The sequence below is a fragment of the Rhinolophus sinicus genome, chromosome 6, assembly GCF_057876585.1.
Source record: "Rhinolophus sinicus isolate RSI-liver-muscle chromosome 6, RSI-T2T, whole genome shotgun sequence".
Taxonomy (NCBI): domain Eukaryota; kingdom Metazoa; phylum Chordata; class Mammalia; order Chiroptera; family Rhinolophidae; genus Rhinolophus; species Rhinolophus sinicus.
This window is the reverse complement of record NC_142506.1, coordinates 38,016,478-38,082,138: the sequence shown is the minus strand read 5'-3', so window position 1 is coordinate 38,082,138 and position 65,661 is coordinate 38,016,478. Positions and strand designations below refer to the sequence as shown.

Genomic DNA, 65,661 nt, shown 5'->3' with positions numbered 1-65,661 from the left:
GTCTCCAACCCAGCAGCCAGCAAGAATATAGTGGTATGACTCCCCTATCTATGGCTCCATTGGTGTTTCTTTTTGGCCTCACCATATCCTGCATTCTTGTGCGGGGAGCAAGAGCTGAGTCCCTGCATGACAGCATTTTGAGTCCATCCTTTTGCTCAGCCTGCTCTAAATTCTTTGAAGTGTACTTTCTCATCTAATAGTGGTCCTTGAGCCATTCTCTATTGCTTGGGTCCTCTGCTATTTCTTTGGAGTGTACTGTCTTTTCTAACTACTCTTTCACCACTTTATTTCTGTGTCTCATTCAATTCTTTGCTCAAGAGGTCAAGAACCAGGACACCGCACCGAAGAGGGCGCACTCTCTGATAACACCTGGATGCCACAGCAGCTGCCAAGACCTTGTTTGTCTTGGGAATTTTCCTGGCTCTCATCTTCCAGGCATTGACCATCGATAAACGCTTAAGCTGGTGGGGGGAAAAAAAAAACAGTTGCGTGGTTCTGGGAACTACGGTTTAGGGCTTCATTTGAGACCCATTTGTGATGACATTTGGGCTTTATGCTATTTGGGCTTTTGTGCCATTGGGTGGTCTTTCGAGACCCATGTGATATCTGGGCCTTGTCAGAACAGAGAGTGCACCAGACATCCTCTGTCTCCCGTAGGGGCACCTATACCATTTGGAGGCCTCATTTGAGATCCATCTCTGGTACTGGTTTGGGCTTTTATGTCATTTGAGGTCTCTTTGATGGTAGGAATATTTCTCTGTGAGTCCCCAAAAGATGTAAGGGACTTTGGAGTGAGTGCCGGGATCGTGACTCATGAGACCAAAGAATGGAAACACGGACCCAGGAGAGACAAAGAGTTTTAAAAAGAGGGTAGTTTATTGAAAGCAAAGGGTTAGAGCATCCAAGGGGGAGGGGGTCCCAAATGGGGGTGCCCAGTGACTGAAGCAAAAGTTCTTACTTTTGTACCTTCCTTTGCCTGCTTGGGAAAGGGGGCTGGAGGCTTCTAATGGAATTCATCTATCAGGTTTGTCCTGTTTGCCCATCCTGAAGGGATTAATGAAATAACTCATTCCTACCTATCAGATCTGCTCCTTTGTACAGCCAAAAAGGATTCGAGATTATTTATTAACCTCAAGGCATAGTTTCATGTCTTTGTTCTGGAGTGAAGGAGACATTCCAGAACCTGGAGTTTCAGGATATGGCTGCCTTTTGCTTATTCCACCAGGGACCTTCCTGTCTACCTAACAACAGGCTAATTATCCTGTCTTAACTTGACACCCATTTGAGTTACCAGTTTTGGTGGGAGACCAGGTTCTTCTGTCTCCCTTTGGAGTATTGATGCCATTTTGTGTCCTCATGTGAGGCCCGTTTGCGGTACTGGTTTTGGTGGAAGACCAGGTTCTGACCCCCCAGCTCCTCTTTGTTGAGGATTTGGTGTGAGTACTCACATTTGGCTTTGTTTTGTCTATATGTAATTTGTTTTCTTTTGTTTGTCTGTGGTTTGTTTTACCCTTCTTTTCCTTTGTATCTTAAGCAAAAAAATGGGAGGCTCTTTGTCTATACCATCTGAGAGTCCTCTGCATCATATGTTTGTTGATTGGTCAACTTATAAACCAATGACAAGAAAGCAAATGGTGCTTTACTGTAAAACAGTTTGGCCTATGTATTCATTAGAGTTTGATGAGAAATGGCCCTTTAAGGGAGTCTGTGAACTATTAGGTTGGTGCAAAAGTAATTGTGGATTTTGCAATTATTTTTAAACTTTTAAACCATAATTACTTTTGCACCAACCTAATACTATCTTGCAGTTAGAATTGTTTTGTCAAAGTTCAAGTAAATGGGATGAGGTCTCTTACTTGCAAGCTTTTATGATGTTATAAACTCAATCTTGCCCCAGAGCTATGTAAAGTCTTCCAGCTTTAGATCAGGACCATCTGAATATACTGAAGGACATCATATTGGTCCTCTATTGATAGCATGCTAATGAGACTGAATGAGCAGGAAGAAACTAGCACAGTGAAGGTGTTGGTAAGGCAATGTGCTTCATAGGATGGAAGACAAACCATTTATATCCAAGGGCCAACCATATCAGTAAAATTTTACAAGCCCAATGGTCAAGGGTCTGTTGAGATAGTCCAGGTAAAATAAAAGATAAATGATTGCACCCTCCACTATGAAAAGAAAGCATAACCCCTGATGAGCCTGTCTAGGTTTAGAAGCAGAATGAAGGCTGCAAGAATAAAAATGTTTCAAATGGGTATGGATTAGACACCAACTCTATATCCAGAAACTTGGAAAAGAGGATGTCTTACAAGTTTTTTTTCTAACTCTCACTGACTTTAAAGATCCTGCAGATAACCTGAAGGGTAAACACAGCTAACTACTACTGTCTGAGGCTGAGGTAACTGAAGGAAAAAAAGGAGGCATTTTTTTAAAATAAGCCACTAGTCAAGTCTCTCAAGCCAGACCTCTACCCTTTTGTTCCAGCCTCTTTGAAATTGTAGGGGCAATCAAAAGATGTTAGGTCCTCTCTGCAATTGTTAATATTATGTTTATATGTGTATAATCTCTGATATTTGTGCTTGTCTCTGTTTTATATACAATGTAGTGCTTTTGCCTCTGGATAGTATTATCGGTTTATAATATTTGATTGGCTTAAAGAAAAAGATTAAGCACTTACACAAATTAGAAATAAATAATAAAAGCTAACCCAAGTGCTTTTTGGCATCACATGATCTAAGAAAATATTTGATACTAAGGCTGGTTTAATTTTGGTTAAATAGACATATCTTTTAAGGTTATTAACATTAGATATGGTATCTTTTGTTTTACTTGAGTTTGCAAAAATAAATTTATGTTATCCCTGTTACAAATTTTGTCAAGAAAATAGCTTGGGTAATAATTAATTTTGAAATCTCATAGAGTTAAGAACTAATAGAAGTAACTAAAATAAAAGGTTGTTACAAAGTTTTTCAGTAATAATGTTATATATATGTATGTATGTATGATATGTATATGATATATATGTTTAAACGTGGTTTCCCAAATTCTGTTGGTAACTTGAAACCTTGGAGTTTTGCTAGGTTGGGTTAAACGATAAAAAGTATTAAATGCTTAGATATTCCAAAATAACAAAATACTGAAATATTAATTATTGGATGTGTCTGAGTTCAACTTTTGGTTTCTTGTTACAGGAAAGCTAAAGGATAAATTAAGATCTGTTAATAAATGTGTTTTGTATTTTAATGAAAGTATGATACTAAAAAAACTAATTAAGTTTAGTAAACACTGGAGCCACTTATTAGGTATTAAACACTAAGCTGACTAATAAAAGCTCAGCAACCATTTCAGTAGCAGGAATAATCGGTCAACTACAGCAAAAAGCTTTTCTCCAACCTTTAGAATGTAAAATAAGAGATTTAAAAATGTCTCATAGTTGTTGTTGTTTTTCTCTATGTACCAGAGTACCCGATTCTCCTCTTAGGTTGGGATCTTATGTGTAAGCTCAATGCCCAAATGACCTGCTCACTCCAAAAGCAAGAACTTCACCTACAGATTCTGCTAGAACATGCCCTGCAGCTTCAGATGCTACTTGTCTGCCCAGAAATGACAGAAAGAGAAACTGGGCCTCCAGAGATCTAAGAAGTGGTGAGGACAGCCGTTTGGGGAGACAGGACACCTGGAAAAGCTATAATGCACAACCAGTAAAAATTAAGCTAAAGGAGGGAGTTATAAGGCCACATCAAAAATAATACCCCCATTTTGCCAATTAAGATGCTACACATGAATGAATAGATTTGCACAAGACCTTATGGCTATTAATAATATAGTTCAAGACATCAACCCTATGGTGCCCAATACACACACCTTGTCAACTGCAGTGCTGAGAAACTAGATGGATTTCAGTGTTAGAACCCAAGGATGCTGTCTTTTGCATCCCACTTGATAAATGGGCACAATCATTACTTGCCTTCAAATGGCAGGACCCTAAACCAAGGGTTACCTTTTAATATTTTTGGACTGCGCTGCCCCAGGGATTTAAAAACTCTCTTACCATTTTTAATGAGATCTTGGCAAGGGACCTACATGTTCTTCATCTAACTAAGGGAGTCCTATTACAATATGTGGATGGCTTGCTGATAGCAAGGCCAACCTCCGAAACCTACCAGTCTAACACTATCTTAGTTCTAAGTCATCTGGCATGTTGTGGATACAATGTGTCCCCCCAAAAGGCCCAAGTCTGCAAGCAGGAAGTAACTTATCTTAGTTTTCAGCTAAGGCAAGGTATCAGGAGTCTAATGTCTGGCCGGAAAAAGGCAATAGCAGCTATGCAAGTCCCTAAAAATAGGAGACAGCTGAGGGGATTCTTGGGTATGGCAGGATTTTGTCACATATGGATCCCAACTTTGGCCTTATAGCTAGGCCCTTTTATGGATCCTTAAAGGGACTGGATTCTGAACCCCTAGACTGGACAGTTGAATGCCAACAGGCTTTTGACACAATCAAAGAGAAATTAATGTCAGCCCCGGCTCTAGGTTTACCCAACTTCCAGAAGCCATTCAAGTTACATGTGCATGAGAAACAGGGCACAAGGTTAAGAGTCCTTCTCCAAATATTGGGATACATCCCACAACCAATAGCCTACTTCTCCAAAAGGCTCACTCAAACAACACAAGGGTGGGCACCTTATCTGCAGGCAGTTGCACCTACATGTGACATCATACAAGAAGCAGAAAAATTAACTCTAGGAGAGACAGTGAAGGTATTTGTAACACATCAAATCCTGGCTTTTTTAAAACAAAAGGGAGGGTACTGGTTAATGGCTGAGCAAATAGGCCTATACCAAGCTATTTTGCTAAACAAACCTAATGTGGCCCTGCAAACTACCATGACATTGAACACAGCCGCCCTGCTACTAGTCTCCAGCTCAGACCCTAGCCTAACACATGACTGTCTGGAAATTCTTGACTAAGTCTATTCCAGCCAATTGGACCTATCTGACTTGCCACTGACAGACGCTGAATGGGAACTTTACACCAATGGGAGCATGTTTCATGGACAATGGACAGCAAAAAGCCAGGTATGCTGTGGTGACACTGGACAAAGTAATAGAATCTCATGCCCTCCCTGCTGGCACCTGTGCACAAAAGGCCAAGCTAATTGCTCTCACCAGAACCCTGGAATTGACCCAGGGCAAGTGGACAAATATATACACTAACTCTAAGTATGCCTTCATGATTGCCTCTGCCCATAGTGCTATGAAAAGAAAGAGGTTTCTTGACCTCAGGAAACAAAGAGGTTAAGTACTCAACAGAAATATTGCCCCGCTGGAAGCTGTAAACCTGCCTGACCAAATTGCTATCATGTATTATACAGGACATCAGAAGGGTGTCACTCAGGTTACCCAGGGAAATAGGGAAGCTGATAAAGCAGCAAAATAAGCTGCTCGAGACACCCCCAATATTAAGGGTGCTAATACCTTGTCGAGCAGGAGACCCTGCTCGCTCCGCCATTTGTTGTGTGGGGCGGCCTGTGGGTTCTGTAGTCCCACTCCCCACATAAGAATGCAGGATATGGCTAGGCCAAAAAGGAACACCCATGGAGCCATAGATAGGGGAGTCATACCACTATCGTCTCACTGGCAGCACTATATGTCTCACTGGAGGCTGGATTCACATGACCTGCAACCTGCTGTCCGCTTCTCTGCCTGCCAACCAACCAACTGACCAACACAGCCACAGAAGTTATATCAGGGGCTAATTTGCTAACTAGTTACAGCTGATGGCCAACAAGCCACAGCTGATGGCCATCTACTACCCGAGCCAGCACCTTTCCACGTGAGGCCAAGAGCCTGGAAACTGCTCGCTGGGGCTCTGTCCCCACATACCTCATGTAAATTTATTAGACTTCAAGCCTCAATATTCAGAAAAAGGTGAGGAATGTGCCCGAGAATGGAGGTTTACAAACACTGACCCCCAACTCAATGTAGAAAATTAATGCCCATGGTGTGATATTACTTCCTAAGGCCTTAGTGTATCCTACTTTAAGATATCTACATGAAGGAACTTACTATGGCAGAGATGCATTAATGGATTTGATTAGGCCTCATTTAAGGGAGCACATTTGTTTAAGACTGTTTAGGGGGTCACTCAATGATTTCAATTGTGTGCTAAACACAATCCAAAAACTGAACGTAATCTTCCTGAAAAGGAGGTACAAAATATTGGGGTATGCCCTTATGAAGATTGTCAGGTTGATTTTACTCAAATGCCTCAAACTCAGGGAAATTTTAAGTTCCTTCTAGTTTTTGTAGATATTTTCTCAGGGTGGGTAGAAGCACACCCCACCTGGACTGATGAAATGACCAGATGCTTGCTCAAGGAAATTATACCTAGGTTTGGCCTTTCTAGCTCCATCCAAAATGACAACGGGCCATCATTTATGTCTGAAGTAAACCAAAAAGTTGCAACACCCACTGAGGAACCACTCCACCTGTTCCACCCAGGGAGCAGAGTGCTGCTTAAGACATGGAAAGAACAGGAACCTGAAAACAAGCTTCCTGAAAAATGGACCGGTCCCTATGATGTGTTGCTGATCACACACACAGCTCTAAAGCTTGCTGGAGTGATGCCTTGTATTCACATTCTAGTGAAGCACCTGTGCACAAAAGGTTTCCTCCTATAGAGGAAACACCCAAGACCAGCGAGTATGCATGGACTTGTGCACCCACTGAAAACTTAAAACTACTCTTGAAAAAACAACTAAGAGATAATGGGAAAGTCATAGAGGTTTGTGATGAAAAATCTTGAGAGAATTTTATGAGTGGTTAAAAAAAATTGATTAATTTAATAAATAGAATATCAAAAGCAAGCTGGTGTAAAACAAGAGTAAAAGCTTTGTCGTGCGGGCGACCATGCTCGCTGCGCCATTTGTCATGTGGAGCGGCCTGTGGGGTCTCTGCTCCCACTCCCCACACAAGAACGCAGGATGTGGTGAGGCCAAAAAGGAACACCCATGGAGCCATAGGTAGGGGAGTCATACCACTATGGTCTCACTGGAGGCTGGGTTCACTGGACGTGCGACCTGCTGTCCGTTTTTCTGCCAACCAACCAACGACTCTCCTCCGCTCTCCTTGGCTCTCCTCCATAGCTGCAGCAGTTATATTAGCGGCCAATTGGCTAACTGGCCACAGCTGACGGCCAATCAGCCACAGCTGACGGCCATCCACCACCTGAGCCAGCACCCTTCCACGTGAGGCCAAGAGCCTGTAAACTATTTTCAGGGTCTCTGTCCCCACAGCTTTATCTCTCTGCTAATAAGTAAGACAAAGTTTGTTAGACTATTGGTCTGCTACTGATACTATGAAAAAGTTTTCTGCCTAAAAACAGAGATTGGGTGTTATCAATAATTCTCTGTGTTTTATATTGTCTTAATTAGGTCCTTGGTTTCTCCACAATAGAAAGGACTATGTTTTGCTAATAATTATATAAACGTCTGTGTTCTAGGATTGCTAGAGTTCCTGTGCCCTCCTCTGTGTCAGAATACAGGCCAGTATACGGAAGCTTGGTGTGGGGACAGAGCCCCGGAGAGTAGTTTACAGGCTCTCGGCCTCACGTGAAGGGGTACTGGCTCGGGTGGTGAATGGCCCTCGGCTGTGGCTGATTGGCCATCGGCTGTGGCCGGTTAGCCAATTGGCCGCTGGTATAACTGCTGTGACTACGGAGGACTGCCGAGGATTGCCGAGGAGCCGAGCACAGCCAAAGAGAGCGGAAGAGGAGAGCCGAGAGAGAGGAACAGAGGAGAGAGTGGAGAAGAGTAGTCGGTGGGTCGGTTGGCGGAAAAGCGGACGGCAGGTCAGCGTCCGGTGTGCCCAGCCTTCAGTGAGACCGTGGTGGTATGGCTCCCCTACCTATGGCTCCGTGGGTGTTCCTTGTTGGCCTCACCGTATCCTGCGTTCTTATGTGGGGAGCAGGACCAGAGACCCCGCAGGCCGCCCCGCACGACAAATGGCGCAGCGAGCAGGGTCTCCCGCACGACAAATGGCGCAGCAAGCAGGGTACGGTGCTGGCCAAAACCTACCGAAGCATGGTGGAGCGGTTTGTGCATGTGAGAGCCCAGCTTCGGGAGGCCCATGAGGAGCGACACCGGGAACGGGAGGCGCGGTCTGCCTGGGAGACTCAAGCCTCCAGCTGGCACATCACCCTCTTGGCCATGGACGGCATTGTGTTCATTTTGGTAATCTGTTGCGGCCTTAAGCTCCGAGGGTTGTGGACATCTTACACCAAGGCCTCCACCCACTCAGACACCTGGCACAGTGAGCAAGATTCCGACCAGGTAGGAATGGCGTCTGACTCTGGGCAGGAGGACGTGTGGCCCCCACACAGTATATGGTGTTCGGTGGCCACTGTTCTCAGGAGTTGGACCCCCAAGGAGGGGTGGGAAGACATGGACGGCTCTCCGGCCAGTGTGGAGAGGGCCCTGCAGGCTCTGGCTGAGCGGTTGCCGGAGGAGGAGAAGGCTACAGCCGGCCCCGTGGGCTGGATGTTCCTCAAGGCCTTGAGTCTCAACACGGAAAATGGGCTTAATGAAATGGCCCGGGTGCCGAACCAGGTGTCTCGGTTAGAAGCGCTGGAAGCCCGGGTCCGCCTGTTAGAACAGGGGCCCCAAGGTGGAGACTCTGAGGCAGAGGCAGAGGAAGCAAGTGGAGACAATGTAGCTCCCAACCCCCAAGCCCGGCCAATCTTAAAGCAAAGGGTAAAATGTGAGCAACCTTTGGGCCCTGGGGGCATTGCTGCCGGCAACCCAGCTGTGACTGAGTTCACAACCTACACCCCATACACTCCCACTGAGTTGCAGGAGCTGGGGAGGCGGTACAGACAGCACCCTGGAGAGCCAGTCTCGGCTTGGCTATTACATTTATGGGATGAGGGAGCAGAGAGCATTCTCTGCTCCCCCGGCGAGATGGAAAAGCTAGCCTTCATGAGAGTGCATCCGTCCCTGCGACAAAGGTTACAAAACTGCCGTAGATTGGCCAACAACCAGGGCAACCATTCTCTAATGGAGTGGCTCACTGCTGCAGTACGCACAGTATGGGGACAGGCTGGCGAGCTGCCAGACACTGTGAGTCAATGGCAGTCATATACAGAACTTACGCAAATAATCCATGAAATGGGTATGAGACATGCTATTTTTAACCTCAACATGCAGGGCCCAGATGACGAGATTTTTACAGTCAGCATGAGAGATCTGGTTTTGGATACTGCACCTGCGAGTGCTTTTGGATCCTTGGTTGCTATTCTTACACCGTATGTAGGGCGACGGATCCATGAAGTTACAACTGCCATGGCCACGCTAGGGGATGTTGAAAGCCGGAGGCGAAGGAAGTTAAGACAGGAGGTCCGCACAGTTGAAACCTGGAAGCCCAAACCAAAGGTAAAGGGGCGAGGTCGTGGGCCTCAGAGAGTAACACGCGCACAGATGTGGCGTGATCTTGTGGCAGCAGGGGTCGATAGGAAGAAAATAGACCGACAACCCAATGCACTCCTGCTTGAACTTTGGAAACATTTGCGTCCGGAACAACAATTCCGGAGAAACATAAAGGAGGAGTCTGGCAAAGCGCGACCTGTGTCCCTCCAGGACTTCATGCAGCCGCTTGAGGCTGACCCCTTGCAGCTTGATTAGGGGTGGGGCCAAGGTACCCGGTCAGAGGGGACCAGCAGGGACCAGAGACCCCGCAGGCCGCCCCACACGACACTTGGCCTGATATTTTCCCTAACCTATCAAAGTATTATAATGGTTCTGACCCACTGTTATATCCCTGATAAAGAGGCTCAGATCCAAATGAAGGCTAGGGAATTTGTTTAAATGTCTTTAACAGCCAAGAGAGGGAAAATGAGAAAAGAAAGGAACAGTGAGACTGGAAACAAGACCAGAGACAGGCCAGACTTTTGGCTGCAGTTAATAGACAGGCCAAAGCCACTTCAGGGTAGCCCCAGAAACCCCAGAAGAGACACATCAGGTAAAGGAGCCAGCTTTGGATATAGAAGCCCAGACCACTGAAGTAAGGGGTGCTATAATCCTCCAAAGCAACCATGCCCCCCTGTGCAAATTAAAAGGGCACTGGAGGAGGGATTGTCCCCTGCTCTGCCACTTTGTCTTAACTGCTCACTCTGGACTTATTTCCTCTAAAACCTGCTCAGCTGTGAAGATAAATAGAGCCCCCAGATTTGGGCTATTTTACTCAGCCTGTTCCTTACCATTGGCCTATACCTTAGAGGAAATGTAAAAAAAGCAAATCAGGCTATGGGGACAGAGTCCCAGAAAGCAGTTTCCAGGCTCTCGGCCTCATGTGGAAAGGTGCTGGCTCGGGTAGTAGATGGCCATCAGCTGTGGCTAATTGACCATCAGCTGTTACTAGTTAGCCAATTAGCCACTGATATAACTGCCTCAGCTGCACTGGTTGGTCAGTTGAGTTGGTCGGTTGGCAGGCAGAAAAGCAGACAGCAGGTTGCAGGTCATGTGACTCCAGCCTCCAGTGAGGCTATAGTGGTATGACTCCCCTACCTATGGCTCAGTGGGTGTTCCTTTTTGGCCTCACCATATCCCGTGTTCTTATGTGGGGAGCGAGACCAGAGGCCCCACAAGCCACCTCGCACGACAAATGGCGCAGCGAGCAGGGTCTCCCGCATGATACACACTTAAAAAGGACTCTAGGAAAGTTTTGTCAGGAGACCTCTAAGCCTTGCCTCTAATTGATATCCATTGCTTTCAATTCTGCCCTTAATTCTGTTATTTCCTATGTTATTATTGGGAGAGGTCCAGCAGGCAATCAGGAAATATGGGGACTGGCATCTCTCCCAGGCTGACCCCCTGTCATGTCGGGTGTCATGTGGGGTCTCAGCTCCCGCTCCCCACATAAGAACACAGGATATGATGAGGCCAAAAAGGGACAACGGAGCCATAGATAGGGGAATCATACCACTATATACTTGCTGGCGTCTGGGTTGGAGATATAGGAGGCAAGAGCCACATGATCCACAACCTGCCATCCACTTTTCTGCCAACCAACCAACCCGTTGCTAACTGCAATCTGCTGTTGCTAGCTCAGCCACCATCTTCTTGCTAGCTCCCATTTTTCTGCTGGCATATCCACAGCAGTTATATTAGTGGCCAATGGCTCACTGGTTACAACTGACGACCAACTAGCTACAGCTGATGGCCATCCAATCACAGTTGATGGCCATTTACTACCTGAGCCAGCACCTTTTTATGTGAGGCCGAGAGCCTGGAAACTGCTCTTTGGGGCTCTGTCCCCACAAAGTGTTTCCTCCTGGGACTACAAGGCCTGCATCCGGGCTGCCTCAGCAAGAACTTCCCAGCCCACAGGGCTGCAACGACCTTCGCTTTCTCTGGCCTATGCTGGTTGGGGAACTGTCCACATCTTTCCACCCCTCCACGGGGTACCAGCTCTCCAGCAGCTGCTCCTCATGGTCTTCCTGAGACTGGGTGTTCATAAGCACAAACTGCTTCACCGCCCTTCAGGGAGCTTTGGCCGGCACCGTACCCTGCTCACTGCACCATGTGTCATGCCAGGTGTCATGCGGGGTCTCAGCTCCCGCTCCCCACATAAGAACACAGGATATGGTGAGGCCAAAAAGGAACAATGGAGGAACATAGATAGGGGAGTCATACCACTATATTCTTGCTGGCTGGCGGTTGTGTTGGAGATACAGGAAGCGGGAGCCGCAGCCTGCCATCCACTTCTCTGCCAACCAAACTGACTTGCTATCTGCAATCCACCCTTGCCAGCCACCATTCACTTGCTAGCCCCCATTTGCTGCTAGCGTAGCCACGGCAGTTATATTAGTGGCCAATGGCTCACTGGTTACAGCTGACGGCCAACTAGCCACAGCTGATGGGCATCCAATCACAGTTGATGGCCATTTACTACCTGAGCCAGCACCTTTCCACGTGAGGCTGAGAGCCTGGAAACTGCACTCCTGGCTCTGTCTCCACACCCCTCTACACATTGTAGGGGACCAAGTGCTATTAGAAGCCTAGAGTGGGAGGGGGCCTCTGGCAGACCAGTTAGCTCCTAAATGGAAGGGACCCTCTGCAGTTCTTCTGAGCACCACAACTGTCATTAAGCTTCAGAGAGTCAAAAGCTGGGTTGGTCTTATTTTGGGTCTAGTTTTCCTCTTTACTTATGCCCCACCTGGGATGCCCATTGATCACATCACCATGATTTTGAATCCTTTTTGCTCTTTTCCCCCAGGCTTCTCTGGAGGGTGGAGGGGAGGTGAGGAGAGTGGGGAAAGTAACTTCATTGTCAATTCTTCCAGGACTGCTTATCTTTGGCCCTTGTCTTTTGGTCTCATTATCAGATTTGTATCATCTAGGACACAGCAGCTTCATCTACTGATGGTCACCTGACAGGATTTTAACAGGTCCCTCCTGAGGATGACAAGCCATGCCAGCAGCCGCTTGACCAAGTGGCCCAGTTTTTTTCTCTTGCAGTTCCTCCATAGCCCCCTCCCTGCTGTAATAGAACAGCAAAGAACTCTGGTGTCCATGGGCAGGGACTATGCCCACTTTCAGCAGGAAGCAGCAAGAGCAGTAGCTGCCTATTTTTCTGGACTTAAAAATTGTCTTAATCTGTTATAAAACGAGTAATGTAGTTGTTTGTTTCCTCTCTAATCTAACGTTATTGATTTTATAGAAATAAAATGAACAAAGGACAAGGAGGATTGTAATGGTGTTTTTGAAACTTAAACCTTTGATGTAATTTTATTTGATAGTGGTTTGGCTTGGGACTTTTTGAAAGTTCTATTTTTCCTCTTTGATTTCCTCTCCTCCCACGAAAACTTGATGACTCTGTTTACTGTACATTTACTATGCATACCAATTTCAATGGTTCTTTGTACTTCAGACCAGTGTGCACCCCTGGCCCAGTAGTTTGGGAGGGTTTTTTGTTGCATCTGACGGGATTCACTCCCGACCTGGGGGAGACCAGCCTCTAGGGACGGCTTTTTCCTGACTTGCCTGGCCAACTTCTCCTTCCTTTGTTCTGCCACTCCTTGCGTGTCTATAAAACCTGTGGCAGTATTAAGAGAAGGAAGACAGTTTTTGTGATAGAGAGTCCAATGTCTTCTCTTACTGCTGGTGTTTTGAAATAAAACCTGCTTTTCTTTCCATCAACCTCACCTTTTGAGTTTTGGCTTTCATGTGGCAAACAGCAGGACATTTTGCATGGTAACACTCTCAGTGTGTGTGTGGGAGGGGGGGAGAAGGCGGTTTGGATCAATTTTTCAAAGCAATGTGCAAAAAGATTAATGTATTAATAATGAGAGATTCCAATAGATAATACTACTTAGTACAGTATTAAACATAAAGACCTTAATCATATGTAAAATTACTGATATTAGTTAGCTAACAATATTAACTCAACAACAATATTATTAAAAAGCTTGGACGTCATCAAAATGGCGGCGTAAGGTGAGCCTCTGGAAATATCCCCTGGAATTTACAACAAACCAAACAATTATAACTCCACAAAGGACTGCCTGCACAGCAGACAGCCAAGATGAAGAGTCTCACTACTGAATTTACCTAAAGGTGGGCGAATTGCGCGAGCAGGGTAGGAGGGAAGGGAGAAGTGCGGAGACGGGGTCGCACGGGCAAAGGACACAGACCTGGATCAGTGCTCCGAGCTTCCTGCATCCAGGAACTATCACAGCTGCAGGAGAGGGACAAACTTAGACTGCTAGGGCTCCACTTGTGGCCCACAGGGCTGAGGGGACAGCATATAACACAGCTGACCCCAACGCTCACGGCAGAGATCTCAGAGAAAAGACTGAGGAAAGAAGGATGAAAACAGTGGTTTAAGCCCTCACTGCCGAGCAGAGAACGGAAGCCTTAGGCACTGACACTAGCCACCCTTCCCTACCCTCCCAGAGTTCACCCCACCCCCACCTGTCCAGTGCTAGAAGCAGAAGAGTAGCAGTGTCAGATAAAAAGAACAGAATATTTGCAGTTCTGAGGACTGTGGTTCACAGACACAGATTCGCAGCCCAAATAGTTACAGCAAAGGGGAGAGAGCTGGAAGCAGGACAGGCTCTGATGCAGGTTGCTGCCATTGCTTTGGGCCACCACACACAACCCACCCCACCCCTGTCCCCACCTCTCTGGACAGATCCCTGAAGGAGTAAACAGAACTACTGAAACACACGGGCTCTGAAACTGGTTCAGGAAGAGCTTTGGAACTTCAAAAGCTCTCCGCATCCCCACATGGATGTGACGCCCTATGACCTAGGAGAACTGTTAACAGAGGAGAAGCCCGCCTTCCAGGAATCCCCCCACTGTGTGAGAAGCTGGGATAGTGCAGAGAAAACATAACACTACAGGGTGAGAGAGAAAAAAAGGCTGCAGTCAGAGAAAATAAAACATTCTACCAACACGTACTGGAAAACAAAAGAAAGACCTCTTCCGATCAACCTGTTGCAGAACCCACTCCTGTAGATATCTAGGAAGAGAAGTAATAAATCATTAACTGCCATGAATAACCAAGGCAACAAAACATCTCAGAAAGAAAATGAAGTCTCCAGAAAATGAACTTAAAGATATGGAAATATGTGACTTAAATGACAGAGAATTCAAGATTGCAGTTCTAAAAAAACTCAGTGAGATGCAAGGAAACACAGAAAGGGAGTTTAATGAACTCAGAGACACAATCAAAGCACAACATGAACATTTTACCAAACAGATTTAAATTTAAAAAAAGAACTCACTACTGAATTTACCTAAAGGTGGGCGAATTGCCTGGAGATTAAGAACTCAATAGAAGAAATTAAGAATGAAATAGCCAGCTTAGGTAGTAGAGTTGACCAGATGGAGCAAAGAATCAGTGACATCGAAGACAGAAACCTGGAAATGACACGGATGGAAGAAGAAAGAGGCTTGAGACTTAAAAGAAATGAAAGAACGCTACAAGAACTTTCTGACTCCATCAGAAACAGCAATATAAGAATAATGGGCAAACCAGAAAGAGAAGAGAGAAGGGAACAGAGAATATATTCAAAGAAATAGTTGATGAGAACTTCCCAAACTTGTGGACAGAACTGTATCCTCAAATCCAAGAAGCAAATAGAACACCTAGTTACCTCAATCCCAACAGGCCTTCTCCAAGGCACATCGTATTGAAGCTATCAAAAATCAATGACAAAGAAAGAATCCTCAAGGCAACCAGGGGAAAGAAGACGGTAACCTACAAAGGAAAACCCGTTAGATTATCATCAGCTTTATCAGCAGAAACTCTACAAGCCAGGAGGGAGTGAAAACAAATATTCGAACTATTGAAAGAGAGAAATTATGAGCCAAGAATAATATATCCAGCAAAGATATCCTTTAGATATGAAGGAGGAATAAAGACCTTTGCAGACACACAGAAGCTGAGGGAATTTTCTAATACACGACCTGCACTACAAGAAAAACTAAAGGAAGCTATTTGACCACCATCAACAGGGACAATTTGTGGCAACCAAAACACAGAAAGGGGGAGAGTAAAGGCATGAACAGGAACATGGGAAGGGAGAAAGTAAGCATGCTGAAGAAAATGGAATACTCTAAATATAAAACTCTCTTTTATATAAACTTAATGTAACTGCTCAAAAAATATCCAGAACTGAAATATATACTGCAAATAAAGAAGAAACAGAGGGAAAAATCATACAATACCACCACACAGAAATAATAGACAATGACAAAAAGGCAAAGAAACAATGGAGACACAGTCTTACAAGAAAACTAAAGACAGAATGATAGGAAATCCTCACATATCAATAATCACCCTAAATGTAAAAAACTGAACTCACCAATAAAAACGGACAGAGTAGCAGATTGGATCAAAAATTAAACCCAACCATATGCTATCTCCAAGAGACACATCACAGCTACAAGGACAAGCATAGACTCAAAGTAAAAGGGTGGAAATTGACACTCCAAGCAAATGGTACCCAGAGAAAATCAGGTGTAGCCATACTGATGTCAGATGAAACAGACTTCAGGGTGTAAAAGGTAACAAGAGACAAAGATGGACATTTCATAATGGTAAAGGGTACTACACAACAATAAAACATAACAGTCATCAATATGTATGCACCCAATCAAGGAGCACCGAAATATACCAAGCAACTACTAACAGAACTAAAGAGAGAAATTGACCAAAACACAATTATAATAAGGGACCTAAACACATCATTGACAGCTATGGATAGATCATCCAAACAGAAAATAAATAACGAAACAGCAGCCCTAAATGACACATTAGATAAAATGGACTCAATTGACATATGTAGAGCACTTCATCCTAAAACATCAGACTATACATTTTTTTCTAGTGTAAATGGAACATTCTCAAGGATAGATCATACAATAGGACATAAAACTAGCCTCAGCAAATTTAAGAAGATTGAAATCATACCAAGCATATTCTCTGATCACAAGGCTTTGACATTGGATATCAACTGCAAAAAGAAAGCAGGAAAAACCACAAATACTTGGAGATTAAACAACATACTCTTAAAGAACGCCTGGGTCAAACAAAAATTAGAGGAGAGATCAAAAGATACATAGCAACAGATACATAGTAACAACTGAGAATAAATACATCCTTCCAAAATTTCTGGGATACAGTTAAAGCAGTTTTAAGAGGGAAATTTATATCATCACAGCCCTATCTCAAGAAACAAGAAAAGTCCCAAATAAATAACCTCATGTTACACCTTAAAGAACCTGAAAAAGAAGAAATACTGAAACCCAAGGTCAGCAGAAGAAAGAAAATAATAAAAATCAGAGCAGAACTAAATGAAATAGAGAAAAAAGGACAATAGAAAAAAATGAATGTGACAAAGAGCTGGTTCTTTGAAAAGATTAACAAAATTGACCAACCCTTGGCTCACTAAGATAAAAAGAGAGAAGACACTAGTAAACAAAATTAGAAATGAAAACGGGGAAGTTATCACGGATGCCACAGAAACACAAAGCATCATCCAAGAATACTATGAAGGACTATATGCCACCAAATTCAATAACCTAGAAGAAATGGACAAGTTCTTAGAAACATATAGCCTTCCTAGGCTGAACCAGGAAGAATTGGAAAATCTAACCAGACTGATCACCAGTAACGAAATTGAATCAGTCATCCGAAACCTTCCCAAAAGCAATGGTCCGGGACCAGATGGCTTCACTAGTGAGTTCTACCAAACCTTCAAAGAAGACTTAATACCAATCCTGCTCAAACTCTTCCAAAAAATTGAAAAAAAGACAGTACTCCCTAACTCATTTTATGAGGCCAACATTACCCTGATACCAAAACCTGGTAAGGACAACACAAAAAAAGAAAACTGCAGACCAATATCTCTGATGAATACAGATGCAAAAATCCTAAACAAAATTCTAGCAAATTGAATACAACAATGCATTAAAAAGATTATTCATCACGACCAAGTGGGGTTCATCCCCAGGGCGCAAGGATGGTTCAACATCCGTAAATTCATCAATGTGATCCATCACATAAACAAAATAAAGGCCAAAATCATATGATTATATCAATTGATGCAGAAAAAGCATTTGACAAGATACAACATCCATTTATGATTAAAACACTTAATAAAATAGGTATAGAAGCAAAATACCTTAACATAATAAAGGCCATATATGACGAACCCTCAGCTAATCTCATAATTAATGGTGAAAAACTGAAGCCCTTTGCTCTATGTTCAGGAACACGACAGGGCTGTCCCCTATCACCTCTGCTTTTCAACATAGTGTTGGAAGTCCTCGCCAGAGCAATCAGACAAGAGAAAGAAATAAAAGGCATCCAAATTGGGAATGAAGAAGTTAAATTGTCACTCTTTGCAGATGACATGATGCTATATATAGAAAACCCTAAAGACTCCACCCAAAAGCTATTAGAAACAATCGATGAATACAGTAAAGTTACCAGCTACAAAATCAACGCACAAAGTCCATTGCATTCCTGTATATGAACAACGAAAACTCAGAAAAAGAAATTTAAAAAAATATATACCTTTTGAAATTGCAGCAAAAAGAATAAAATACTTAGGAATAAACTTAACCAAGGATGTGAGAGACTTATATGCTGAAAACTATAAGAAAGTTTTTAAAGAAATTTAAAGAGACAAAAAGAAATGGAAAGACATTCTGTGCGCATGGATTGGAAGAATCAACATAGTTAAAATGGCCATATTACCCAAAGCAATATACAGATTTAATGCAATCCCCATCAAAATCCCAATGGCATTTTTTAAAGAAATAGAACAAAAAATCATCAGATTTGTTTGGAACCACAAAAGACCCCAAATAGCCAAAGTAATCTTAAGAAAAGGGAAAGTGCTGGAGGTATCACACTCCCTGACTTTAGCAACAATAATCAAAACAGCATGGTATTGGCAGAAAAACATACACATAGACCAATGGAATAGAATTGAGAACCCAGAAATAAAACTACATAAATATGGACAGATAATTTTTGACAAAGAAGCAGAAGACATATTTGGGGACAGAGCCCCAGAAAGTAGTTTACAGGCTCTTGGCCTCACGTGGAAGGGTGCTGGCTCGGGTAGTAGATGGCCGTCAGCTGTGGCTGATTGGCCGTCAGCTGTAGCCAGTTAGCCAATTAGCCACTAATATAACTGCTGCGGCTGTACTGGAGAGTCGATTTGAGTCGAGGGGAGTCGGTGGGTTGGCAGAAAATCGGACAGCAGGTCGCACATCGTGTGAACCCAGCCTCCAGTGAGACAATAGTGGTGTGACTCCCCTACCTATGGGTCCGTAGGTGTTCCTTTTTGGCCTAGCCGCATCCTGCGTTCTTACGTGGGAAGCAGGAGCTGAGACCATGCAGGGCGCCCCTCATGATAGGTACCATGATAAGCCCACAACGTCTACTGTTCCATTTAATCCCCACAACAACCCTATCACTAAACTTTGAGGAATATAAGGATTAGTTTCATCACTCTAGGAATCAAGGACAGTATTTCTCAAAGTATGGTCCCTGGACCAGCAGCGTCAGTATCACCTGAGAATTTGCTATAAATGCATATTCTTGCTCTCACTCCAGACTTCTTGAATCAGAAACTCTTAGGCTGGGGCCTAGAGAGATGTGTTTTAACATGCCCTTCAGGTGATTCCGACGCATTCTAAGAACTTTTGAGAGAGTGTTGGAGCCAGATTTTAAATCCAGGTGTAAGACCTTAGAGCCCACCAAAGCCATGTGCTTTGTTACTTAATGATGCTCCCCATATAACAATAATAAAACCAATTGTAAGTAATTTCTACTTAAAAACTGGTCATAAAATGTAGGAGTCTGGGCAGTTTCATTCTGTTTGTTTGGCTTCTAGTGCTTGACCAAATAATTTTACTTACTAAATTCACCACTAGAGAGAGTACCTGTATCCCCTCAAACCCTGAATCTTTAAAGAACAAAAGCTAAAAACCAAACAAAAACCTAAATATTTTGCTGGAGAGAGGCTTTATTTCTATTATCAGCATTAAAACAGTTTACTTAAGCTACTTAACATGGAACAGCTATATTTGAAGTTATATTGCTTAGGTATAATCAATAGTAAATAAATACAATATATCATAGTTATTCACTTAACATCTTTCCTCATTTCCAAAATGGGACAAAGGGGGAGGGGAGGAGAAAACTAAGAATGAGAAAATAGTAACCTAATTTAAATAAAATAATCTAATTTAAACTACATTATTACCAGTAAAATTCCAAATAAAATTGGAAATTCTTTCCAAAAATAATCCAGTTGTGTATCTGCTTCCACTCTATTCAGAGCACATAGGTTAAAGAATGGTAAATCTAGCACTTAGTACATGACAAGTTCTCAGCAAGTAGTGCTGAATAAAGGAATGAATGAAGTTAATGTGATTCTTTGCCTCTACTGGATCTCTTAAACTATTCTAAATAAACTTGAATTCATTTAATGTGACGCAAAATAAGATTATGCTTTTTTTACAATAAATGTACAAATAAGTAGCAGTTTAAGAAAAGTCACTAGTAATTTAAGAAACATCATTGAAAAATCAGGTTATACTGTTTATAACCTGGAACAATAATTCCCAGATATTTTGAAATATTACACCCAATGATTGATTGATCATGGACACACAATTTCCTTATTACAAATAAGGAATGGCACTCACTGACTACTTAAAGTAATTTATTTATGTTTACATTTGTTTAAGAACTTTGCAAAAAATCATGACAGATAGAGAGAGTGGGAAGAGCATTGGAGAGGGAAGACAAAAGGTTTAATTCCAGACCCCTACTATCTCATCATGTGTAACCTAGGCCAAGGCGCTTGGCCTCCTCATACCCCAGCTCCTACTCTTTGAGATGATGTGTCTTAGGAGAAAGCATAGCCTATAAGAAAGAAAGTGCCTCCAAGCAGTGAAGACGAGAATAGTTGTGTTCATGCATGTTTTGAAATGTCTGTTGTAAGAAAAAAAAAAAGCCCAGACCTCAGCAGAAGGGTTCCTAGAACACATTCATTCCATATATTGGGTTAAGACTGAATGAGTGCAATTCAATAAATATTTGTTCAACAATTACTGTCCTATGCATGACACATTTGCTAAAAGATTTAAGTTACATGATGAATAAAGTAATCCTTGCTATACCACATCTATACCTTCACATTGATACTAAGAAAAAGACTATGACGTTTAATTTGTGTCGACTGGACCACAGGATGCTCTGACATTTGGCTGAGTATTATTGTGGGTGTGTTTATGAAGGTGTTTCTGGATGTGATTAACATTTGAATTGGTAGACTGAGTAAAATAGATTGCCCTCCCTAAGGAAGGTGGGCCTCATCCAATCAGTTGAAGACCTGACCAGAAGGAAAATGCTGAGAAAGAAGGAACTCCTCCTGCCTGACTATGTAAGCTGAGATTTTGTTTGTTTGTTTGTTTGTTTGTTTGTTCCAGCCTTCAAATTCAGCCAGAAATACCCGTTTTTCTTGGGTCTTGAGCCTGCTAGCTTTTGGATTGGAATTTGTACCATCAGTATTCCTGGATCTCTAGCTTGCCAACTGCATATGTTTGGACTCAATAATCTGTAAAGACGAGCAGGGAAAAGAGAGAGGAGGAAAACACTAGAGAGGCGCTCACTGATTTATTTAGCAACATATAATTGATTTATTTAGCAATATGCAATAGCAAAAGACAAAGGCCCTTAAAAGAATGTGCTAATGACAGAATGTAAAGGTGGTTAAAACTAAACTATATATATTGATAACAATGTCATGTCAAAGGAGTGTACATACATATTAAGTTTAAGAGATCTCAACATGTTTACTATTGATCAAAACTCACTTGGCTAAATACACAAATAACATCAGTAAGGAGTATCCAAAAGCAGTAATAAACTTTATAGGATAGCAACTATTACAGTAGATGCCAAAAGCTCATCAAACCGCATGAAAAACAACACTGGAACAGTCAGGAATCAAAACCTTGCCAGGTCTGCAGCTGAGAGAAACTCAGGTGTCTCCCACTGCTGCTTGCTAGTTCCCCAGAATGTTGCTACTGTTGCCGTTGCTGTTGTTGTAAGTTGGGGCGTCTTCTGATGTTGCAAGCTGCATACAAGTTTCCAAAATGCTCACAAGTTCTTAAGAAGGCTAACCGTGGGGAACAACACTGGAGAGGTTGGGAACCAGCCAGACCTCACCAGGTCCACGGCTGGAAGTCAGGGCATCTCCAGGTATTGTAAGCTGCATGTTGTATACGACTTCTTCAAAATGTTAGAATGATGAAGAATCACCAATGACAAACGACAAAATTACAAAATTTTTTCACTGCCAACTGAGGTCTGTCTTACGCATTTTTTCAGGTGTACCCTAGAGCCAAGCTCCTTGTTCCTGCCTTCCCCTCCAGGAATGGCCAGTTCTGGGAGCATGAGGCAGTTACTGTGATAAGAATATTGTTTATCTGGCTGAAGGGCCAATTCATTCGAACAAACACCTGCTGTTCTCGCCTGGGACCATCAGCCCAAGGCCTTCCAAAGCCTGGCAACATGCCTGTTATGTCATTCTGATATAATTTAGTTACTTCTCCACCTCATCTGCTGATGCGGGCAAAACAGAAAGAAAGCAGCAATCTCCCATATCTCTCCTGCTAGGAAGGAGATGAGGGAGAAATTTTCCTAATCCTAAGCGAACCAATAGCTCACATGCAGTCTCTCATGTGAGGGAACAAAAATTAACCTCAATCTGACCAACCACCTCAAATGGGGGAGGCTAACGTCAGCTAATGAAGGAGACTTTTCCATCTTCCCTACATAATCACACGAGCCAATTCAATATATATATATTCCTATTGGTTCTGTTTCTCTGGACAATTGTGACTAATAACAAGGACCAAACTCCTTAGCATGGCCAAAATGCCCTATGTGACCTGGCCCCTACCTACCCCTCCAACTACATCACATGTCATGACGCCCACCTTCTCCATTCCAGCCTCATTGGTTTTCTCCCATTTCCTCATACACACAATGCTTTCTGTCATGGGGTTTTCACCCATTCACTCATTCATACACTGATAAACTCAACTAATTATTGAGTTTGTACTGTGAGTCAAAGACTGTGATGGTAGGGGAGCAAAATGTGAACAAGATAGCCAAGTGCTAGTTTCATGCAGACTATATTCTAGTCATGGGAGACAGAAATGGCATATAAACAGTTTAATTTCAGAGTGTGACATGTGCTTCAGTGTGGTCACACAGCAGCCTAGCCGTCTGTCCCCTCCAATCTTTCCTTAGGGAAAGAAGACTCTGCAGGACTGTCCCTCTTTGGGGTTGAGTTCATTTATCCTAAGTCTCCCTATTTGGTCCCTGTAAGCAGGGTCTGCAAAGACGAGTAAGTTTCCTCATGGGAGGACCGACTTAAGCGTGACGGGACCCCATTGGGACCCCCATGAGTTAACATAATAAAAGTCAGGAAGTAGCCATACCCTTCCTCCTCACCATTATGGGAAGCTGCTAATACATGCCCCAGTTGTTGTCCTGCACCCTGCTATGCAAAGGACTTCTTAGAGTGTTAAGATATCGCTCTTCCTGCTTAGCTCATGGGATGGTTTTACCTTGTGAGACTTGCTCCCCCAGGGGGTTGTACACACCCACCTTAGTCACCTGGGGACAATGAGCATCGGTTGCTTTGTGACAGATTATCTGGGAATTGGAAGAATTTTTATAGCATGGTGTGAAAATTTCGCAGACCCTGCCTCTAATCATGTGATGCTTATTGCAAGAAATCAATAAGTACCTACGACGACCCGATTCGGGGCTCCAGTCCCTTGAGGCTGCGAGTCCCTCGGTCCTCTGTGATTTAACTGTATTTGAGTCGCTGTCTCTTTAAGATAGTTTAACCCTGGCCACCTCCCTCGCCTTCCCATGGCTAGTGTTGTGCAGGTCGCAACACTTCAGAGGAAACAAAACAGTGTGATATGGCAATAAGGTGATCAGAGAAAGGCCTACTCTGTAGGTGCCTTTTAAGCAGAATTCTATGTTATATATGAATATTATTCAGCCATAAAAGAGAATTAAATCTTGTCATTTGCAACAACATGGATGGATTTGAGGACATTATGGTAAGTAAAATAAGCCAGACAGAGAAAGACAAATACTGTATGTTATCACTTATATGTGAAACCTGAAAAAACAACAAAAAAGCCAATTTCATAAAAACAGAGAATAGAACAGTAGTTGACAGGGGCTGGAATGGAGGGGGAAATAGGATGATTACATCAAGGGTAGAAATGTTCAGTTATAAGAAGAAGAACTTCTGAAGATATAATGGTAACTACAGTTAAAATATGGTATTTACTTAAAAGTTGCTGAAAATAGAGCTTAAGCATTCTCACAACAAAAAAATAAATTTAAAGAGCTAACTGAAAAAAAAAAAAAAAAAAAAAGAAGGTGTTAGCCATGTGACAAGGAAGGCGTATTCTAGGCAGAGAAAATAACACAAAACTGACTCTGAAATGAGCTTGATATATGCTAGGAATAGAAAGAAATATATTGTAGCTATAGCACAGTGTGGCAGTGAGAGAAGGTAGATGGGTAGGCGAGGATGAGATAGAGCCTTAATAGCCAGAGTAAGGATTTAAAATTTTAAGTATACTGGGAGGGTGTCTTAGTCCATTTGAATTGCTATAACAAAAATACTATAAACTGGGTGGCTTATGGAAAACAGAAATTTATTTCTCATAATTCTGGAAATTTTGAAGTCCAAGATCATAACACTGGCAAATTTGGTGTCTGGTGAGAGCCTCTTCCTCACTTGATGGCTATATTCTTAGAGTAACATGACAGAATAACCTAGGGAGCTCTCTGGGGTCTCTATTTATAAGAGCATTAATCCCATTCATGAGGTCTCCACTCTCATAACCTCAATAGCTACCAAAGGCCCCATCTTCTAATATCTTAGGTGTTAGGATTCCAACATAAAAATTTGGGGGAGACACAAACATTCAGACCAATCAGCAGAGGCTTTGAAAGGATGGCATGATCTGATCTACATTTTTTATTTGGCACTGTACTGCATAACTGTAGACATGGAGAGAACAGTAAGGAGGTTTGTAATAAAGGTGAATGATGATAGTTTGTATTATGCTAATGTAAAACAAATGAAGAAGGAATGATTCAGGACATGTTTTGGAGGTGCAACAAATAGGACTTGTCAGTATGCCTGGGGAAAAGAAAGAATGACTCCTAGGTTTTTGACTTGAACAATCAGCTGGAGGGTGGTACCATTTTCTGAGAGGTGGAAGTTGGGTAGAACTAGGAATGTGGTTGAGGGAGGGTACTTTGTCTATACTGTCCCTCTCTCTAGACTGCTTTTCCCTTTATCTTCACCTAGTTAACCTCCTCCCAATCTTTGGACCTCAGCTCAAATGTCACTTTCTTTTTTTTATTTTTCAAATGTCACTTTCTTTAAGAAGTCCTTTCCTTGACTACACAGTTCAAACCAAACTTCTATATTAAATACATGCTCTCTTGGTACCATGTATTTTTCTTTAGTACCTGTGCTATGTTGCAAAAGTGGACACTAACATGCTGCCTCTGTTGTTTCTGTGAATGAGGACATCCTACCTCATCCAGCCACCAAGCAGACCCTCCAGCTGACCAGAAAGGTATGAAAGAACCCAGCTGAGTAGACCCAAAGTAGAACGACCCAGCCCCCTCATAGAATGCTGAGTTAGCTAAAAGACTGTAAGCCACAAGGTTTTGTGGTGGTTTGTTATACACCAAAAGCCTCAGTTGCAATTTCACATGTATTTGTTTGTTTGAGTAGTGTCTATTCCTCTAAGAGACTGTGAGCTCTATATGAGGAAATATCACACTCTTCTGATGTTAGATTACCACTCCATGCTCAGAGCTCAGAATAATATCTGGACTACACCAGGCATTCAATAGATAACTTGTGAAATGAATGGAAGGGGGGAAGAGAGAGGTGTACACTATAACATGATAGAATAAGAGGTGTTCTATAAAAAAGGCAAAAAAAAGACGGGACATACATTTGTCCAAAACAAACTTTTATCAGTACAAGGTGCTGAGAAATATATGACAAAAATTAAATTTCCTCTGCATCCAAGAGCTCAAAGTCTAGGCTACAGGAGACAAAACAAGATCAACAGAATATACTGCAGAGGAAGGGGTCTTCTCACTGCCTGGAAGTGTGGCAGTTGTCAAGGGAGGTTTCTTGAGAGAGACAAAGCTTGAATTTCATCCTAAAGGTATTTACTTGGAAGAGCAGCATAAATGCAGGCCAAGAGGGCCGAAAGGACATGGATGTTCCAAGCTAAGAAGTCTCCCATTTATTTTTCTCAGGGAACTGCTATGGTTTAAATGCTTCACCTAGTCAAACACTAACGCCCTTCAGAGTGGGGAACCCTTCTTATCTTTGAATTATTCCCAGTGTACAACAATCTTTTCTACGAAATAGGAACTCAATAAGTAGTATTTGCCGAATAAATGAAAAGTTAAAGATGAGGCGGTAAGCACTGCTCCTCCCAAAGGCAGCTTGTAAGAGCCTACATTTTCAGATTCGACACGGAGAATCCGACAAGTTGAGCAGTTCTAAGACTAAATGTCTCATAAACAGAGACTGCACCCCACTGGTCTTTAATTTTGCGTTTCCCTTTTAGAGACTGGTGGATTGGCTCGGAATTGTCCTTTGTTCACAGAGCAGCGGGACAGCCGAGACCAGCGCTGGGTCAGCGCTGCTCTCCAGATGGATGAAAGGCGGCGCAGAAGCCGCTGTCTACCGCGAGGTGCAGATACAGGAGACCCGCAGGAGCGCGCGGCAGCGGACGCCACCGCCCCCGGCCGGCCCTGGCCACTCGGCCCTCCTGGCGCCCTCGTCGCGCTCCTACCTAGTCCCGCTTCGGCCGCGGGGGCGCGCGCAGGGTTGCCGTAGAAACACCAGGAAGGCGTGGCGGCGCGTGGGGCGGGCTCTCGGGCTCCGGCGGCAGCCGCTCGCGCCCCAGCGCACGCCGCTACGTCTCAGCGCTCCGTCGTTGGGCCCCAGTCCAGGGTCCCCTCCGTGGGCAAGGCAAAAGATGCTGAGGCGCAGCTTGGAAAACCGGTAACAGCCACGGGCCCCCAGTTGCCCTGGGTACCCCACACGCGAGGGCTTGGTGGAGGGAAGCGGAGCCTCTCTCCAGCGCCGAATCCCTACCCGGGGCCCGCTGCTGCGCTCTGGGGCCTACCTCCCCGGGCTGCAGCGGGCCCGGAGGCTGCGGGGAGCCCGGGAACGGGCCGGCTGTCCCCGCGTTCAGGCTCCCCGGGCTCCGGTCCCCGCATTGCCGCGGCGGTGCAGATGCCCGGGAAGCAGCCGGACGCCCTGCCTGAGCTGCCAGCCGCCACCCCGCAACGACGCGGCGGCGAGGACCAGGCCTCTTCGTGTGCCTACACTGTCGGGATATTAAGGCCAGGCCCGATTGGAGACAAAGAGGAGGGGAATCCGCCTCGCAAGAAGCTGCAAAATGCCCCGGAATGTTTGCATATCAAATTAACGTGAAGATGAAGCCATCTCGTCCCTAATAATGATTTGCTTTTTGTGTCACCTTTTTCTCTAGGGACGCTCAAACCAGACAACTGCAAGATGCTGTCACAAATGTGGAGAAGCATTTTGGAGAGCTGTGCCAAATCTTTGCTGCTTATGTGCGGAAAACTGCCAGACTGCGAGACAAAGCAGACCTCCTGGTGAATGAAATTAACGTGTATGCCTCTACAGAGACCCCAAATTTAAAGCAGGGCCTGAAAAACTTTGCTGATGAGTTTGCCAAACTTCAGGATTATCGACAAGCAGAGGTATGGAACGAGGTCAGAGTGTCATTGTTATGAATGAGCCCTGAAGTAGTGGATGAAGGAACCATGAAGACTCACTTGTCATCTGCAGTGGTGAACACACTTGATAAACCTACCTTTTCATGTCTGTAACACTGTGAGTCTATTAAAGGCAAGCTTCCTGTGATTTTACTGTTTTCAAATTAAATTTTAGGATGTCTTGTGGTCCTGAATTTCCCCATTTCATTTCCCAAATTTTGGCCAAGAGGTGGCTGTTTACAGGGGTAGTCATGTAGAAGAAAAGGAACATTTGTTTTGTGTGTATGTAAGTATATTTTAAAGTATGTCTGAAGATGGAAAATGTTGGGAATGATAATGTGAGTGAATATATGATGAATAGGCAAGAGATCTTTGCTGCTTCTGTGCTCTGAAAAGTTGACCAATGTTTCATTGGGGGGAAAAAACCATTTATGTATTATGGATGCAAACCAGTAGTGAGGCTTTGTGATTTTTTTCCTTGGTGGGAGGGAAGAAGATGGTGGTGTAACTGTTTTCTTTTTAAAAGCCCTATTTATTCCTTTAATGCCTCATAAGCATTTTCACTTGTATCTATATTAGGTTTCAAGATACAGGTTAACTTGTCAGAAGTTGCCCAATTAGAGCTGCATTGCTTCTTTGGCACTTTTCTCATCAGTGCTTTTGGTCCTTTCTTAAAGCTTAAAAGAAAAAATTCAATTATCAATAAAACCCACATAAACAAAATGAGTATAATGATTTTTGAAACTACAAGTGCTATTCATTTAGTAGTAATTACATTTGGGTGTACTTTTTAGAAAAAGTTGTCATATTTTTTCTGTAATAAGCAACTCATATATAACTGGGGACTTACTATTTCAGAAATAATTTATACTCACAGATAATCCTAAAATCTCATCTTAGTCAGTAATTTCAGTAGCCGTTTCTAGAAAACCTTTATGCTGTTTATCAAATAGCAAAGTGAATTGATTTACATTTGTTCTCCTTTTAATTTCCCTTGTTTACCAAATGGTGGAGGTGCTAATGAACAATGAATAAAAGGTACATGACAAAAAGAACAGAAATAAGACTTGGATAATCCTTACACTGTAATCAGTGTAAGGATTATTGAAAGTGGTATCGATTAAACTATCCTGAATATTTATGATTTTAAATTTAGTATTTCTAATATTTAAATGCTCAATAAGAATTATTTTGTTTTCCTAAAACTCTTTTAAAATGAAAGTCATATACATTTTATTTATAGAAGCTAGAGAAAAATCAATATGAAATGTACTTACTGTTATATCATCAAATGTACTCACAAACATGTATCATCAGAAAAGGCTTTTTTCCTGCTACAAAAATAATACATGTTAATTTTAAATAGGTAAATACATGTCATCTTGTGTTATACCTATCCTGAAAAATTTTAACGTCCAAGAATTATTTTTCTTATGCTGTATACTTGCTTTAAAACAAAATCCATTTCTTTAGTGCCTTCCCCTAGTGCTATTAGTAAAAGAAGTAGCTACTCAAAATGTGATAAAAATTGTAATGTTTAAGAAAATCTGTTTAATTCTAAATAAGAGATCAGTTATACAGTTTGACAGCTTAGCGATACTTGAAACAATTTATCATGTTTTCTAAGCATTGATAATTTACAAATGGCTTGGGGGGGTGGGGGACACAGCTAATAGTGTAGTATTAAGCTTTCTTGTTTTTGAGGATTGTGTTGCTTTAAATGTTTCCAATATGCTGTATCTTTCAGCTTTGATTTTCTTATCTGGAAAGTTGGGCTGTTACATTTTGGCTATAATGTATATAAAGTATCCCATACAGTGTGAAACACACTAAAAGTGGTAGCTATATTAAAATTTGAAATGTCTTAAAACTTACCCCAAAGCTACTACTTTGAGATAGACATGTTATATAGAGATGATGGTGTGGCAAGGATGAACTCCTTGGAAACCTGAGACATTGTCTTGTCATATTGCATACCAGGTGCTTTTCTGCTTTTATTGTTACTGTACAGCTTAACTGTACAGTAATATGTTTTTTAATATGTTTGAGTTTAGATTTGGAGTCTTATCAATTTCTGGTGATTATTCTTTTATTTATGAAGGTAAGTTGAATGGTGACCTTCAGGTTAAACAGCATAGGTTTTATTTCAGAATTAAATTTTGACATGTCTGTTTCTTTTCAGTTATATTTTATAATAATTTTTCAATAGGTTGAAAGACTTGAAGCCAAAGTAGTTGAACCATTGAAAGCTTATGGAACCATTGTAAAAATGAAACGAGTAAGTAAATTCATTATTTTTCTATTATTATTAGGTATTCTGGCAAAGAATATAAGGTTACCAATAACTGTCCTTTCAATAAAAAGTACAAAGTAGTATTTAGTCATTTTTATACAGTCTAAAGCTTACTAAGTATACTGTATACTGCAACATAAAGCATTTTATTATGGCAGCTTTAAAATATTTAATATTTATAGTCATGCAGAATATATAAACAAATTATTTTACTAAATAAATATAAGTTTATACTTTTTTTGTTTTTTTAATTGGGGAAGGGGAACAGGACTTTATTGGGGAACAGTGTGTACTTCCAGGACTTTTTTCCAAGTCAAGTTGTTGTCCTTTCAGTCTTAGTTGTGGAGGGTGCAGCTCAGTCTAGGTCCAGTTGCCGTTTTCTAGTTGCAGGGGGCACAGCCCACCATCCCTTGCAGGAGTCGAACCAGCAACCTGGTGGTTGAGAGGACGCATTCCAACCAACTGAGCCATCTGGCAGCTCAGCGGCAGCTCAGCTCAAGGTGCTGTGTTCAATTTTAGTTGCAGGGGGCGCTGCCCACCATCCCTTGTGGGAGTAGTGGAATTGAACTAGCAACCTTGTGGTTGAGAGCCCACTGGCCCATGTGGGAATCGAACCGGCAGCCTTCAGAGTTAAGAGCATGGAGCTCTAACCGCCTGAGCCACCAGGCCGGCCCAATAAGTTTATACTTTTGTTTTAAAGCAACCAATAGCATGTAGACTAAAAATGAGTGTGACAAAGTTTTTTTTATTGAGGTATAGTTGACATAGGATATTAGTTTTAAGTGTACAACATAATGATTCGATATTTGTATATACTGTGAAATGATCATAAGTCTAGTTAACATCCTTCACTATACATAATTACAAAAATATTTTTTGTGATGAAGGATTTTAAGACCTACTCTCTTAGCAACTTTCAAATATGCAATACAGTACTATTAACTATAGTCAACATGCTATACATTACATCCCCGAAGTTCTACTTTTCAAATCAACTTTATTGAGATATAACTTACATGTAATAAAATTCTCCCATTTTAAGTGTTCATCGAGTTTTGACAAATGTGTATGTATGTATATATATGCATGTTTGTTTATGTGTATATATATTTATATATACATATATATACACACACACAGAGGGTGCCAAAAAAGTGTATACACATTTTAAGAAAGGAAAACTATTAAAATTGTAATACTCAATATATACCAATAACAAGATGAATACAAGTCATGTATACACATTTTTTTGGCACCGCCGGTATATATATATACATACATATATATAACTACCACCACAATAAAAAATTTACACATATATTTATTTATATTTATATGGTTATAGTTTTGCATTGAAATTATCTTGTCTGTGTTATTTTGAGAGGACACTAAAGCACACGTGTGCACGCACACACTAATCATGCAATAGTAATAATTCCTTTGGTAATGATGCCTGGATCAAACAAGGACCACTCTTCCATTCTTAAAACAGAGTGTGTGTATTTTATTTCTTAAATTATAGATTTTTATTAACAAAAAAAATGCCTATTTGTAGGATGACCTCAAAGCAACATTAACAGCAAGGAATCGAGAAGCTAAACAGTTAACGCAGTTAGAAAGAACACGTCAGAGAAACCCATCGGATCGACATGTTATTGTATCCTTTGAATTTTGGTCTTTTAAAAAACATTTTGTAAGGTGTGCGGTACAAAAGTAAATGTGTATGGAAATTACGCATTTCTACTTTTAAATATGCAGAGAATTTGAAGATAAAGGTTGAAAGAAACATGCATTTATGAATTCTCACTATAGAAATTATTTTAAAGAGAATACATTACCTAATTCAGTCCCCTTATAGTTTTCCATGATATTCAAAAATAAAACTCATAAATGTAGATGTTTTTATAAAGAATAAATTCAAACTTCTGAGTTTTTACATAATGACTAAATATTAATTCTAAAACTTAAAGATCTGTCATTTATCATAATACATATACATCAGTGCTGTCTGTCTTGCTTTTAAGAAAAGGAAAAATAGTTTCTCCATTATAATTCCCTTCACCTGTGAAATCACAATTAATAACTTCCAGCCAAGACCCTCAGGAGACTCGAGTATAGTTGATTTCATAGCTGGACACAAAGGGATCTAGAAGGGAGTGTCTACTGTAACATGGTTCTGTTAAGAATGACTATTGCTTAAACTGGAATGTACCTTGTTCTTAACTAAATAGAAAATAGTGTCTGGTAAATTGCCAGCAACTAGGATAGGTATAATTGTATAGAAAGTACTAACTGATCCTGCTGCCTCTTTTTCCCATTCCTATGTCTCCCTCCTACCTCCTTAAGGTTTTTACTGCCCAGCTCAGCCAGAAACCACATGAGGAGTGGCTCTTTGGGGGCATTTGAGGTTCCAGAACACCTCCATTCCTGAGGGGAATCCCTTGAGCAGTGATTTGGGGCTACGCCAGTTGCCTGGTCCTCCTTCCTTTGGACCAAAGGTACATATGCCCAACCTTGTAATAAACAAAAATGGGCAGCCACAGGGCTGGGACTACCCATTGGAGGCTGGGACAGGAACATCTGGACAGTAGTTGAGGCTTACGATCTGCAAACTGGAGATTAGAGTATGGGTTTTAAGCAAGTCAGACCAACCAAAGAATGCTGCAAAATTTATGACTGACAAATAGGGACTAAGGCAGAGGCCAGGGAAAGTCACTAGTTTTTAAGAATTAAGCCAGAGGTCAAAATTTTGTTGTTTTGTTGTTTGGAGGGGAGTATATGAAGGCAAAAAAATGTCACATCTGGAATCTTGAGCATTTGGCCAGGTGGAATCGGGAATTAGTATGGACACTCAACACAGAAATGAATCTATTCTTAAAACAAAGGGGTTTCTGACTTAGATGTTCTTCTTTAAACACTGCTGTGGAGGATATAGTTTTGTACTGTAGATGAAGCAGGTCTGTAGGTTCACATGGAATGGAAAATGCAACAGCTGAATAGATTAGTGCAATAGGTGAATTGCTATGTTCATTGGAAAAGATCTGTGAATCCAGTGAATTCTGACAACCCGAGACAAGTAAATAAAGGACAATCTACATATAAATGTTATATGTGGGTGTGTATTCAATCATAAATCATAGAATATTTACCAAGATAGACCCTTAAAATTCATTGCACTATTCAAAATAAGCATGTTAAAGTTCAATACATAAAATAAAATGGAGTGGCTCTGGTACAAGAGGATGGGGTAAAGAAGAATCCCAGGGCTCTGCCTACTCACCTCCAAGGTCTCTAGTGGCTTCTAACAAGCTGCCTGTGGCACAATTTGTAAAACACCAATCTGGCTCATCATTTTATAAGCCATTTTGCACTCATGAGTACTTTTATTAAATATACTGATATTCACAGTCTTCTTATAGTATTTTAATCAAAACCATTTCCTACACAAATTGGTACATTATAGGATTTTGAAGAATTTTCAAAAGGAAGAAATCTGTGTCTTCTTTGATAAAAATAGCTGTGTGACTTTAGGTAAGTTGGTGGAATAAGAGGATTTGAGACTTTAGGAAATGAATAATAGTTGCTGGAGGGTGGTAGATTAAGATACCGATGTTCTAGCTTTGACTTCTGCTTCCCCACTCTTTTCTAGTTTAGCCAAATATACCTACTACCCTTCCAAATTTTAAAATTGTCAATAAATGGGAAGGGGAAGACATAAGTCAAAAGGAAGTAGTTACAACAATTGCATGAGTTACATGTAGTGAACAGTATTAGTCTTCTTGAATATGCTCATTAGTAAAAGGTTAACCTGCATCTAACTGTTAGACATTTTTTCAAACTGGTAAATCTTCAAAGGTGCTCTAATTTATTTTTGAATTTCCTGTGATGAAGTTATATTTTTTAAAATCCTAAACCCAGTAATATAATTATTTTTGGTTACTGGTTATGATTAAAGTTAAAAGTTTTTATGGTTTTAAAAAACTTTACACCCTATATGGCAAGCACACACACAGAGGTATAAATGAATATATTTTTAAATGCTTAGGATATTGAAATTGTGTTTGAATTTACGTTATTGTAAGTTTATATATCCAATATAAAGTTACAATTAATGTACAATCTAATTGCAAGAGTATATAATTCTATAAAAGTATATGGTTTTAATTTATTGAAAATAATTGTTCTCTTTGAAATGTATTTTTTCCTTTATGAAAAATTTCAGTCACAGGTGGGTAAAAAAGTGGTGTGTCGAGATGGAGCCTTTATAGTAAACCCTTTTACTTGTTTCAATTTATAAATTTTCTTGAAAAAAACAAAGCAAGGACTAAATGTCAGAATATTATGTCACAAAACATTGATGATAGATGCAAATTTTTTCCATGAATTAACTATTAATGATTATATGTGATACTTTTGAGCAAATATAATACTAGTATAGGAAACAAAACTTTATTAGAATTGAAACAGAAAATTGTGCTGTCTTTTAAAATCTCTCTGTTACTGTTTAACAAAAAATCTGAAACATTTTTGGGCAACTATTGTCCTAAAGGAAGAGCTGCTTTAAGAGATATACATGATCAAATTGGAAACATTCTGCATGTTACAGTACTGTAGCCACTAGCTATATATGGCTATTGAGCTCTTGAAATGTGACTAAACTAACTGAGAAATCAGATAAATTTTAATTAAGTATAAATGGCTGCATGTGGCTGGTGCATATTACAGAATTAGAAACATTTAATACATTTGGAGAACTAGAAAACTGGAAATAAATCACAGGACCTTTCTATTTTGGGGAGACAAGGTTAAAGGGGAGAGAGAGTCAAGAGAAAAAGAACAGTATGATAGATGGCACAGTGAGACAGGTGAAAGCAGTAGAAAATGAAGCAAATAGTTTTATAGTAAATTATTCAAGGGTGATTTAGGGGAAAAATCGTTTTGTAGAAAGTGAGTTTTGATTTGTTTGAGATCATGAATCATTTAACTTAATAGATTTAACGTTCTTTTTTCTGCATGTGCTTATTACATATTTTGTTTTATGTGGCAAAACATATTATTGAACATTTACACTGTTATGCCTTTATATCAAAAAATCAATACTGCAATGGTAGCATTTACAAATAGATTTAAAAGAAGGGATTCTGACTTAATTTTTTTATTTTTTGTTGGGTACTACTGTGTAGGCAGAAACTGAATTACAGAGAGCTACAATGGATGCTACCCGAACAACTCGTCATCTGGAGGAAACTATTGACAATTTTGAAAAGCAGAAAATAAAGGATATAAAGGTAATAAAGTAACTGTTAAGGTCCCGTACATGTTTTTTAGTCTTTTTATTTCAATTTATGAAAATTACTCTGATTTTTTTTTTTAGCCTATAGTCTGTATGAAGATATTATAAATAAAAATGCATCAAATGTTATTTTCTTAACGAAACAATGGTATATAAACGGGCAGAGTGAGTGAGTGCCTAATTCCCTATTACAATTCCTACTACCTGGTATTTCCTGAAGCAACAGAACATGGAGTGAGGGACACAGTGGAGGGTACACAGAGAAAAGGGCTTCCAAGTTTTTCTCTTTACCTGTTACATCTTGCCCCTGGAAAAGGGAAGTCTCCTGGTGGTCACAAAAAAAGAAAGATAGGAAGACACCCACTTTTTAAAATATTGATATATAATTCATATACCATACAGTTCACCCATTTAAAATGTACAACTCAGTGGTTTTTAGTGTGTTGATATATAGAAACATCACCACTCAATTTTAGAACACTCTCATCACCTCAAAGACCTAGTACACTTTAGCTTTTACCTCCCTGCTCCTTCGACACCTCTACTCCAGCCCTAAAGCAACCACCTCTAATCTCATGTCTCTGTGAATTTGACTATTCCAGACATTTCATATAAATGGAATCCTAAAATACATGGTTTTTGTAACTGGTTTGCTTCACTTAGCATTATACTTCCAATGTGTATCAGTACTTCATTCCTCTTTACAGCTGAATAGTATTCCATTGTATGGATATTGTCACATTTTGTTTATCTGTTCATCAACTGCTGGACATTTGGGTTATTTCTACCTTTTGGCCATTATGAGTAATGATATAAACATCCATATACAAATTTTTGTATGGACATATATTTTCATTTCTCTTGGGTATACACCTAATTGAATTGCTGGATCATATGGTAACTATCTTTAATCATTTGAGAAACTGCCAGTTTTCCAGAGTGGCTGCATCAGAAGTATATGAGGGTTCCAAATTTATCTGCATCCTCACTAATATTTGCTGTTCATTGGACTTTTTCATTATAGTCATCCTAGTGAGTGTGAAGTAGTATCTCATTCTGGTTTTGATTTACATTTCCCTGCTGATGCTTATTGGCCTTTTTTATGTCTTCCTTGAAGAAATGTCTATTCAAATTTTGTCCAATTTTATTTTAGTTGGGTTGTCTTTTTATTACTGGTTTGTAAGAGTTCTTCATATATTTTGATATGAGTCCCTTGTCAGATGTATGATTTACATTATTTTTTCCCATTCCATAGATTCTTTTTACTATCTTGATGGTGGTGTTCCTTGAAGCATAAGTTTTGAATTAAAATCCAATGTATCTATTTTTTCTTTTGCTGCTTCTGTTTTTAGTGTCATATCTAAGAATCTAGTCATATCTAAGAATCTACTGCCAAATCTGAGATCATGAAGATTTATCCCTGTGTTTTCCTAACAGGTTTTGTTGTTTCATGTCTTTGATCCATTTAATTTTTGTATATGGCGTGAGCTAAAGGTTAAACTTGATTTCTTTGCACATGACTATGCAGTTGTCCCAGCACCATTTGTTGAAGAGACTATTCTTTCTCCACTGAATAGTTTCAGCACCCTTATTGATTTTTTATTATTTTAAATATTTATATCAGTTGACATGATTTTGTTTCTGGACTCTCATTTTCTTTCATTGACCTATGTCTTTCCTTATGCTACTACCACTCTATCTTGATTAGTTAGCAATGCTTTATAGTAAATTTTAAAATCAGGGTGTGTGTTTTTAACTTTTTGCTCTTTTTTATGATTGTTTTGGCTACTCTGGATCTGTTGCAACTCAGTATGAATTTTAGAATCAGCTTGTCAGTTTCTGTAAAACTGTCAGCTGGGCTGATAGGGATTGTATCAATTTGGTCAATTTGGGGAGTACTGCCATTTTAAGATTAATTCTTCCAATCCATAAATATGGGATGTTTTCCATGTTCCTTAATTTCTTTTAACAATGTTTGTAGTTTTCAGAATATAAGTTTTGTGCTTCTTAAACTTTTTCCTAAGTATTTTAAATTCTTGATGCTATTATAAATGAAATCGTTAACTTAATTTCATTTTTTGATTGCTCATTGTCAATAATAGGCTTTGTACACTGATCTTATATCCTGCAACCTTGCAGAACTCATTTATTAGCTCTAATAGTTTTTTAGTAGATTGCTTAGGATTTTCTATATACCAGATCATGTCATCTGCGACAACCTACACTTTTAATGCTGACCCCCATGACTCTAGCAAACTCTCAGAAATTAGTTCCAGAAATCAATACCAGAGTCTGTTAGTGCTCTGAATCTCTGTTCTGTATGTCCTTCACTACTCATAACTGTACTACCATGTTTGAGGTGGGGTTTAATCGACAAGTCCATCTGAATTTTGGTTAACAGCATTAATCAGCAAGATAACACAATTTTTAGATGAAGAGTTTTCATAGGAACCTTGCAAAGAATTTGTCTTTCTGAGAAAAGCTGGTATGGAGCTTAGTGTACAGAATGTAGAAGACAAATCACAGTCCCATTTGTTTCCCAGGTAATAGGAAAAGTCACCAGCTATAATGGTGAGTGTCAAGGGAATCTCAGATTTACAAAAAGGATCTTGACCAGGGGTCACTCCTAAACAGATAGGGACAGTTCAGTATGTGGTAAAGTAGCTAACATGAACAAGAAACATCTTCTAAATTTAATTTTTAATAGCTTTATTTTTCTTATAAAAATCACAATTTTTTAAATAAAATTGAGAAAAATATAATAATCCCACTAATCAGAAATAGTGTTTTGGTTTATATCCTTTCAGACTTTTCTGTGTAAGTATAACAACAACACACATTTCTTAGGCATTGACTATGTCCCACATTCTAGGTATTTTATGTGGATAAACTTCATGTACTCCTCATAACATCTTTGAGGAAGCTAATATTATTTCTAGATAGTTATATTACTCCTACACAGTTAAATGGGACACTATATGTGGCATCTCTTTTTAAAATTTAATATATCAGGGACATACTGTGCTAAGAAACAAAGATCTACGAGTATATTGTCCTTTTTGGTATCCTAGTATTTTGCCATATGGATATACTAGTTTATTTAACCAGTCCTTATTGGTGGACGTTGAGGTTATTTTTGCAGTTATAGATCTTACTGCATCATTAAACCTCAGCTTTTTTGCTGGCCCGTTTATTCTTTTGGGCTAAATTACCAAAAGTGGTACTTCTGATTCAAAGAGCACATACTTTCAATTTTAATAGCTATTTTTAGACTTCTGTCCACCAAGCTCAAACTAGTTTACATGCCTACAAAACCTTGCTTGAGCACTCCAATATAATGATTAGTAGTATTTTTAAAAGCCCATCTACTAGGTGAAAAATTTAGTGTCTTAATTTGCATTTTTACTACTATTGAAGCAGAGTATTATTTTCATATACTTAACGACATATTTTATTTCTTCCTTAGTAAATTACTCACGCTTATCCTTAGCCTATGTTATTGAGTGTTGGCATTTTTCTTGTTAATTTGTAGAGATTCTTTATATTTAGAAAACTAACCTTTTATATTAAATATTTAGAAAACTAACCTTTTATATTAAAGAGAAGATATGTTCCAAATGTATTTTCCCATTTTGTTGCTTATTGTGTGTTGCCGATTTTAAAGTTTTATTTTTGTTGCCAAATCTATTGGTCATTTTGGTTTCTGCCTTGGTGTCATGCTTAAAAAGGTTGTTTTCATCCTCAAAATTACATAAATATTTACTTACATTTTCTTCTGATATTTATATGACTTTTTGTATTTTAAATATTTAAATATTTTATCTGGCAGGTGTGTTTTACATATGGTATGAGGTAGATATCTAACTTTATTATGGATAGAAAGTTCTTCTGACATCATTTATTGAATAGCCTCTACTTTGGAGAGCTGTTATTTCCCCTTTATTTGCCAAAATAAGGCAATTTATAACTTCTGTTAAATATCCTGCTTGCTAATTAAACTAGATAGAGGCTTTAATATTAATATTAGGATAAGGAACATTTTCTAATTTAACTGGTTTACTTCTTGAGCAATAAAAATACCTAACTTGTATTGAGTACTTACTCCGAGCCCGTTACCATACTATACCTTTTCTTGAATTAACTCATGTAATCCTTAAGGCAAAACCTATGAGGTTGATACTATTGTTATCCTCATTGTACAGACGAGGAAAATGGGGGGAAAGAACAGATAAACTGTTTAATATTACATAGCTGGTATGTTTCACTCATGATTTGAACCCATGTTTATCTTAATCCACAGTACATATTCTTAAATACTATGCTATCCTTCACAGCATACTTGTGGATGGGTAAAGAATTTCAGATTAGCTCCCCATCCCCCACCAATAAAAATGATGTGCCTTCTAGTCACACAAAATGAAAAAGGGGGAAACAAAGTAACTCATTGATGCCTCTGTCCATGACCATACTGACCCACTCCAGATAAGCAGATCACATAAAATCATTGAAAGTTAACTGTATTTAAGGAAAATTATTTCTAAATATGATTGGGTCCTACAAAATTCCACCACGTTTCTAGTGACTCACCGCACCTATTTTATTTTAAAACATAATGCTTTTCATGTTCTTTCTTATACCAGTAGTCATCTAACCTTATTCTCCCTTCTGCCCGTTTTTGGTTGTTATATGAAATTCTAGCTAGAAACATAAGAGTATAACTGGCAGATTTCCTCCTCATTGTCCTCAGGGATATAATTCTCCTTTGTGATAATCTTTAGGCTTAATGGCTCTTTGGTCAAAAATTCCAAATCTAAGACTAGCTTAGCAGTGCCACTGATTCCCCATCACTGTTTCTCACATAAACAGTATAAAAAATTAACACGGGCATTCCCATCTTAAAGAGTTATGTAAGTTTTGTCAAGAAATAAGTTCAAACCACAAAGAACTACACCAAAGTATCAGAAAACTTAAGATTTCCCCCATCTTCCATATAGTAAATAATAGTCATTTATAAATTAAATATATGCTTTTTTTAAAGTGCCTTTTTATCACTAACTGAAACTAAATTCTGAGATTGGAAAATGCTACAGACTCAAAGTTGATCACTGTCTTAAAATGAGAATGTAATACATTCTCTTTTCAGAGGATATGAATAAACAAATAATGTATCTTTCTTTAGTGACAGATATATATCTACGTATTTTTCAGGGCTTATAAACTACAGGGAGTGTAACACCTATAAAATGCTAGTATTAAAGAATTGTTAGTTCAGAGATGACATAACATTCAGAGATTTTCAGCATCAGTTATTTAATAACATTCAAATATTTGAAAATGTTTAAATGTTTGCATATTCCACAAAGTTACTGCAGTGGAATAATTTGAATTAAGCCTAAACCTACAGATTTAGGTGTAATAAGGTTGTAAATGTTTGGATTTCACTAGTTATTAAACAGTGTGATGGTCTATTAAAGACTTAGAATGTCCATTTGTAGAAATATTTAAAAATAGGAGATAATACCCCACTTATTTGAGTGATTTAAACTTAATCTCTTACTTGAGGCTATTTTATTTCTCAGGTGCATTTATAGAGTAAGGCAAACACCTCTTCTCTCTCCATGTAAGTACAGGCATATCTCGGAGATATTGCAGGTTCAATTCTAGACCACTGCAATAAAGCGAATATTACAGTAAAGCTAATCACATGAATTTTTTGGGCTTTCCAGTGCATATAAAAGTTACGTTTATATTATATTCTCTTAGGTGTGCAATAGCATTTAAGTCTAAAAAATGCTGTCATCTGAGCTTTCAGAGGGTCATAATCTTTTTGCTGGTGGAGGATGGTCTTCAATTTGTAAAAAGTAACACTATCTGTGAAGCATACTAAAGCAAAGCGCAATAAAATGAGGTATGCCTGTACAGACATCCACATAAGTGAACAGAATTGAGTATTTGACATTCTACAATATATATTCGCCAGCTCCCTCTACTCACTTTCAACAAGTCGCAGGGCTTATTCTCTAATTCTAAGCCTAATTGAAAAAATTTCTGTTCTAGCCTTGAATAAAGTCGAACTATGTCTATATTTAGCTCTTTATTTACTAAATGTAGAGAATCTTTAAGATTCAGAAGGAAAGATGTAAGCCTGTGCTTGATTGTTCCTGTTACCTAAAATGAGCTGCAGACCAAGAATCTACAACTAGGGATCCTTAGTATTTTGGCTGACTGACTCCTAGTTCTGCTGTTTACCCTCTAGGAGTTTCCATGCTCCTAAAGGGCACCTGACTCATTCTAGCTAGCCAACTATCTTAGGAAGACTGACAACTAAGAGACTAAGTCCCAGCCCTAGTCAAAAGCCATTTCACCTCTAAGATATTGCTGGGTATCAGGAGGTTCTTGGTGTGAAATCCAAGATTGTATCTTATCATCATGTTGTTGTCAGTTGCCAGTCCAGTTTAACAGAGCCCTCTATGACCTATATGAAGTGATAGTAAGAGTCACTATTAGTCATATAGTTCTGAGTCTCTTATCCCAGAGTCCAGTCAGAATGACATCTGTGCTTGGCAGCCCAGAAGGGATACTTTCAACTACAGATGTTTCCATTGAGTAGCGATCAGAAGCCTGTTAGTACTTCATTAAATATTTTTTCAATCCTTAAGAAAGAATAGAAATGGAGAAAACACATCACAGGACACTGAGGGATATCTGCATGGCTGTCTTCCAAGGGCAAGAACACTCCTGTCTGGTGGTTAACACGGAACAGCAGGAATAAGGAAAACAGGTACCGTGTTTCCCCGAAAATAAGAACTGCTGGACAATCAGCTCTACTGTGTCTTTTGAAGCAAAAATTAACATAAGACACAGTCTTATTTTACTATAAGACCAGGTCTTATATAATACCCAGTCTTATTTTACTATAAGACCGGGTCATATATTCATTTTTGCTCCAAAAGACGCAGTAGAGCTGATTGTCTTATTTTTAGGTCTTATTCTCAGAGAAACACGGTATTTGACTGTTGCCTGTGGCTTAGCCCCTCCCTTTTCTCTTGCCCCCTTTAAGTAGAATGTTTGGTTCTTATTCTGCCCACTTCTCTCTACATTAATGCTCTGATTTTTCATTTGATAAGGGACAAGATAATTAACAAAAGGGTAAGATCCTATTTTACTGAAAACTTGTCTGCTTTGTATCCTTTCCCTACCTACCAATTATCTTACTTCTGCTTAGATCAACATGCACATCATTCTTTGCTCATGATCTTCCTTGTCATAAGTTGTCATCATGCTCATAGAGATTACCTGCAGTTTATTAGTGAAGAAAATGACTGTACCCAGCAAGAACAGCACAGTATAATGAGCAAAAGCTATAACTTTTGAGGAATCAGATCCAAGCTTGAACATTCTAGCTGTGAGCAGCATTGGGCACATCATATTATTTATTTATAAGCTAGAAAGTGCTTTGCAAATGTATGCTGCTATTATCAGTGGTAGGAGTATCATTATTAACAGGGAATTCAGTTATGGTTAGAGAATATAAGTAACATAATCAGAAATATGAAGGATATAATTCCTGTTTAAAAAACATTGTTGTTTAAACTAAAATCGATTAGAGTTGCTAAAATACCAGCTTCAGAACTGAACTGCTTTATCTAATACTTATAGGCATGTGGTAACAGACTAAATAATGGCACACATTTTAGTTATCTTTTTCTTTATCACATATATCAACAACAAGATGTAAATAGAACTAAGAAAATAAATTGTGAGATAGGACATATTTTGTTTAATTTGAAGATTTTGCTGCAAAAGGTCTTTAAAGGCAACTATTTTTATTATTTCCTTTTTATACTTTATTTGCCCTGTAGAAAAACAGATAACCTATTTCAGAAAATGGCAAGAATATAGTAAGGAATAAATTTACTACATTCACAAAGAAATTTTTATATGATTGTTTGAATTCAAATCTTTGTGTTTTTTAGGCTATATTGTCAGAATTCATCACTATTGAAATGTTATTTCATGGCAAAGCTTTAGAGGTCTACACTGCTGCCTACCAAAATATACAAAAGATTGATGAAGAAGAAGATTTAGAGGTAGGACTATGTCTATCTTAGCTCAATTCTTCTATTAATATGGAAATGTTTAAAAGAGAGCATTTGTTTGGTTAAAAATATCTTTATTTAGAACACTACAATGGTTTAGTTGTTATTGTGTGCAGTCCCAAATAGCTGAACTTTTATGATTTTCTATTTATTTTTAATTTTTCAGTTTAACCATGGTAAAATTCTGAAAAATTTTAATTTTTCAGTATAACCATAGTAAATTATAATCTGAATAAAGCCATTACATGAAATGTATCATTTTGACTGGTGATTTAAGTCACTTACGTGTGCTAAAAATAACATTCACTGATTTGAGCTAACATTTGAGTGCACAGTACCCTAAGTTTCTTTCACTTCTCACACAACCCTGTGAGGCAGGTGCTATTATTCTCATTTACAATACAGAAACAGGTTTAGAGGCTTAAATAACTTGCCCGTGGCCACTTAGCTAATAAATAGCAGAATCGGGATTCTAACCAGTTTTGTATGACTTAATCAGTCAACTATGAAATAAGTGTAGTTTTATATATAAATCTTGCTTTGTACGGACAGTTAAATGCAAATAAATGTGACTGGTCAGCTAACATTAGAGTAATTAAATATCAAAGCCTGGCTTCAATAAGCATATCTGAAGAGTAAATGTCCTACCCTCTTACCTTCAAAGAGAGGGAGAAAAAAGGCACAAAAGTATTTTTTGCTGAAATATTCAAGACATACTTTGTACATGTTATCTCTATAGAAGTGGAAAAGGTCATGTATTCTCAAGATATAACCAGAATTCTGTATTAAGTGATAGAATTTGGGAGTGTCTGTCATTTGACAATTTTGAAGATCCCAATTTTTTTTTTAACCTAACTATCCACAGAAATCCCTTGGGTCTTCTTTTCCCATTAGTTCCAGGAAACTTACTACAGTAAAATCTGATTATAGCTTGACTAAAATGAAGGCACATGTTTTTAGTATGTGTATATCTTTTCCATGCCAAAATCTGTCTCACAGTTTTATATTATTTATGCATGCGCATGATATTTCTGTTTACTGGTTGTCAATGCATGACTTCCTAAGTGTCCATTCTTTCCAAATATTGAACCTAAAGTTTCTTAATTTTCACTCCTTTTCATGTCCTATTTTTAAAAAAATATATTAAGCTGTCATTTTAAAAATAAAATAGCAAATATTTATATAGTGATTACTTTGGACCAGCTACTATCTATGTACTTTGATTATATTATTTTAATCCTCCCATCAACTTTGATAAAAATACTTATCGCCCTCATTTCTATGGATAAGAAAACTGAGGCACAGTGAGGTTATGAAACTTCCCAGAGGGTCCCATAGCTAAGTAACATAGCTGGTAGCCAAACCCAGAAGCCTTACTACAGACAGTTTTTATCTTCTCTGCACTATACTGCCAGAAAAGTGGTTCTCGATGAGTGACACAAACCATTTCCTGCGTAAACAATACTGCATTGAGTAGCAGGTTCAAAACTGATCCCCCACTTTTCCTACAAGACTGGAGTCCCCTTTACAAGTACTTTCAGTCTCCTTTTTCTATTAATAATTCTCTTGGCATGCCATTTCACTGACTCTAAAGTTTCTTCAAGCCTTTTGTACCCTAAGATTTTCCTTCTCATTCCAGGGGTCATAGGTATCTTTTTTGTCATACTTCCATTACAACTTCTTTTACCACTGCTTTTAATCAGCTACATAGATAGCTTGTGGGAGGAGAGATTCATAAAAAACTAAAGCTCTCAGGACTATGTGGTAGATGTGTTTTTGAGTATCAACTTCACCACTTTCCCGGTGGGAAAATATTGAGCAAGTTAACACTTCAGCATCCTACTCTCTAAAATGGAGATGGTTATAGTACTTACCTCATAAAATGTTCATTCAACAATTGTTTACTGAACACCTGTTAAATGCCATTCTAAGTGTTGAGAATTTAGTATCATAAGTTGGAAATGGTCCAAGTTGTCAAACGAAACTTAAAAATTTACCAGGGAGTTCAGATATTAAAGTAATATACTGTGTAACTATTTAAGTTTTATTATGTGACCAGTCCCAAATAGTCTGCTGTGGGTGTAATGTGAACGGAGGATTCTAAATAGCCTTAAGAATCAAAGAATGATTTCTTAATTAGAAGCTTAAAGAACATATAGGAGGATGCCTGACAACAACTTTTAGGCAGAGGGTACAGCTAGATACATAGAGGTCCTGAGGCATAATGAATTATAGGCATAAACTATTACTATTGTATCATACAGAAATTGTGAGAAGAGGGAACAATCTGGGGAGAGGTGTAGAACCAGGGGAAGTAAAATTGTATCATATAGGTACCAAGAAGAGGAAGGATCCCTTAAAGACAAGATTTGTTGGAATCACACAGAAAATATACAGGGAGGGGCAGAGATATAATTTGCTATTTTTCTTAGGTAGTCCGTGCTTTATAAGAACTGCCGAGACATTCTGGCAGCAACTACTCTTTTGCAGTTAGGCATCTAGGTATATCACAAACCATCTTACCTTATTTGTTCTTCATATAAAAAGTATTATCAGGCCTATTTTGTCTGTGCAGTAACTTCAGAGCATATTCAGATCTTGAGACACTCCTAGAAAAGATCTGGACCATACTGGAAAACGCATTATTGCCAATAAATTAATATTCTGTAAACCTGTGGTTTTATAGTAAGAGATTAATTTTAATACTTAACTGGTTTAGACTTTTATCCCAAGGGCTGTATATTGTCTTTCATTTCCCACTTTTTAACTTCATTTTGCTAGAAAAGTTAAAAAAGGAATTTTGTTCTAACAAAAATATATCCATTCTAAATACCAGTTAATAAGTCCTCTAGTTTTTGTATTATTCCAGGATGCCAGTGTTCCATGTCTGGAATCAAAATATAATTGGGTCCTTAGTATCTTGCTGAGTAACCTAACCAGCATGCCTGAATTACCCTAAAATACAAGTCTTGCCTCTTAAGTTTCATCCCTTGATTCCTTTTGTTCCGTACTTCTCTAAGGTTTAAAGAAATGTGTAAAGACATCCTCTAGTTTGTCTTCTTTTCCCAAAAACATGGGGATTAAGTTCATATTAACATCTTTAATTTACTAGGTTACTGTCTTAAGCTAGGAAGTTACCAAGATAGAACAGTGCTCCTTGCTCTAGAGGAACTTAAAACTAGTTGTGGAGACAGATGTGTATCGTAATTACAAAACAGTGAGATGAAAGTTGTACTGAAGTACTGAAGGTATGAACAGTAGGAGCTACTGACTAGAGAATAGGGGAAAGTAGAAGACGGAATTTGACTTAACTCTTGAAGAATGAGTAAGTTTACTGAAATTCCAGGATGAGGAACCAGCACTGCAGAGTCAGACTATAACATGTTCTGCCCATAGGTATAGAGGCTAGAAGTGAAGCGTGATGGGTAGGTTTGGGTGATTTACTTAAGCCTTAGTTGTCACCTAAGGCATCTGGACTCTGGGTAGTCAGGAGCCACAAAGGTTTTTTGTATAGGAATTACATTTTGGTCTTTAGTAAGATAAATCTAAGTAAGCTATGAAGAAAAATGTAGAGTCAGAAATTAAACTATAAGTACCTCAAATGAGAAGTTTAGGGAGAATGCCCAGGCTTCTAGCTTGGTCTACAAAGTATATGGTAATGTCTTTCATTGTAAAGATGACTCTAGAGCTACACTGTCCAGTATAGTAGCCACTAGGCATATGTATTTAAGGTTAAATTAAAACAAAAAACTTAGTTCCTTAGTCACAGGAACCACATTTCAAGGGCTCAGAAGCCTCATGTGGCCTTTTTGGATAGCACAGAGAGCAAACATTTCCATCATCTCACAAAGTCCTATTGCACAGTGCTGGTCTAGGAGAACAGAAGGTAACTAGCTGGGAGCATAAATATGGCTACCAGAAGAGAGTCTACAGAGAATTGGTTGAAGGGTAGCAATTAAACACTGTATAAATAAGATGTTCAGAAAAAAGTGTCAAAAAAGGAAAAGTGGCCTGAGGAATACCTTTACAAAATATTTACGGTGTAAGCAGTAAAAAAAGAGAGATGTGAAGAAATAAGACAGCTAGCACATATGTCTGTACATAAAAAGAGTTTAGCGATGGGATGAATGGAAAATATGTTTCAGGACAAGATGAAGACAAAAAGATGATGTTAGTGATTTTGGGCAAGAGAAATTTCAGTGGAAGGTGAAAGCCTAATTGTAGTTTATTGGCGAATGGAGATGAAGTAGAACATTTGAGAAGTTTTTTAAGAACTAAAGTTATACCTTGAAGTAAATAAAAATATATATAAATATCTTGAGCTTGTTTGCTGGGAGAGGGACCCTGTGAAGAAAGCTTTTGTGGGTTGAAATTTTGGACAAAGGAAAAATGCACCTTAGAAAGAATCAGAATGACATTAAAGAAAAAGATGGGGTGATGACTTGAGAAAGGAAGGAAAGTTGAGCAAACTCACATCTGATTTCTTCCCCCCCCCGCCCCCCCATTTCTCTAACATACAAACCTTATTAGTCTCTATGTTAGAGAAATAGGGGAAAAGATAGGGAGGTTTAAAGTGGTAGGATTTGGAACTACTGCTTTAAGGAAAAAGAACTGACAAGTAATGGCATTTAGATCCTAGAGAGATTGGAATCCATAAATTATAGTGGCCCCAGTTTACTCTTATGTTATGTACTATAAAACTGCAGTGACATTAGATTTCTAAGAGTTGAGGATAGGCAGAACAGAAAGAATCAAAGTCTTGACCTGCAGCCTCCCCACTGGCTTGCATATTCTTTGAGGGTAGGAACTTTCACTTTACCCCCCAGCAAAATCTCTGAAGTGACTGTTTCAGGACCCATCATCATCTTACATCCTTCAAATAGAATTTTGTAGCTTTCCTCTTTACAACTTAAAATATTTTTTTTTTATTTTAAATTTACAGTAAGTAATTGAAATTTTGTCTGGGGGTGTCGGGAGGGGGGACATTGCTTAAAAAAAATCTTAACTGAAAGGAATTTAATATGGCTTTCTAGATTTACGTTGTTTAGTATCTACTTTATAATGTTGTTTTATCATTCCAACAGGTTTTCCGAAGTTCTCTGTATCCACCAGATTATTCATCTCGTTTAGATATTGTAAGAGCAAATTCAAAGTCGCCTCTTCAGAGATCACTGTCCACTAAGTGTGTATCTGGAACAGGACAGGTGAGCTAGAAACCGTAATTTGAGCTGCTTCCTTTGGAATTATTCAGTACTAAAAATGTTTCCCTTAAGTCATATGACTTAATATAACCTAGCCTCTTACTCTTACGTAAAATACTAGATTGCACTAGGTGCGGCTGTTACATTATTTTGTATACTATAACACATACTCCTAAAGCAGAATACTTGAGAGCAAAGGGAGAAAGGACAGAATACTATTCTAGATTTGTTCTCTGGTATATGAAGAGCACAGATTCTGAAGTCAAACTGACCAGGGTATAAGTCCCCCATCACAATTTAATGGAAATTATACCTAAAAAGGGCTTTTCCTGAACATTATCCCAGATCCAGAAGCACAGATCTTTTAAGTAAAGAGCCAATATTCTCATTTCTTTTATACCCAGAAAGCCTCAGTTACCTGGTATCTAGAACAGGTCCCTTTTTCTCTTAAGGGACCACAGAGGAAAATATCAGGTTTTGTGGGCTATGTGGTCTCTGTCCCAACTAAAAGCAGCCAAAAACAATATATAACAAATCAATATGGCTGTGTTGTAATAAAACTTTATTTTAAAAAACAGGCAAACTGGGCCATAACTTGCCAACTCCTGATTTAGAGAGCTATGCCCTTTTTCATATCTTGCCTTCAGAATTTTAAATTGAGCAAAATATTTTCAAAATGTAACTTTTATGTAAATTTAACCCAACACCTTCTATTTTCATTTGACTCTCCCTAAGCATTTATTTACTGTTTTATATTTATGCATCTCTACAAAGTTTTGACTATTTAGAGCTAATGATGTTACCTAAGTTAGCTAACATGTATGTAGCACTTTAGAATACATTATCCCAGGATTTTTCAACCTCAGCACAATTAACTTCGAGGCAGAAAATTTGGTGGGGAGAGGGGAGTACTGTCCTGTGCATTGTAAAGATGTTGAGCAACATTACTAGTCACTACTGACAAGATGCCAGTAACACACACAAACACACACACCCAGTGTGACAATTAACAGTGTTTCCAGACATTGCCAAATGTCCCCTGGGATGTCCCCTCAGAAAGGTTTGAAATAAGATGACCTAAGTGGTAACAGTAGAACTTAAAGCCAAGTGGTGAATTCAGATTCTCAACTCATTCCATGTAAATAACAGTATTTTTAAAATTTTTATATTTCAACTGCCTAGTTGAAATATCTTATTTTTGCCATACCTTTGATGATTCTCAAATGTGTTTTTGCAACCCAAGAATTATTTAACCTAAAATATTTTTGACATTCATAATATACTGAAACTATACTTTTCTCTGAAAGTACTGGTAGCCAACTGAAATCAAATGGTCAATTTCACGTTTTTATTAAAAAATAACATAAATGAGTAAAAAACCCTTTTGACTGTTTTCCACCTTAAAATACAGTAATTCGTAGGAAATTTTCATCACTAAAATGATTACTTATGGACATGTTTTATGTGCCCTTCTCTGTAAGGGTATATTAAAAAGATACCAATCATGTAAAAATATTTTTAAGTTAGAATGTTTAAAAATGTTTTTTAACAGGTATCCACCTGTCGACTAAGAAAGGATCAACAAGATGATGATGAAGAGGATGAAGACTTAGATGTAACAGAAGAAGAAAATTAATTTTCTTAAGTAAACTCTGAATTTCCATTTTTTCTTAAATGACTTGGAATCCAGAATTACTAAATTGCAAAACTTTATACTGGCTTCATACATTAAAACCTCAAAATGAAATTTACTGGACATGGAAAATAATTAAAGGAAATTTACGCTGACAAAAACGAAGGCTTTAAAAACTGTTCACACCAGTTTTGAACATCCTGTCTAGCAGTGTATTTTTTTTATAGGTTCCGTTTAAAAAAAGAAATAATTACACATTTCAAAAGTATTTCATATTAATTAATGCACCATACCTAGTTGAGGTTGTAATAGGAAGTAGATGACAAAAAACAAAATACTTAACAATTGCACTTGCTTCTTTTACGTTAAGACACCATGCTTTCATTACCAGAAAGGGGTCCTAGATAGTTGTTCTGATTAAATGCAAATTCTATTCTGTAAAGCCTTAATTAAAAAACAAGTCTTTTTTTCCATTATTTTTTTTCCACTTTTACTACAACCTGAAGTTTCATCATTTAATACATAAACTTACTTTTTAACAAGAGAATAATCACTCTTGATTAAAGCTAATGGGAACCTAGGATATCAGTGTATTGCAACTATACAAAAAGCATAAATTTTAGCTTTAAAAAGAAAGCTACATTCAGCCTGATTCTGGTTTTAAAACAAAACTGTCATACTAAAGCTATACATAGTACTACAACTTTTGGAAAGCTGTAATTTGGTGGAATGTTGCTTAGAAAACATGGAAAACCATAAATCACTAAAAATTCTATAAAAGTTTTACCAAATTCCCATCTAATAAATGAGTATACATTCTTATTCCTGAAAATGTAAAACAATTTCATCAGAGCCTTTCAGTCTGTCTGATTTTGTTTCTTTGGATGGGGAATTATACTTTATTTCGTGGATCCCAGTCAGGCACATAAATATTAAGAAATTTATAAAATTTGGGAAAACAACAAAGAGCAACTATTTGTAACAGAAAAATACTTTCTAGAAGGCTTTTTTTGACTTTATTATTCATGGTTCTCTTCTTAACAAAGCACTGCTTCCTGAGAATATAATTGATAAAATTACTTTAGTAATTTTAAATAAAATATTCATTAACTTTTAAAATATTTAAAACATTTAAAGATTCTCAATAACTTGATATTCTTAAACTGAGGATATCAGGATATCATTGCATTTTTATTTTCTTAAATTTGGTGTTGTAGTTGGACAGAAAAAACAGGGTTATACTATTTCTTTTGCTGCTTACTATAGCAACTCATTTCTCTTGAGCATTAACTGCCCTATCTGTAAAGTCAAAATAGCATCTGATATATAAAGCAATCAGTAAATAATTCTGATATAAAATGCATGATCTGCCTATCTCAAAGAAATATTTTAAGGACAAAAGGAATACTATACATAGTAATACCTTCATCAATGTAAAAGTAAGTTTCTTTTAAACCAGACAGTTTGGCAAACTTCTTAAAAGGCTAGACAGTAAATATGTTTACAATAAATGGGCGAAGAGACAAAAGCAAGGCTATTACATGGGTACTTATATAACCATTTAAAATGTAACCACCTTTAAAAATATGAAAACTTCTTTTAGCTTTCTTGTAAAAAAACAGGCAACCACCCTGACCAGTTACTTAGCCTATAGGCCTCCATTACTTATCTCCAAAATCGATTTGTTATTAAGGTTATTGGGATTAAGTGATATAGTTAATTCATGTATAATTACAGATCATAGATATATAGTATCTAATGCAGCTCAAAAAATGATAGCTAACATTTAAAATACATGGAGGTGACAGGGTCACCACTTAATAGGTGATAAATGGACCACTGCTCTTGACACTGTTCTCAGTAAGTGACACTGTTCTCATTAAGTGATCAAAGTACACTCCTAACATGATTCTTACCTACCTGTTGGTTATGGGATTAAGTTTACTTTCTAGACATCTATATTTTTCACATATCCTCTAGACAAAAATGTTTAAGGTAACTAAAATGGCACTGATGGTATTAAAGAACAATATGCCCCTAGTGTACCTAATATATCTGGGAGTGGGAGAAAGGAAACAAAATTGGCTATGAGCTGATAATTATTGAATCTGGATGATGGGTATATGAGGATTTAGTACACTATTCTCTTTTGTGTTTGAAATTAGTGGTGTGCTGGTAAGCTGGCTCTCTGGGATATAAAGCGCCCTGATTTGCTGCATTTGCCAATTTCCATGTAAGTTACTTTGTCTTTTATTAACAACGTTTGAGAATACTCATTTTATTTTTAATGCTATTTTTAAAACAATGAAAGTTTAAAAAATATGCTTCACTCTTGAAAATATTTTTACCATGGTCTTGGTCTTACTAAAATTAAAAATACCATTTAACAAAGTTAGTAGGCAAAAGTGTTAAGAGCATGAGCTGGGGTCAGTGGTGAGTCTGGGTTGAAAATGGCTCCATGATTTACTAACTATGACTTTAAGCAAGTTATTTACCCTCTCTAAACTTCATTATCTCATTTGTGAAATAGAGGTAAATAATACTGTATGGTTCTTAAAAAATATTAAGATGGAGATCATGCATGTAAAGTGCTTATACTGCATAGCACATAATAAAGTGCCCAATATTTATTAGCCTTTAATATTATGGGTATAGATCCAATATTTAGAAAATGTCTACCCTAAATGTTGAATATCAAGTCAAATGCAATCTCACAAGTCTTATTATAGTTATTGAGTCTTTTGATACAAAGTTTTGAAATTAAAAAATGACATCCTAATAAAATATAGCAATAAGTTCTTCCTAGAAACACAAATTATATCCACTTATTAGGTGTTCCCAGCGTAACCCTGAAAGTCCCCTTCTACCTATAACTACTTTCTTATTTTTGGTCTTCTAAGTATTTTGCATTAATCTTATCAGTTTGGTTGATGAGATGGTGAAGAAACCATAGAACTAAGCACTTTACACTAGTATTATAGAATATTTGGTCCCTCATATCATAAATATTGTTTAATGTAGCTGTTGAAAAACTTAAGAAAGGAAGCTGTAATGCTTTTTTCTTTTTATACAGATACAAGTTAATTAGTTGGTCTATTCAGTTGCAATATTTTTATTTATATAAAACTTTGCAAGTTATGAACATGGAAACTAAGAATATCCTAAGCTTTTTACATAAGTAAGTTTCAAGTTCACAGTCAGTTCATTTTAAACTACTTATAATTAATGGGAAGCTTAATACAATAATATCTCAGACAAGGAAGAGGGCATTAATTCTGCAGGCAGTTAGCAATGTAAATGCTAAACCTGATCAGTTACTGATCATTTCCTTATACATTTTGAGTAAAAGCTGTAGAATGACTACAGAATACAAACAAAAGTGAATATAAAAGTCATCTTACCCCAATACAGCTCTACTTCATACAGTTCTTGAGGTTTAACCATGACATCAACAAAAATTAATGCACTCAGGGAATTAGCCCTCTCCACCAATGTCAAAAAAAAGCATATAATAATTTTAAATTAGAAAAAGTAAACGGCAATTTGCAAGCAAAAGAAAACTAGATTCACATTCTACTCTTTACATTTGTTCTATTCACAGGTCAAATCTAAAATGTTTCTCTTCATTAGGTAATTAAAAATAAACACTTTTAAACAAATGCATTTTAGTGCATCAATACTGTGGGGAGGTAACTCTGAATTTAGAAGTACTCTCTAGAGCAAAATTAACTTAACTTTGCGTGGGCCAACTGGCCTATCATTTAGATCTTTAATAGCAGCCATAGCTTCGTTATAGTTTATCATAGCAACAATGGCTTCCCCTGTAGGTAATCCTTGCTCATTATACTGTATCGAAACTGAATCAGGTATGATTCTATAACCATGGAAAAAGTCTAGAATTTCATTAATGTTAGCTTTAAATGGAAGATTTGTTACTTTAATAGGTGTTACTCTACCTGAACTACAATTTAATTTTGGATCAGGCATAAATCTCCCCTCAGGGAAACTTCCCATATTACACTTTGCAAAATCGAACTTGCCACCTTCTGGGCGACTAAAATTCACAAAAGGACGAGTTCTAAAATCATCAGGTGGGTTCCTAAACTCCTCACCAGGAGGTCTAAAATCATCAGGAAGTCTAGTATCCTCCTCCAGAGCTTCCCTGAGGTCTTCCTCCTGGAGCCGCCTGAAGTCCTCATCAGAAGGGCATCTAAAGTCTTCTTCCTGGGGGCTCCTGAAGTCCTCATCAGGAGGGCCCCTGAAATCTTCATCAGGTGGGCGCCTAAAATGCTCCTGGGGAGGCCGTCTGAAATGCTCCTGAGGTGGCCGACGGAAATGCTCCTGGGGCGGCCGCCGGAAGTGCTCCTGGGGTGGCTGCCGGAAATGCTCCTGGGGTGGCTGCCGGAAGTGCTCCTGGGGTGGCTTCCGGAAGCGCTCCAGGGCCGGGGGCCTGAAGTCCTCCTCGGGAGAACATCTGAAACCCTCCTCAGGAGAATGCCTGAAGTCCTCCTCAGGAGGCCGCCTGAAGTCTTCAGGAGGTTGCCTAAAGTCTTCCTCTGGAAGTCGCCTAAAATCTTCCTCAGACGGCCGCCGGAAGTCCTCTTTAGGTGGTCGCCTCCATTCCCCCTGGGGAAGCCGTCTGAAGTCATCCTCAGGGGGGCGTCTCCAGTCCTCCTCAGGGGGGCGTCTCCAGTCCTCCTCGGGGGGCCACCTCCAGTCCTCCTCAAGGGATCGCCTAAAGTCCTTGGGAGGCCGCCTGAAATCCTCCTCAGGTGGAAGCCTCCAGTCCTCCTCCCTAGAGTGCCTGAAGCCTTCCTCCCAAGGGTTTCTGAAGTCTTCCTCAGATGGCGGAGGGCACCTGAAGTCTTCTGGGCCGCACCTGAAGTCCTCTGGGGAATGTCTAAAGTCTTCTGGAGGGTGCCTATCATACTGTTGGAAATCCCCCTGGGGATGCTTGAAATTGTCCAGTTGCCTCAAGTCCTCTTGCTGATGCCCGAAGTTTTCAGAAAGGCTCACTGCATATACTGGTGCATCATTTGAGTCAAATGAATAGGAACCCTCATCCCTAGCACATGACTGTGAATGTTCTTGCATTCTCTTACTGGACAGCAAGGAAAAATTTACATCAAACTCCTGCATTTGTGCCTCAGATATAAGTCTTAACAATACTTCTGTCCCCAAGAATCTTCGACGGTTTAAACGTTCAGCTTTTATGGCCTGTTCTTCAGATTTGAATTTCACCAGTGCTTCTCCCAAACCAACTCCTTTGTCATCATAAAGCAAGTAAATATCATCCTCAGCAAGAGAAAAGCCTGCAAAGAACTTTTGTACTTCAACTTTTGTAACATCAAATGGAAAATTTCTTATGTATATGCACAGTTTCTGGCCAGAATAGCCTTCTTGAGAATATTTTTGTGAACTATGTCCAAGCCTCTCTTTTTCTATTGACGCCGGTCTTTTCTTTTCATAACATTCAATGAACTTCAGCATTTGTTTTCTAGAAATTGGATCAACAAGAACTGGACGATATTGTAAAACAGTCTTATGTAAACCCAGAGCAGTGTTATAGTCTTTCAGAGTCTTGAACATCACAAAGGCATATCTTGTTCTTCTTTCATCTTTATGTAAAAACCTAATTTGTTCATTAGCCAGATCAGTATCTCTAAAGAAATTTTTTAAATCTCTTTTGTTAATACTTAGGGACAGATTTTTTAGGTGAACATAAAATCCCAGAGGGGAACGAGAACGTGTTCTTCTGGGAGATTTTGAATGAGATTGTTTTTGAAAATGTCTATCATTTGTTCCTCTTGGTGGAGAATGTTCTTCGATTCTCATAGGAATGTCACCCTCAACTGCACTACCACCAAACTCAATCCACTGCTGCTCTGAGCCTGGCATTACTTCTATGAATCTTGAACCCATAAAACTTCTGTGACACTTAAGACCTCCTGAAGCATCAATACATGAAGCAAATTTTACTATGGCATCACCATTATTTCGGCCATCTTGATGTTTTAAGAAAATTACTCCTTCCACACACAAACCAGAGAAAAAGACACGTACATCATCTTCATTTACTAAGTAAGGCAAACCTCGAAGAAACAAGTAAGGATTCTTTGCCTTCAATGGCCGTTTCTTTCTAGGCCTTAACTCACCACGTCCTGTACCATTAGTATGAAACCCAGCATCTTGATTAATCGGAGAGACATATCCAGAATTACTTGCTTCTTCTTTAAAACCCTCAACAAAATTAGATAAGCAGCCAACCCCTGATGCCCCAAATCCTGGTCGCTCTCTTCCTATGCGGTCAGTTCTTTTCATTTCAATAGTCTTCTGCATTTCTGCCTTACTGCTAAGAAAGAGCTCTACAGATGAATCCTTGATAAACCCTCCGGAACGACTTATGGCACGTCTTGCATCTTCATCTGTTGCAAAAATAATAAATGCCTCCCCAACTTCCCCTCCAATTATATGCACTCCTCCATCAGGAATAGTCAATCCCGTGAAGAAGTGACGAATATCCACAGGCCCCGCAACAAAAGGAAGCCCCAGTAAACGGATGACTACAGCCATGCTGAGCTCAAACCACAGCAATAATGACCTGCAGACAAAAAGGTACACATAATAGCAAGTCTTATTTTTGAAGAGGCTTATCCCAAACTAAGTTCAATAATTACTTGGTTCCTACCTTCTTCAGCATTTATAAATGAAAACAAAATACATGTTCACAAAAATACTGATTATATCTAATTCTTAAAAAAAAAAAAAAAGGAATAAACTTTCTCCCTTCTACACACCAACTACTTTGAAGACACATTTTCATATCACCTATCCTATATATTATGAACATGAAAAATATCAAATCTTCTTTGTAAGTCTGAGAAGTGCTGCTGGTTCACAAGACCAAACTATATTCAGACTCACTGAGATAGAACTTTGTGGTTTAAAATTTTTACTGTGAATTTTACATATTTATAAAAGCCATCTATGGTCAGTATATAATCTTTGCTCATAATAAACTGCTTACACATTAGTGCATTATTGGTCGGACATAGAGTGCAGAAGCCATGTGTACCTAAGATGTACTATTCTACTTTACATTTTTTTGTCAAGCCTATGTGAAAAGGCTTAAGCTCTGTATAGCTTATCTTTTTTTTTTTTTTTTTTAAATTTCTTGGAGACCTGTTAATTCTGTGAAAGCAACTTAACTGTGGAAAGAAAGTCAAAATCCTCAGACCCGTTGATCTTAAACAACGCCAGGTTAGGATAGTCACTTTGGAATTATACCTATTATACCTATTAAAAGCAAAGCAATAAGGAATCACAATTATGGGCATTACAAAGTGGTCTTTGTTCCAAGGGGAAATGAATCATCCTTCAGCAAAATGAAGGTGCAAATTCCGAGTAGACATCTACAAATTATTTAAAAACAAAAAAACTTCTATAAACTTAATTGGAAATGGTACAAGGATAGGGATGATGGAAATGTTATATATTTTGATTGGAGTATTGGTTACATGGATGTATAAATTTATCAAGGCTAAATGAATTCTATTTTTAAGATCTGTGCATTTCACTGTATATAAATTTCACATCCACTTAAAAAAAAAAAAAAAAAAAAAACAACTGTTCTACAAGTAAAACGACAATTTAAAAACACCAAAAAATTCCCAAAACTTTCTATCATTTCCACCTATGAAAAGACCAAACACCTAACTCATTATTATGCCCAACTCTCTTGCAATTCTCCTCCATTTCAAACATAAGACCAAATCAAATTAAAAAGACAACCATTCAAAATGATAACATAAATGAAAATACTAATATTTAAAATTCAAAAACCAATTTTTAAAGCAAAATCCAAACAGTGGCTACCATCTAGATACAATTTTAAGTTCTGGATACAATTTTAAGTTCTACATATGTAGCTCACACTTCCAAACATGGAACCAAATCTCCTTACTCCCGTATAATTAAGGCAAATACTAAAATATCCCTAAACTCGAAAATCTCAACTACTTATCTTAAACTCAACTACTACTCTGTAAACTCCTACAATGATTACTATTAAAATTCATCTCAAGGCAAACAGAAAACGTTCAGATAAATACAGAATCTACTTATGCTAATGTTTATTCCATTTCAAACAACTGTCCTGGGTTCTATTGAGGAAACCCAAAGACAATGTAAAAAAGTGCAACCATAATGAAAACACATTAACTTGGAATATGTGGGGATTATCAGTATTAACTACTGAAAAAAACCTCTATTTCTTTAAGCAAATTCACATCTAATACTTTCAGAGATACCTAAACTAACAATATTTAATGTAGTCTTACCAAGTAATTTTTTAAGATCTGCTAAATTAATTGGAAATGGTACAAGGACAGGGATGATGGAAATGTTATATATTTTGATTGGAGTATTGGTTACGTGGATGTATAAATTTATCAAGGCTAAATGAATTCTATCTTTAAGATCTGTGTATTTCACTGTATATAAATTTTACATGCACTTTAAAAAAATAAAAAACTGTTCTACAAGTAAAACGACAATTTAAAAACACCAAAAAATTCCCCAAAACTTTTTATCATTTCCACCTATGAGAAGACCAAACACCTAACTCATTGTCATGTCCCACTCTTGCGTAAATTTATGTTTTTAATGTGCAAATAAATATTGCTTTAAATTAGTACTTACACGTAAGTACCACTCTTCCACAAAGTAGGGTCTGAAGACATATTCTTTGAGGTCTACAAGGTTTATTTTCCTTTGAAAAGGGGTCCCATAGATTCAATTTTTTAAACTACAAGCTAAACTAACACTAAACTTGTAACAAAGGTATCAAGAAATTACTTGGCACATCCCACATCTTAATTATCAATGCCAAGTTGATAATTAAAAATATTGAGATTTACTATTACTATAAAAATGTAATTTAGAATATTAAAAATATTAATGAGATTTACTATTAAAATATTTGCACAGTATGTGTAGGGGCAGGGGACATATGGGAAATCTCAGTATCTTCTGCTCAATATTGCTGTGAACCTAAAAAACTGCTCTAAAAAAGTATTTTTTAAAAAAAGTCTGCACAGCACCAAAAACAATCGAGTACAAGCCTAGTTTCCTCAACAAACCAGTATCTACACCAACATTTTAACAAAAACTATAAATGGCTTCTGGAATAGTTGTCCACATTCAAGTTCCAAGACTCCTTCCTATGCAAATTGACTTAGCTCCTTTTTTACTTTTAAATTATTTTAGAATGCAATTAAGGTGCACATCATTTTTCCCTTCTAAAATTGTTTTTTTTTTTTTTTTTTTTTTTTTTTTTAATTTAAAGGGATTTACCAAGAACATGTATCTACAAGAAAAGTTAGGGGTGTTTCAACTTCAAAAGATTTCTAGTAATTTATCCTCTCTAACTTAAAAACAGTATTTTAACTATGTGTTCCATGTATACAAATCTCATGAATTCCGATTCAAGCACTCTAAATAAAAAAATTTGCTTCTAACTTGCCACAGTTAAATATAACTAATGATTAAACTTTTTTGCCCTTTAGATAGTAGGGTAATGTACCATTTATCACTCTACAATAACACAGGTAGGAGACCACCTATGAGAGACAAGCTCAAAATGAGCACTTTTACTGTTGTTGCCATGTTATTTCATTAAGTAAATTCCCCAGAAAGTCTATTCTCACATTACACAAAAGGCAAAACACAAAATACTCTCAAGTACTCTGCACTTAAAAATTTTCTACTTATGAATGCAACAAGTATTTTTCACGAGTGTGTCAACTTAAAGACAGTAATCAGTTAGAACTTCTAACTTAAGAAAAGGAAGTGGATCCTTAAAAGCTCATTTAACGTCAAGTCACCGAAATTAATAAACTCATTTTAATTTTGCTGTAATTTTATACGATTCATGCCACTTGATCATTATCACTAAACAATACAAAATGTGCATCCTCTTATCAAGCCTGAGAGGGAAACTGGAGGGAGGCTAAATTTAAATAGGTATTATTTCAGACCCATTTGATTTTAACTAGCCAGTAAGTCATTTTCCAGACATGGTGAGGGAGCGAAAACTGCGACTATGTCTTAAAACCCAAAATTATGATGAAGCACATTTAAATTCTAAAAACGCATGAGTTTCCCCTGCAGAAAATAATCTACCCCCAGTCCACAATTATTCTTTATGACGACCTTTAATCCTCTTATAATGTAGATGGTTAAAATGAAAACCAAAGGCATGACGACACAAGAGCCATAGTCCCCAACAGGAACTGTAAATGAAGACGAATCCACACGACAGAGGATTTCCCATAACATCCATCATCCTCAAACGGAGATCATCCGAAGGCATCGCTTCTATAGCCCAAAGCCTTTGTCCAGATTCCCAGGGGTCAGAGCTTCCTTTTTTCACGCCTGGCCATAGTCGCTACGTACGATCCGATGCTGTCGCCAGACCTTCAGCTAAAATCAGCTTTCAAATTAACCTGGACCGCCCAACATCCGTGCCTTTCCGTTACGCCGTCCCAAAGGCAAACATTCCACCCTAACTAGCCACAGGGCGAACTGCTCCCAAATCTAACTGAAACCCTTTGGCCCCTCTCAAGCCCAAAGAGTCGGGCCTTGAGCGCTTTCCTGCCACCAATAACTACGATGACATAGCAAAATAAATACCTATGAAATCCTTCGAGATCTTCACTCTCAAGAAAACTGGGAAGCGCACACACAACAGCACATGGAGGCTGACGGGAGAGTCGGTGTTTCGCAAGAAAAGAGGGTGCCCTAACGGGAGAAGCTATGTTAGCTCCTGGCGCGGCCGCCGGCCCCGCCTTTCCCTGTTCTTCCGTCCGCGTCACCAACTCCTCCCCACCCCCGACGCCCCAAGGGTAACTGATTCGCACTTGGCAATAAACACACACCACTGCTGCCGAGTTGGGCACACAAGGCCAGGGGCAGGTGGCTCTCCTCGTCGCAGCAGCCTCTCCAAAACAGGATGAGAGCCCTCAGACAGCCTAGAAGATGGCGCCCACTCTCCCCTCCGCGCCGGACAAACAGACGCACAGTTTGCCCATGCGCTCTCCAGGCGTAACCCATCACCCCGGCGTCCGGGCCACGTTTACGCACGCGCCCTGACGCTCACAAGCTTCCCGTCGTCAGGGAAAGGAAGCGCCCACTGGCCCCGACTTTGCTGAGTTTCTGCGCATGCTCAGAGTCCTGCCAACCCGGAAGCCTCACCAAGGAAAGGAGAGATTCCGACGCAGTTTGGGGTCGACCCTTTGCTGTAAAGAGTAGCTTCAATAAATAATTGCCTTAGTACACTGGACAAATGTTTGTCATTTCCAGAAGTTAAGGAAAGAGCTGTAAAGCAGAGAAAAGTTGGTGATTTCTTTGTGTGGTGTAAGCATCTTCTGAAAGGAACTTCGGCTCTAAAAGGCCACAGAAATGTTGGTTTTACTACCTTAGATATTCCCCAGATACAATTCCAACACCCAGGGGTCTTAATAAATGCATGCTTATTTAATTTCATAGACATTAATAACTCGTTATTTCTACCTTCTGGTGTTTTGAGACATGAGAACAGATAGGCCACTCATGAAAATTGGGAAGTGGAAAGCACAGTTACAGGCCTGTTCTGTAATGCCTGTTCTGTAACAGCTGATGAACAACCTTGTGTTTGATTTTATTTTATTACTTACAAAAAACAAAGCAGCCCACCACTTTTATAACTACTTATGCATTTATAGGTGGATTCAAAGCTCACTAAGAAAACACAAACCACATCTTTAAAACAGTAACGGATGAGAAAAAAATGAGTCTTCAATCCCTCTCTCACTGCAAAATACTCATTCTTTAGTGATATGATTGTAGGAAAGAACAGGTAGTTTAACAAGTGAATAATAGGTGGTTCCTGGAGTGAGAACCATCATTTACTCACTTGGGCAAATTACTTAGCTTCTCTATGCCTGTTTCCTCATCTGTAAAATGGAGATAATAACAGTATACCTGTTAGGGTTGCTGGAAATGTCGAATGACGATATAGATACAGGTACAGGTACAGGTACAGGTACAGGTACAGGTACAGGTACAGATACAGATTCAGATACAGATACAGATACAGATACAGATATAGATATAGGTGTATCTGAGACCATACTCATGTAAATATTAGTGACTTGTTTCAAATAGTCAAGCAGAGGATGTCACATTGGAGAGCTAGGCTCATTGATTAGGTAGCATTTACTTTGATTATTCCCCACAGTCTAGGGTTTGGTCCTGGCCAGGCAATCTCAGGAACCCGAACTGAAAAGCTAACATTTATTGAGGTTTTATTATATGCCAGGCCCTGTGCATTATCTTATTCTTACTACTTTTAGAGGTAGGTACTATTATTTTTCCTACTTTACAAATAAGGGAAACTGAGTCATAAAGGATTACAAAGCTTGTCCAAGGTTATGTAAATAGTACAAGCCAGGAATTAAACCCTGGTGATTTACTTCCAGAGGATACTACAGGCATACCTCAGATATTGTGGGGTCTGTTCCAGACACCGCCATAAAGCAAATATCATAATAAAGTGAGTCACATGAATATTTTGGTTCTCCAGTGCATATAAAAGTTATATATATATACTATATCCTATACTATATCCTATTAGATATGCAATAGCATTATGTCTAAAAGAAAGTACATACCTCAATTTAAAAAGACTTTATAGCTAAGAAATGCTAACCATCATCCGAGCCTTCAGTGAGTCATAATCGTTTTGCTGGTGGAGAGTATATCCTCAATGTTGTTAGCAGCTAATGGAGCAGCGTGGTGGTTGCTAAAGGTTGGGGTGGCTGTGGCAATTTCTTAAAATAAGATAACAATGAAGTTGGCAGCATCGAATGACTCTTGTTTTCAAGAATGGTTTGTCTATAGCACGTGATGCTGTTTGATAACATTTCACCCACAGAACTACTTTCAAAATTGGAGTCAATCCTCTCAAACCCTGCCACTGCTTTATCAACTAAGTTTATATAATATTCTAAATCCTTTGTTGTCATTTCAATAATCTTCACAGCATCTTCATGAGGAGTAGATTCTATCTCAATAAACTACTTTCTTTGCTCACCCATAAAAAAACAACTTCTCATTTGTTAAATTTTTATCACGCAATTGAAGCAATTCAGTCACATCTTCAGGCTCCACTTCTAATTCTAGTTCTCTTGCTATATCCACCACATCTGCAGTTACTTCCTCCACTGAAGTCTTGAACCCTTCAAAGTCGTCCATGAGGATTGGAATCAACTTCTTCCAAACTTGTTAATATTGATATTTTGATCTCTTCCCATGAATCATGAATGTTCTTAATGGCACATAGAATGGTGAATCCTTTCCAGAAGGTTTTCAATTTACTTTGCCCAGATCCATCAGAGTAATCACTTTCTACAGCAGCTATAGCCTTACAAAATGTATTTCTTAAATAAATAATACCTGCAAAGTGCAATAAAGTGAAGTACAATAAAATGAGATATGCCTATACACTGTTACACAGGGAGAAGATTCTGTCGTTTGAGGCAAACTCCCTCTAAAAAGCACACAAAAGCAATGCTTGAAAATGTCAATATTGTCAATATTTATTCACAAGAAGAAACACTAATAAAGTTAACCTTAGATGAACTCAAGCTGACCAGAAGTTTCCTGGCTATATACGTTCTCTATATGAAGTTAAATGATCAGAGTTGTTTGCTAAGCACAGAAATAGAACATGAATTACGTAATCTCAAAAGATGTTTCTCAGTTATGGGTACCTGGAAGCATTCTCACCCATGTTAACAAAAATAACAACTATCATTTAATGAGCACTTAACTATGAGACTCATCTGAAGTGTGCTTACATTAGGCTGCCTCCCTTGGACAGGCTTAGATAGGTATTGCCAGCCTCCTTTGTAGCTCTGGATGACCATCCCCTTCTATTTACCCAAATTTCCTCCAAACAGGACACCATAGTGCCTACATATCTTTTCTAGTCTGTCTATGCCTTTCTCAGATGTCCATACCAATAAAATAAAATAAAAAATCCAGTCAAGTTGGTGAGTTTAATTACATGGTATTCTTGCTATTGAAGAGTTTCTTGAGCCTTTAGTGTGCTAACATGAAAACCTAATCATTTTAGAGAAAAGAGAGAAAACTAAGTTTCTGGAACATCAAAACAGAAGACTGTACCCTGAAACATGGTAACCACACCAAGCCAGGGCCATTCTGTGGCTCTGCTGGGCAATCAGACTCCCCAGGTGGATTAGCACAACTACAGCACCACCTCCCCCTGAATGGGTCTGGTACCACAGTTTCCAATGGCCCTTCCCAGCTCTTCAGCATTCCCAGGCACAGTCTCACCCCACTTTGTCTCACTTCCTCCATCTTGTCAACTCCAAGGACCTTCATCCCTCTTGCACACCTTGACTTCCATTCAACTGGATCTATTGAGCATGGACTGTGTGTCAAACACCTTGCTTAAGGCTCCTGACAGACACAGGTGAAGAACTCACAGTTCTCTTTACTCAAGAAGCTCATACTATAGCAGAAGAGACAGTACCCATAGTACAGGACTATTATGAGGACTAAGTGAAATAATGCTGTAAGCATTTAGCACAGTCCCTAATACACAACAAACTCCAGTACATATAACTTAGAAATCAAGAAGGCTGGCTCAGAAATCAGAACATCATAGTTCCAAGCCTTACACTGCCACTTGCTAGTTGCCACTTCAGTTGCACTCTCTGTGCCTCAATTTCTTCACCTATTGAGTGAAGATGACAATAGCAGCGTTGCTGTGTGGATAACATAATCAAACACACATACACACACACAATATACACACACACATTAAAGGCACATAATAAAGCACCAATAAAGGCATAACATAAAATCTTACTTGTTGCTTGGGTAGCCTGGATGATCTTGCCTGTTTTTCCCTTGCGTTAGTCCTCAGAGGCATATCTGTAAAACCCCTAGGGATTGTGGGAGCACTGTTTGGACACTACTGATTAAATAAAGCTTCCTCAGTTGTGTGTGACAGAAGTCATATCCAAGAGACTAAACAGAATCAACAAATGAATGATGTTGGTAAGTAAGAATTGAACAGAACCTCCAGGATTCCAATTTGGATAACTCCTTGCCTGAGGTAAATGGGAGTCTTGTCTTCATGGTAGAAAGATGGAGGATATTGAAATCCTGAATATTCTTTTGATGCTCTACATTAACAAAGAAGGCATGCAGAAAGGGTTCTATATAAAAATCTTTGTGTTTTACTGATGAGATAAAACTTTGGCCCCCAAATGTCAATGTAGAACCCATTTCTAATGAACAGTCAGGACCTCACATGAAACAGGATGTCTCCTTTTGCTTAAATTTCCTTTCCCAGTGTTCCATCCAGCCCCAGGAACATAAAACAAAAGAGCAAGAGGAAGACCTAAGAATCTACAGAGAAAAATCTAAAAAGAGAATATAAGAAGAAAACAAAAACAAAAAGAGAATCCAGAAGACATTGTGTAAGAAAAGGCAGTCTCATGCAGTACTCCCCTTGGCCACGTAAGAATGGGCCTTGGGTCCGAAATACTTCTTACCAAGAGTTCAAGAGCCCACACAGATGGTGTCTGTCTTGTCACCTTGTGTAGGAATAACTTTCCTTATTTCAGCCTCAATGAGTACTCTTTTGTCT

The 65,661-nt window shown here is 38.7% G+C and overlaps 2 protein-coding genes across 4 annotated transcripts; one reads left to right on the top strand and one right to left on the bottom strand.

The window, feature by feature from the left end:
- Positions 1 to 26,390: 26,390 nt before the first annotated feature.
- CIBAR1 (CBY1 interacting BAR domain containing 1) lies at positions 26,391 to 50,792 on the top strand. The gene is made up of 8 exons (XM_088799059.1): positions 26,391 to 26,678; positions 27,172 to 27,406; positions 29,631 to 29,699; positions 31,270 to 31,419; positions 34,898 to 35,002; positions 42,984 to 43,097; positions 48,191 to 48,310; positions 49,860 to 50,792. The coding sequence occupies exons 1-8, from the start codon at positions 26,653 to 26,655 to the stop codon at positions 49,941 to 49,943; spliced, it is 903 nt and encodes a 300-aa protein (XP_088655185.1). The 5' UTR covers positions 26,391 to 26,652; the 3' UTR covers positions 49,944 to 50,792.
- A 2,244-nt stretch (positions 50,793 to 53,036) lies between these two features.
- Positions 53,037 to 61,009, bottom strand: RBM12B (RNA binding motif protein 12B). Of its 3 annotated transcripts, XM_019718810.2 has the most exons (3): positions 60,878 to 61,009; positions 60,633 to 60,740; positions 53,037 to 56,541 (listed from the first exon to the last, which is right to left on the bottom strand). In XM_019718810.2, the coding sequence occupies exon 3, from the start codon at positions 56,511 to 56,513 to the stop codon at positions 53,655 to 53,657; it is 2,859 nt and encodes a 952-aa protein (XP_019574369.2). In that variant the 5' UTR covers positions 56,514 to 56,541; positions 60,633 to 60,740; positions 60,878 to 61,009; the 3' UTR covers positions 53,037 to 53,654. The 3 variants fall into 3 exon arrangements, with proteins under 3 accessions (XP_019574369.2, XP_019574367.2, XP_088655184.1); XM_019718808.2 differs by lacking the exon at positions 60,633 to 60,740; XM_088799058.1 differs by having other exon boundaries at positions 60,633 to 60,960.
- Between the last annotated feature and the right edge of the window lie 4,652 nt (positions 61,010 to 65,661).

Bases quoted from the DNA above. Each gene is read 5' to 3' on its own strand.
- CIBAR1 (XM_088799059.1), top strand. From the start codon at position 26,653: ATGCTGAGGCGCAGCTTGGAAAACCG. The intron at 26,679-27,171 runs GTAACAGCCACG...CTTTTTCTCTAG, and splicing joins AGGCGCAGCTTGGAAAACCG to GGACGCTCAAACCAGACAAC. The intron at 27,407-29,630 runs GTATGGAACGAG...ATTTTTCAATAG, and splicing joins AGGATTATCGACAAGCAGAG to GTTGAAAGACTTGAAGCCAA.
- RBM12B (XM_019718810.2), bottom strand. From the start codon at position 56,513: ATGGCTGTAGTCATCCGTTTACTGGGGCTTCCTTTTGTTGCGGGGCCT.